This window comes from Pinus tabuliformis, chromosome X (assembly GCF_031772625.1).
Source record: "Pinus tabuliformis cultivar Carrire ecotype Pingquan chromosome X, CPIR1, whole genome shotgun sequence".
NCBI lineage: Eukaryota > Viridiplantae > Streptophyta > Pinopsida > Pinales > Pinaceae > Pinus > Pinus tabuliformis.
In genome coordinates, this window is record NC_142308.1 from 1203309921 (window position 1) to 1203382009 (window position 72089).

Consider the following 72089-nt stretch of genomic DNA (forward strand, 5'->3'; position numbering starts at 1 on the left):
GGAAAGAGCTAAGTGGATAATAAAGTACCTGGAGCAAAGAAATAAGTAGCTTGAGGATCAGCAAGTGATCATGGAGTTGCAAAACATTCGGGAAAACCGCCATGCTACCAAAAGGAGGAAGGTGAAGCTCACATCACTTGAGCAAGAGATAATTGCCAATCGGGAATCTTGGCTTGAAATAGCTAATCTCCACTTTGAGAGGTTGTTAGAGAAGGCCAACAAGGAGAAGGAATTGTTGAGGCATATGGCTTATCATTACATGGCGAGAAACAAAGTCTGCAAGGCAAGAATCAGGAGCTTGAAGGAAAAGTTGAAAAGGGCATCGAGGAGGTGAAAGAAGCAAGATAAACTTCAGATATTGGCTGAAGCTTCCTTGGCCCAACACATCATGTTACACAAAATACTATCACCATGACTTTCTACAGTCAGTGTGAGTCTATCATCACTCATATTGTCCTCCTTTACAAGTCTCAAACCTCAACTCTTCATGTCAAGCCTTAAAAATGAGAGAAAGTCCCTGAAAATCTCTAAAACTCTGGTTCCACACTTTCTCTTAGCATTACCTGCGGTCCCGCACCCCTTGGTCATGTTACCTGCGGACCTGCCCACTCTGTCTCTAAAGGAATCGGTGCGGACCCCTGTAAAAGTCAAAAGGGCACAAGTTTATTATTAAAAACTCACTTTGGATTAATTCTGGATGCTTCTAGAAGGAATCTTGAGGTGGCAAGTTCGCTCCTAGGTGGTTCATGCATCCCATAACTAAAGGAGCTAACCCCTTGATGAGAGGATTTTATCCCTTTGAAGGAGGATTCTATCCCTTTGAAGGAGGACTCTATCTCTTTGAAGGTGGACCTGGTAACTTCCTTCCTCTACACTATAAAATGAGGCATTGGGCTGGTTGCTAGGGAGGTTGAAAGCTAAATATTTTTTAGGGTAAATGCTGTTGGAATTCAGTCTTCCTAATTGAGCTTTAGAGGAGAGATTACATACCTTTTGATCTCTTTGGGAAGAGAGTGAAACTTGTCAAAGTAGAGGAGATTCTTGCTGGACCCTGGGAGGAGCTTGTACAGCATCAAGGCACCAAGGTTGTAAAGTTCTTCTTTGTTTAAAGTTAATACAATCAGATTCATTTTTCTCAATAAATTGTCTTCTATGGATTATTTCATGAATTCATTGATCATCATGATAAATATGGTTTATTATATTGGCTATGCAGGTGTTATTTGATGTGTGCTTGTTTGTGTTTGCAGGTTCTTTAAAAAGGGAGCTCGTTTGGAGGAATGGAGCATGGCTTCCACAAACTGGCATTGGACTTGAGGTAGGGTCTGAAACATCTCTTGGCTTTTATTTATAAATCGCAATATTTAGAGAAATATAGAATTTGTTTGGTTTGCTTGTCGCTAGATATCCATAGATACTAGGGAGATCGGTCTTGTCCGCAAGAACGATTTATCCACCTGATAAAATGGCGACTCCGCTGGGGACTTGAATTTTGGTTTTTGCCTTTGCTTTTACTTTGACTTGAGAAAATTTTTCTCTATTTCTGGCTTTTGCTTGATGTGTGTGGGATTAGGTAGGTTCTTTAGATTTTGAATTGGTTTTGTTTTTCATGCTTTTGAGAGAGGACCGCACGTTCTAGTTGTAACATAGTGTGGACATCCCCGCACTGTTGCTTTACTAAACAGAGCGGTACCGCACCTAGTTATACTGGGAGCCTGCGGACCCTGTCAAAATTTTGAAAAACTTAAAATCTTCTCATTCAGTTAAGCTTAGGATTTGTTTATGTGTTTTAGCCTCTGCCCAGATCTGCACCTGTCTTGCCAGAAACTTTTTGTAGGTGAATTCCATTGGCATTTAGGTTTTAGGTGAATTTCTAGAAGTTTTGTGTGCCTGGCTTGATTTTCGTTTCGTCTTTGTAGTAGCTCAGAGCTTAGAAGCCTTAGAAACCTCAGATCACCCTGGTTTTTGCTGGTCTTCTTTATGAGTCCAACCGATTTGTAAAATCTACCTTTGGTGAGGAATACATCTCGTTTTTCTCTTTGCGAAGCTTCGAAAGAACTTGTTTTGAAAGTTTTGGATTTCACTTTTAAAAAAGAAAACATAAGCTAGTTGTTTTTTGATTAATTTGTTATTCTGAATGAATTAGTCCTTAGTTTGCTGATAAATAAGTAAAACATCCTCGAAAAGAAATTTTGTAAGCTTTTACTTCAATTAGGTTTTTAGAATTTATAGATCTCAAGATTAGGTTTTTTAATAGTTTTGAGTGTGTTCTAGAAATTTAAAAAAAAAATCTCTCTTCTGAAAAGTTTGATTTTGTAGTATTTGAGTGTTGAAAAGAAAGGGATATTTTTCGTGAGCATAATTAGTAGTCTCGTTTTTTAGTTTATTGAAAAAGACAAAAAAATTTTCTTTTCATTTGTTAGTTAAAGAAAGATTTGTTTTTCAAGCAATTGCATTCTCAACTCTTTCTTTAGCTAGAAATTCATTGAATAAAAAGGATTGTTTATCATCTTAGGTGCATTTTTAGTGTTTTGGAGTCGAGTCTTCACACCATAAATTTTCATCTCCACACCTTTTGACTTAAGAAACAACCATAAAAATAACGCTTAAAGTAAAATCTATCTAGCAATCTTTTTATTTCTAGGGCTCTTTATCACCAACATAGCTTAGGCTAGTATCTTGGAGTAGGGAGTAATTAACTCTCCAAGATAGTAAAAACAAACAAGTAGCTATATCTTGCAGTAGGAGATAAAATCCAATTGTTACATCTATGCTCTAGGAAGCTCCTCTTAAAGGAGTCAAGCACGAGGTCATATCTGAACCAGTGGGGTAATCAATCCTTCCTCATTGGGAACGATAGCAGATATACACGTATTAAAAACAATAAACCTCGGATTGACCATTTTCGAGGAGCCTGGGGTCACTTGTTGGTAAACCTTGGATTATGTCAAGGAGCCTTCAAGGGGATTGAGCTTTGCTACTCTGCCCTCGCGTGTGTATCGGATCGCAGACTGTTCCCCCAGGTATATTTGTTTCTGTTGGTAACCATAGTGACCATAATCTATAGGATTCTTTCCTAAGGTGACGGTGGAGGGAAGATCCCACTGTACCTGGAGCAAATGTCGACTAGACTCACTTGGACTCTCTGGGGGGTTCTCTTCACTCGAGGCGGTTTAATGGGGAAACTTGTGCCAGTCAGTTTCATTAAGCAAGTTGTCGGGGTAACTGTTCCAACCACCATTTCTGTATTGAATTCTGCGACGTTGGATTTCATCACCAACTAGTGTTTTCGGTACGGAAAGTTACTATTTGTGTGTGGTTTGAACTCCTAGATTCTTTAGGTGTGTGCTTCAAATTGTTTGGTTCTTTAGAGACTTTAGGTGGTTAGCATTGAGATTTCTCTTTGTTTGCGTGTGAAGTAATTAAAATATATAATCATGGCTGAATTACTGAGGCAGTCCCGTAGACTTCGGGGCCAACCTCCTGAGTTTTCACCAAGCCAGCTTGAAGGGCTATGAGCTCTTGTAACTCCTAGTGACAATAGATTTGGGTCACCCGAAGAAGGAGAATCTTCTTTAGTTGTGCATCCTGATTATCAAGTTCAAGCACTAGAGTATATTATTGAACCTATTTCATTTTCCGAAGTTACTGGTAGTTTTCTTCTACTAGTGAATTAGCCAAGGAACCTAAAATTTTTGAACCTGAAACTAAACCTGCTGCTACTCCATCATCAGAATTTGCCTCTCTAACTTCCAGTGGTCCTAGTTCACCCAGGGTAGGAAGAGTCATTACCCAAAATCTTCCTTCTGAGCTTATTGCTATTGAAGAACTTGTTACTCCGGAAGAAGGTATATTTATTCCTGAAAATCAAGCAACTATAGAACTTAAGGAGCGTGAATCAATATTTTTCAGTCCACCTAGGAGGGACGCTTGGTATATTTCATTGACCAATTTTCTAGAAAACTCGGGACTAAGTTTTTGACCACCTCGCATTCCTTTTCATCCAACGCCTAGAGGTTATTATCCTCCTTTGAATATGTCGAGATAGTCATCCATGTTTTCTCAATCTCCAGAAACATTTTTATATGGCAGTCCTTCTGTTCCCTCTAGGTATCAGTCACTTACTGGTACTTTTTCGGGAACATCTCCTCAACCTGTGGAAAAAGGGTTATTAACTAGTAATAACGGAACTAAACCATTGAGTGTAGAAGACATTCTTATGATGTCAGGTACCATTCCAAATCCGCAACCTCAAGGTGTCCAGTTACTGCCTGGGGGGCAGCCTCAAGGTCCTCAATTATCGCCTAGGGGGCAACCTCAAGGTACCCAGTTACCGCCTGGGGGGCAACCTCAAGGACAGTACATACCTTCGAGACAGTATATTCCTCAAGGTCAACCCCAGACTCAGTATGTACCTCAAGGTCAACCCCAGTATCAATATATGCCTCAAGGTCAACCCCAGTTTCAGTACGTGCCTCAAGGTTATCAACCTCAAGGTCAGTACCCAACCCAAGGTTTCCAACCACCTTCAGGTCAATCATTTGTCCAAGGAGCTCGAAATATACCTTTGAATTATCAACCCTACCCTCAACCTATTTATGGTCCTCAATATGCTCAACCTTCTATGGGTCCATACCCCGGAATGAACATAGTGTGGAATCCATCTCAATCTCAACAGATCTTGCAACCGAATGTGCAGTTGTCATCTCAATCTGGACAACCCTTGGTTTCTGGTTCAACCCAGCAACCTATCTAGCCTACTATTCAAACTTTTGCACCTAGTGTAGTTTCTCAGCTTGGGCCTAGTTCGCCTCGAACTCCACCTCAAACGACTGCTGCAACATCTGTTCAATCTACCCCACCTACTTCTGGAGTATCGACAGCTCCGGTTTCTACTGTTACTGCATCAATTCCTCAAGCATCTTTACCTTAGTCTGGGCCTACAATTCAGAATTCGGTTCAAATGCCTGTAGGACAACCTGGTCCAAGTACGGTTGTCACAAGTCAACCTCAGTTTACTTATCAACCATACCAGGGACAGTACCAATTCGGTCCTGCTATGCAGAACCCAGTCTATCAGTATCAACCGTACCCTGGATATACTTATCAGCAACCTCAACAACCCCAGTACGGTCCGGTTAATCCTAGTTTTCCAGGAGGATATAATATCCCAAATGCAATTCCAATTCCTAGTTATCCTGGATATCCTCCTCTTGGGGCTGGTCTCATGACCCAGGGTTTTCGAGACCCTTATTGTCAGTTACCGTTCATTGCAACTTTGGACTTGCCTGATTTGTCGTGCCTTACGAACGAACCGATTAATTATCTTCCGTTTTGGCCGCCAATGCTGAATAAGTTGCCCAGTGATATCCCAAAGTTTGAAGGTAAATCAGGAGAGGATTTGTCAAACCATGTGATGACTTATCTCCTCTAGTGTGCATCTAACTCCATTTTAGATGATTCAATTCGTTTACGTATTTTTCAACGCACTCTAATTGGTCTTGTGGCCAAGTGGTACATTGAGTTACCGCGAGCCACTTTTTAAAATTTTAGTCAGCTAGCTACTTCATTCTTAACTTATTTTCAGTTGCCTGTCAGATATGACAATGGCAAGGAATTATTAACTTCATTAAAACAGTCAACGTCCACTTATATTTCAGATCACATTCATGAATGGAGACGTCGACGGCGTTTAGTGAAAGTTTTTATTCCGGATCAAATCTTAGCAGAATGGTTTGTTAAATCATTATTACCTAAAATCACTGAGGATGTAGCTAAGGCAGGAGTTGTTACTGAAGAGCAAGTAATTTCTCAAGCTTAGTACCTTGACCTCGTTTATACGCAGTTAGGTACTTTACATGAGAAAATCCCCGACCTTCCTAAACAAAATCAAATAACTGCAGCTCCTTCAGGGTCTCGTAATGCTGACGGTATGATTGGTTCAGTTAACATGAAAAGTAAGAATAAATCTTCCAAGAATTCTTCTCCTATCATAGCTTTACCAGATTCCCCAACAGGAGACTCTTCCGCGGAAATTTCAGCCGATATTCATGTCGTAGAGTCATCTACGACCAAATCAAAAGCCGGCGGTAAAAAGAAGGGGAAGAAGAAAAATAAATTAGATAAAAAATCGAAAGAGAAACCAGATAAAACAGAATCTAATGATGAGAAACGTAAACCTCGTTATCCTTGTCTCATTTGTGACAAAGAGCATTTTACAAGAGACTGCCCTCATTGCGCTAAGGTTGAGAAAATTGTCAAAGGTTCTCAAATGTCTGTTGTCTTGAAGGATCCTTTTCCTAGTCAAGACAGTAAGATGATAGGTTCTTCCTCAAATGCCTCAGAAGAACCCATAATGATGATGTCCCATGTTAGGATTGCGACACGATCGCAAGATTATGGAAGTAAAAGTCCTGTTGGTGGTAAGGAAGCAGAATATTCTAATTTGAACCCATCAACTACAACTCCCGGTTCCGATCTGCTACAGATCGAGAAACCTAACCCAGACCTAGTAATCAAACCACCTGCCAAGGGTATACTTCGAAAGTCAGCTTTCAATCCACATGCGAGAGCTGCTCAGAACTATAACATTGTTGAAGATTTAGCTATTTCACCTTCAGTAATGTCGGCTTTGGAGGGGATGCAATCATGTCCAGCACAACGTAAATTGCTATTGTCGGTTATAGGAGTTGTTGATATTCAGGACTCAAACCTTATAATCTTCGATTTAGAAAATAGTACACCTCGTTTACCTCATCAAATGGCTTTCCAGATTCCATTGTTAGTCAAAAACAGACCTTGCTATAGGACTGTAATTGATAAGGGAGCTTCAACGTGTATTATGTCGATCCAGTGTTGGAGATCGCTTGGTTCTCCTACACTTAATCAATCCCCGATGATTCTAAAGGCCTTTGATGGCCGTGGGTTCCATCTTTTTGGAATTCTACAGGATTTACCTATAGGGGTTGAATGCAAAACTATTAATCTAGATGTGGAAGTGGTTGATGCCCCTCTAGATTACAACCTTCTCTTGGGTCATAGTTGGTCTTACGCTATGACCGCTGTTGTTTCATCGGTCTTTCGGCTTATCAAGTTTCCTCATAATGGAAAGATCGTAACTATAGACCAGCTAACTTATTATTCATCCGACCCAGACTCTTCTGAAAGTATCCAGCGTGTCGGTAAAACAACTATCCCTTATAAGGATGTTGGAGTAGGATTAGTTAAAGATTCTGGTTTACTAGGAAATTTTTCCTTTCCTCTTCCTAACGTATCACCTTCTACTGCAACCATTCATATAATTTCATCAGACACTATTGTTTATGATGATCCTTGGATCATACCTTCCGAATCTGAGATCGATTCATTTGGTGATGCTATGCCTTTGAGTCCCTATGAAATTGCGTATCAGGTCGTACAGTCATTTTCCGACCCTTCTTGAACTGAAATTGACTTAATGAATGTGGTCCATGAAGAATCGCTTTCAACATCAAACTCAGATTCAACAACTTTTTCCGAACTTGTTCATACAGATGAGAAAATTCGAGAAATTTTGTCTGTTGATGATTTACCATGGGAAGATCTTCATCATAGATCTTTGTTCTTACCTTAGATTGATCATTTTGAAAATGATTTTTCATCTATTTTTACGACTGATTATGTCAAAGAACCTCAGAATCCATTGCAAAATCCTGATTCTGAGTTAAATTTGGGAAATATTTCTCGAACAATTCCTATTGACATTTCAGTTAAACCTGGAATTGTTGAAAACATTCATATAGGTGCCTCCTGTATGGAAGATGAATTTCAAACATATAAGGCCCTATTTCAAGAATTCCATGACATGTTTTCCTGGTCATATGAAGAAATGCCAGGAATTGATCCAGCAATTGTTGTTCATGAAATCAAAACTTACTAGGATGCTAAACTTGTCCAGCAACGTTTGCATCAGATTCACCCCCGAAAAGCTGCTGCTATTAAAGCAGAAGTTGAAAAATTACTTAAAGCAGGTTTCATTTATCCAATTCCCTTAACAGATTGGGTATCAAATATTGTTCCTGTTAATAAAAAACAAGGGATGATAAGAATATGTATCGATTATAGGGATATTAATCGAGCCTGTCTAAAAGACAATTATCCAACTCCCTATATCGATCAAATCATTGATGATTGTGCCGGCAGTGAAATATTCTCCTTCATGGATGGTTTTTCTGGTTACAATCAAATCAACATTCTACCTGCTGATCAACCAAAAATGGCTTTCATTTGTCCATGGGGGACATGTTCTTATTGCAAATTACCTTTTGGGCTCAATAACGCCGGAGCAACTTTTCAAAGAGCTATGTCTTACGCATTTCATGACATCAAGCACATTGTGCAACCCTATCTCAATGATTTACCTGCTCATTCATTATGTAGAGCCGATCATCTTATTCATTTATGAGAAATATTTATGAGATGTAGGCATTATCGAATTAGGTTGAATCCACACAAATGTGTTTTCTGTATAGAAACGGCTCGTTTACTAGGATTTCTTGTTTCGAAATCCAGCATTCGTGTTGATCCCTCGAAGGTTGAAGCTATTGTCAAATTTCCTCCTCCTTCGACTCTTCGCCAACTCCAAAGTTTGCAAGGGAAAGAAAAAATTTTACGTCGATTCATTCCTAACTACGCCGAGATAACAAAGGGTTTTACCAGGTTGTTGAAACAGAATACTCCATTCTTTTGGGATGAGATAGTGGACAAATCTTTTGATGCACTAAAACACGCATTGACCCATGCATCGTTATTGCATCCTCCCAACTACAACCAGGACTACTTCTTATATCTCGCCGCCTCTCATTCCACCATCCGAATGGTGTTAGTTCAGGAAGATGAATTCGGTAGTGAACATGTGATTTATTACCTTAGTCGAACTTTGAATCCAACTGAGCTAAAATATTCACATGTGGAGAAATTGGCCTTGGCAGCTGTTCAAGCTATCCAACGATTTCGTCATTACATTTTACTACGGAAAACTACCGTAATTTCCGACTGCAACCCTATGATATATATTTTGAAAAAACAATTGCTAGGGGACAAGTATTCCAAATGGATTGTTACCCTGCAAGAATTTCACTTGGAGTTTGAAAAATCTAAGTCAAAGAAATCTTTAGTTTTTGAGGAGTTGATGTGTGACTTCCCGCGTGCTGATACTGAAACTGTGGCGGAAGAGCCCATTGCGGACAAATCCTTGTTTCTTATCAGCACTCTTGATCCATGGTATGGAGATATCATAGTTTATCTCCAAACCCAATCCTTTCGGCCTGAAATTTCAAGATCTCAACGTCGGAAAATATGATTCCAATCCCAACAATACAAAATTATTGGAGATACACTTTATCGTCGTGGGGCGGACTCTGTTTTCTGACGTTGTTTAACTCATGAGGAAGTTGAAAGGGTTCTAAATGACTGTCACTCTGGAGCGTGTGGCGGTCATATGTCTGGGTTTGCCACAGCCCAAAAGATATTGCGTGCTGGCTATTTTTGGCCATCTTTGTTTCAAGATTGTATTAACGCGGTCCAAAAATTCCACAACTACCAAATTTTTGATCGAAAGATGCGTGCTCCACCTGCTCCTCTCCACCCTATAAATTCTGTCGGTCCTTTTGCAAAATGGGGTATTGATTTTATTACATGTAACCCTCACTCGGCCGAGGGGCATGCATATATCATCATTGCGGTAGATTATTTTACCAAGTGGGCCTAGGTGATGCCTACATTTTCGGCAGACGGCAAAAATGCTGCGATTTTCATTTTCAATCATATAATTGCTAGGTTCGGTGTTCCACAAGCAATTATCACTGACCATGGGCGTCATTTTCGAAATATTATGATGACTGAACTAACAGACCAACTTGGCCTGCATCATGATAGTTCTACTCCATATTACCCACAGGCTAATGGTCTGGTTGAAGCCATCAACAAAGTTCTAGTCATTATGATTCGACGAATCATTGGGATTCATAGGTCGAATTGGCATAACATGTTATTTTCAACTCTTTAGGTGTATCGAACCTCAGTAAAAACATCAACTGGTTTCACTCCTTTCCAACTAGTTTACGGTTTGGAAGTTGTGTTACCCATTTAATGCGAAATCCCGTCATTGCAAATCGCCATAGAATTACTTCCAGCCACTTCCGAAGAGGAGATATGTTTTTTGTACTTGGCTCAGCTAGATGAGAATCGACGTGATGCTACACTAGCAATCAAAACTCATGCCAAACGTATTAAAGCTCAGTATGATCGAAATGTTACACCTCATAATTTTTCGGAAGGAGACCTAGTCTTACTGTACGATCAAGCAAATGATAAGTTAGGCACTGGAAAATTCGTACCCATGTGGCATGGTCCTTATGTTGTTAAGCGAAAGCTGGCAATAGGGGCCTATGAATTGGTAGATTTTGACGGTGTCTCTTTAGGTAAACCCAGAAATGGTCTTTACCTGAAGAGATATTATGCTTAAATCTGGGTGTGGAGATTTTAGTTAGGTTAGTTTTCTTTCTAGCTGGTGTGTTTTAGATTAGAAAAGTGTGCTTAGTTTAGAGAGTGTCTTTTTCATTATCCCTGCTTATCTTGATTTTACTCTTGATATTGCAGATGTCGACGTCTCTTCAAACATATATTGGTTTCACTGATGGTGCTTGTCGTAATACACAGAGCATTTCTTTCGTAGCTTAGGTTATCTATTCACCCTCTGATGAGTTGGTATCTATGCATGGGGTAAGCCTCGGCCAAACAACGAACAACATTACAGAGTTAGTGCAGTGATTAAGTTATTATCTGAATCCATTTCATTTGGGATTCGGAGTCTGATTGTGAGGTTAGATTCAGAACTCGTTGTATTGCAGCTTAATAGAGTTTATGCCATTAGAGATCCAGTGTTATTAAGATTATTTTTGAGAGTTCGTCTCTTGGAATGTGAATTTGACTATATTGAATATCAGCATATTCCAAGATATTTAAATACATTAGCAGATGCAATTGCTTCTTGAATGTTAAGTAGACATTTGAAATAATCAAACGGTAAATTTAAAATCATTCCATAACATGTTTTACAAGATAGCCAGTAATAGTGATATAACATAGCATAGAGGTGTGTCAAATATACATCGTCTTCGATCATAGGTTGAAAAGCACCTTATGATCGACAAAAATGATAGTACAAAAAGCAAAAATGTCATATGAGTCTACAAAAGGCGATCATCCTATCACTAGTGATGATCACGATAAGAAACCACTGCACGGGCCACCCTACAAAGGAACCTTCTGAAAGGTCCTAGGACCCCAATCACATAGCGTTGTAGCCTAAGAGGAATTTCATCTATGCTAGTCTCTAGAATGTCTATTGTCAAACACTCTATATGGTTTTCCAATTCGGCCAGGGTCTCTATAGATTCGTCCCGTGGGGCTGGTGCTGCTGCAGCTGGCTATTTCCTTTCATAGGGCCGGAGACTGGCTAGTCGTCGTGGACCTACATCTGCATTTGAAACTTTTTACTATCAATTTTGGGACGATTTAAAAACAAAAAAAAAAAAAAAAAATTAGAAAATGTTGAAAATGATTTTACCTGAGTCATCCCATTGCTCTCTTGGTGGAAGAGCCATGTCTGGGTCTCCACGATAATCCATCCCAGCATAAGTAAAATCCTGAATAGCAAAAATTTGGTTCTCTAACCAATGAAAATACTTAGGAGGAAATCGAACAACCTCTGAACCCTCCTCAGGATGACGGGCCATAACTACAACCCAACGCATCAGCTTGGGCTCTCGGGGAAGTCCAGCTTCAACGAAAAGATGTTGTGGGACCAACATTGGGATCCTCTCTAGACCAAAGCTCACAACTAAGAAACCATATCCAAAGTTTTTCAGTTGTCCGTTCTTTGCTCTAGTCAGTTGGCCTTTTACATTAGCCAACACAGCTTCGCACTAGTTGAAGATGGTGCCTCGAAAACAGTCTACTTCCATCCGCATTTGGGATCTGGTGGCCATATGTAGTGCTGCGCTTCCGCAGAGTCTGGTGACATTAAATGTAATCACTTTGAGTTCAGGACAGGAGATGGTTTTGATATCAATCCCTTTTTCCTTGGTTTAGTCGTTACAAAACTCTTGGCAGAGACTATCGACAAACTGACCACATGGCCTAGTCCCGAATAGAGTCAATTATTCACCTCTCTTAGGCAAACCAGTCAAAAATTAAATGTCCTCTGGCTCCATTTCGAGCTGGTGGCCACCAATAAAGAAACACTAGTCCTGTACACTCCACTTATCTACCAGCCACTGCAGAAAGTCTACTTGGGCCCTCATGCCAGGTATGGCCCAGAATTTAAATAACCTGCATGCCTTCAATGCATCTATCGAAGGTTGATGATTAATTGTGGCGAGGTCCACATCCTCGTGCTCCCGTTCCCGCCAACTAAGCATGGTGTATACCCTACATTGAAAGAAAAGGCAGATTAGAATTTTTTAAATCAAAGTTTTTGGGCGGAATTTGAAGAATTTGGAATTTTAAAACCTATGTTGCGGTGACCGCACTCTCTAGTTAGAGACAGTGTGAAGGTCTGCACTCTGCCCAAACAGCAGGTGCAGGCCCCTGGCTTTTTCCTGTGTGGGAAAAAGTTGGGGTCCGCAGGTTTCGCATGATGCGCCTGCGGACCCCCACAAGCGGACTTTTAAACAAATTTCTTCCTAAAAATCAAAATAAAAACCTAAAAACAAAATTCAAACAGTTGAAATGCAAGATTAAAGTGATGTGGATTACCTGGGGGTAATGGTGTTCGATTCCAACGGACGTATTTTCTGCAATCTTCACGGGAAGTTTCTTACCCAAAAGCTCTCTTTCTCACTCTGAAGTCAAACAGTAAAAATGAATTTACAAAAGCTCTTTTTATAAGCTTTTTTGAATAAATGAATTTTTAATTTGTTTATTTTTCACTTTAAAGAGGTAACTTTTGAAGCATCTTTATTTATTTTTAAACAGGTATGAGTAATGTTTGAATTTTTGTGCAGGATATCGGATTTTTCAAGCAAAATTGATCATTTTCGACAAAAAACATTAGAGTCATCTTTAAGCTCTTTTCTGACTCCTAAAATATGAAAAGATTGCCGAGCTTTTCTTTTTAAGCTTGCTAAAATGGAATTAAAAAGATGGTTCACTTACAGCTCTTTTCTGACCGTATAAACATGAAAAGATTGCCAAATTTTTGTCGTTTCAAATTCGATATTGGTTATAAAATGACATGTCTTTGGTCGCTTTTTTACTTTTTCGGATCAGAGACACTAATGATGAAAAGTACTTCTTGATCATAATGGTCAAGAAGTTCTCTCAAGTATTATTTTATACTTTTTCGGGCTTGGGAGACACAAATTTATGAAAAAGGACAACCATGGAGTTTTCTTAAGTTTTTCTTCTAACTCCCTAAAATTGAAAAACACTGAGTTTCTCCTATACTGGACTCGTTAAAATTTAACAGTAAAGGACCTGTTCAATTACAAACAGGAACGGACCACTCCTTCTTAGGGTTCGAATTTAAACTAAGTTGGACTCATCCGAAGGATGAGCTTATAATCAAGCAAATGTTATCCTCCTCAAGCTTGTCAAAAATAAATAGGTACTTGCCAGAAATGGTGGGGGAAAGAGAGAAAAATGAACCTGTTTGTCATACTTTGTGTCTTAGAAAAACATTTAACCACTCTTGAACACAACAATTTTTGTTCACCTGGGTTGGGAAATCCTTTGCCTAACAGTTAATCAAACCATATTGAAAGTCTTCAACCGGTTTCTGGTTATTAGCTTTGGGTCAATTGTCACCAAACCATCTGTAGTGTCGTTATGTGTTCAAGAGGTCAGTGCAAATAAACCATTCATCTGCAAAATATCTTTCATCCATCTTGAACATCCCTGAGTCAGTCCTTGCAACTATATTTCTTCAAACTTGATCTATGATTTCGTGTTGTGGGCTTGCCTACGACGGATCGCTTTCTAAACTTCAGCTCATTATCTAGGAAGATGATCTAGAAATCGTCAGTACCTTGGAATCTGCATGCCTCAATGGCAGGTTTCTCGCCTTCGACAACAGGTTGCATCATTGACCTTCGATCAAAGGATTCCGTGACATGTTTGACATCAACACATCTATTCACATTTCATGGATTGTACTGAGTACTTTGAGAGCCATTGAAATTACTAGTGGTTTCTCTCACACTTGTTAACCGTTTACATCAATGACTGGTAATCAAGTGGTTTCTACCATGTTCGACTTCAACACATTCATTCACATGGATAGAATCGTACTGTTTCGAGAAGTAGAAATCTGTTGGGTCCCTATAATACTAGTAATTACCCCATTACTATTGTAGTTATACCCCTTATTTATATTATTGTGCCCCCATTGCCCCCATATTGTTATTAATGTGCCCATAGAGTCCCTCTATTGTTATTTTTGTGGCTTTATATTATTATTGTTAGGTCGGCTGGATTATATTGTGACTCCATAGACTCCTATATATAGAAAGGAGGTTTTGTCATTTGAATCATCCAAGAATTGTTCATTTATGTAATGTAAAGGAGGTTTCCCCCTTGAAGAGGCTGAATTCTAAGGCGTTGATCTATCTTTTCTATCTTTTCTTGAGCTGGTTTCATAACATTTGGTATCAGAGCTTTGGATTCTAGGGTTTCACTGCTCCAAACAGGTCATCGTGGCATTTGCGCTATAACTTTTTTTCTGTGATGTTTCAAAAGTCGCAAAAAAAACCCATTTGAGAAGAAATCGTGCTGAACCTTGGGTCCAAATTTCAGAGCTTTTCGCGTGATATTTTCGGAGATATGATCTCAGAAAGTTGGTCTTTTTGCAGACTCCTGAATTACACTCAAAACAGGTGACCTAGGGAAAATCGTCATAACTTTCTTTCTGAGCATCGGATTGAAATTTCGTAAGAAGGTACAGAAGAGAACGGACTGTAGTTTTTGTTTATATATTTTTCAGAGTCAAAGGTTGAAACAGTGACACGTGGAACTTCATACAAGTTCGCTCTACTGAACTAGTCTATAATCAGGTCACTGCGGGAGATTGTGCATAACTCTTTCTTGGAGAACCCAATTTGGATCAGACTAGTGGCATTGGAAAGAGGACATAGAAGACTACTACAGGTCACAATTTCAGAACTGGATGATTTGAAATTACAGAGATACATCAGATTCAATATCAGGCTTCTACAAAGTAAAAAAAGGTGTGTAGTTTTTATTTTTTATTTTTGCATAAGCTTGGTTTGAAGGAATTGAAAGGGCATAGTAAAGCATTATTATCGGTAACTGATGCCCCGAGGAAAGAAAATGCAAACACCTAGTAAGGAACCTGAAAGCTCTAGCATGACTCAGGAAGAAGAGGAAGAAATGCTACATGATATATCAAAATTACAAGAACAAGTGCAACAAATGTCACGCTCACAAAAGCTAACAGATGCTAAGATAAATGGCGTGGAATCTAACATAAAGGGCATGGAAGCTAAGATGGATGATCTGAAGACAGATTTGAGGACAGATTTGAAGACAGACATGGCAGATTTGAAGACAGATTTGACAAATTTTCTACAAGAAATACTTACTAATGGTGAAAAGGTTGTAAAGGAAACTCATGATGTGAACAAAAGGAATGTTAATCATGATTCCATAGACTCTAATGTTGGATCGAAGACCCACCATATTCCAAAAATCGATATGAGGAAGTTTGATGGCAAGGATCCCGCCACATGGATATTACAGATGGAGCAGTTCTTCGATCTCAATAATGTGCAAAACACACAAAAGGTACGTATGGCAACTTTATATTTGGAACCAAATCAATTTGTATGGTATCAATGGCTTTGTTCTCGTAAACAATTTATCACTTGGGCAATTTTTACGGAAGAATTGATAGCACATTATGAGGATACAAAAAGCAACACTTTTTTTAGCCAATTGATAAGTCTCAAACAAAAGGGTCCAATAATGGAGCACATTGAGGAGTTCCAAAAATTGAACATAACGGTAAAAGATATTCCAAAGCAGCATAGGATTGATGTGTTCATAGGGTCTTTAAAGGATAATATCCAACATGATGTTCGACTTTGGGAACCTGATTCATTAGAGAAGGCATTCAGGTTAGCAAGAAAAATGGAAAACAAAACTATGGCAACCAGGAAGCATACCACTCACAACTATAAATACGGAAGTGCAGTTGCCCCTAGTCTTCCACAACCTATAAGGTTGACACCACAAAAATTGGAAGAAAAAAAGAGCAAAAGGGCTTTGTTATAGTTGTGATAGCAAATACACTAAAGGTCATAAGTGTGCTGAGAAGAAATTATTCTACATAGATTGTGAAGAGGAAGAAGAAAAGGAGCAAGAAAGGTCAAAAGAACAGGATATGCTCCAGGAACAAAGCCTAGATGAAGAACAAATAAATCCGACCATATATTGTAATGCATTGGCGGGAATTACCACTCCTCAAACCATCAAGATAGAAGGACAAATCAAGAAGAAAAAGGTGATAGTGTTGATTGATTCAGGAAGCACCCACAATTTTATTCATTGTAAGGTAGCAAAAGAATTGAATTGCTTCCTATATCCAGCACCAGAGTGTCAAGTGATGATTGCAAATGGAGGAACAATAAATTGCTCTGGAAAGTGCTATAATATCAAGCTATCCATGGGAGAATATGTATTGACTAGCCCAATGCTTTCCATTCCAATGGGAGGTAATGATGTTATACTAGGAGTCCAATGGCTACAATCCTTGGGTACAATAGCTTTTAATTTTCAAGAACTTTTCATCAAATTTTCTGTGGAAGGAAAGGAAGTTGAATTAAGGGGTATTGCAGGGAAACCAGGAAAGATAATCAGCTCTAATGGTATGACAAAGCTTCTAAAAAATGAGCAAAGGGGTGTAATTGCACAATTATGTTCGCTAGATGTTTCCACATTAGAATCATCTATTTCTCCAGATCTCCAAAAAGTCCTGGATAATCATTCCAAGGTATTTGAGACTCCCAAAGGTCTCCCACCTATGAGTGATCATGATCATGCTATTCATCTGATTCCAGGAAGTGTTCCTCCAAACATCAGGCCGTACAGATATCCCTATGTCCAAAAAAGTGAAATTCAACATATGGTTGCAGAAATGCTAGAGGCTGGTATAATTCAACCGAGTCAAAGTTCTTTCTCTGCTCCAGTAGTATTGGTGCACATGAAGGATGGATCATGGCGCATGTGTCCAGATTATAGGGAGCTCAACAAGCTCACTATTAAAGATAAGTTCCCCATTCCTGTCATTGATGAATTACTGGATGAATTGCATGGATCAATTTACTTCACCAAGTTGGATCTTCGTTCAGGATATCATCAAATCAAAATGAAGATTGAAGACATTCCGAAAACAGCATTTAGAACTCATGAGGGTCATTATGAATTTTTGGTCATGCCTTTTGGCCTTACCAATGCACCTTCAACATTTCAAGGTTTGATGAATTTAATTTTCAAACCATTCCTTAGAAAATTTGTGTTAGTATTTTTTGATGATATACTTATCTACAGCAAGTCTTGGAAGGATCATGTTGAACATGTTGACAGGGTGCTACAACTGTTGGAGGAGAAACAATTATATGCCAAAAGATCCAAATGTTTCTTTGGAGTCCAGGAGGTGGAATATTTGGGTCATATTGTATCTCATGAAGGAGTTAAGTGTTATAGACATTTTTGTGCCTTGCAGCTCCAAGCATGAAATCTCCATAAACCAAGGGCTCCCAAGTCCCTAAAAGTGTTGTTCTAACCCCTAAAGGAACAAGGTCAACAAATTACAGCTTCTCCCAGAAGTTCTCCACCAGAAACTGCTCAGAATAAGTCAAAACATGATCATTTCAGCTGCTCCACTAGCTAAGTGCGTTGCATAGCACCTAAATCCACTGGCTAGGTGCGTTGCAACGCACCTAAATGCACTATCAGGGTGCGTTGAGCGGGAAATGACAAATGGAAGTGTCATTCCGCGAGGTGGAGAGACAATGGAAGCTTCCAGAATCTTCTCCTATGACACTTGCCTCACTGAATTCGACCAAGGATGAGTAAGAGGCCTTCAGTCTCCAAGTGGAAGCAAGAACTGACAGAGAGAAGCCACTAATCAAATCACAAGCTGACTCATCCTCCTTGCATACATCTATATATGGATCCCTCATCCCAGAGATCCAGAGGCTGGAATTTTGCACATTGTAAGGAATTGTTGTTGGTTTTGAGACACATATCAAAGAATTGGGTGATCTATGCTTTGTTGGAGGTGAAGAGGGGCTTCTTTGCTGGGAGGTTGATGCTGGGTCAGGAATCATCGGTTGTAACTCCTCCTGGATCTTCTTGTATATCAATAAAAACTATTTGAGTTTCTCCTCCATGCTTTTGTATCATTTATGCTTGTTACATTTGTATGGTTAACTTAAATCTGATCCTAAGTTATTTATGAATATAGATCCATGTCTTTGTATAGTTTTCTTCTTCTGTGATCTTACAGGTACTTGGTGAAGCTGGGCAAGTAAGGGAGCAGGTAGCTGGAAGCTGTCAAAGAGGAGAGGGATTGGATCAAAGGATTAGCGCAAGACACAGGTTGGTTCTTCCTATTCCTCTTTATTTATAGTTCATAAAGGAAATACAAAAGTAGTTTTCTCTGTTTGTTTCTAAGGCAGCTGTCACACCTTAGTGGGATAGAGTAGTTCTAAATAGACACTTTTCCCGGTAACAAAATGGCGACTCCACTGGGGACGATTGTCTAATTAGTTTGTTTGTGTATCTCTTGTTGTTTATTTCATAAACTTATAAGTAGCATTCGAAATGCATTTGCCATAACAAATGCAAAGTAGACATCTGCTGCTTCAATCCATTCACTAGATATGTTTATGATTTGAATAGCTGATTCATAGACTATCTGATTGCCCTTGTGATAGCTCTTAGACCCTCCTTAGATCTACCCCTGATTGTGCATTACTGATTGCTTTTACTCGGCCAAAAACCAAAGACTAAACTGAAAACTGACCCAGAACCCGGATAGAATTCTCGCTTCTAGCCCAGCGCAGGCACTGTGAAGAGATCCTGCATTTCAACACACTTCCCGAAAGGGCAACCTGCGCTGCAATGCAGTTTCTCTGTGTTACAGGTGCGCTGATCAGCCTAGCCCTATGCAGCTGAGGTTCTTGTGTTTCATTCTTTCCAGTTTTGTCACTGAATTTTGCAGCCTGTGATCAGTATATGACTGTTTCAAACCCCTTTTCCTTACTGATATTCCGCCTCATTTGTACAAAAGAACTGTAGATGTTTTTGTCTGTTTGGTGAGTCGTTTACAGTTTTCCATTGCAAAAGTATAATAATCGTATTGTCATCCTTTGATTTAGATCTATCGCAAGTGTCGATTTTGATCATAGGAGAAAGTTTATTTGCTGTTGATAGTCGATTATGCTTTTACTATTGCCTTTGGTTTGAATTTGTGACTTTCTAGTGTCAAAACGAGTATTTATTTCAAAATCATAAAGTGTCGTAATCATCTCTACCTTTTGATTTCGAAAAGAAGCTTGTTTGTGTTTGTCGCTTGAAAGCAAATTCAGATTTGTACATCGACTTTCTTTTTAGCATCAATACTAAGAAAGTGAAAAACAAATACATGCATGTGCATTTGCATATAGACAGTCTGTTTGGCTTGATTTAGGAAAGTGCATTTACAGTGTGCTCTTTTCTCTTTGTGAAAAGATTGTGTCTTTCTTTTCCCCTAGTAGCTAGGATTTTCATTGCCAAAAAGAGATAAAAGTTTGTTTATCATCTTTAGATTGCATTTTAGGAATTACATCTACATCTCGTGGTGAACCCAAAAGGAAAAATTCATAAGAAAGATCAACTTAAAATAAATTCAATGAATCTAACAACGCTTTGGAACTTAACGCACAACATTTAGAGGTCTAGGCTAGAGACGTATTCTGGTGTCGTAAAGCCTGGTAACTGTTGTCCTCACTGATGGTTGGGTGATTCCTCCACTTTGAGACGATAAGTGCCAGTACGGACTTGTGCTCCCACGTACCGTCGAGTATATTTTGGGAGACCCCTATAGGCTTAAATCATTTATCCATAGGAAGCCGTGTCGGCCGCCCTACTGATCGCAATTCACTGAACACGGCATTCGGGAAGATTGACTGCCATACTGTAAAAAGTATTCTGCAGTTTTGCGATTGGTTTGGTACTCCCTCTACCTAGACCTCCAGAGCAGTCCCTTTCGTTCCTTTTCAGACTTTTTAACGGAAAAGGTCCATCTGAGCACTTGTCACTTCAGGCTCATTAAAAATCGAAGGAGACTAGAGTCATCTTTTGTCTTTTCTCGACTCTTAAAAACTGAAAAAACAAGTTGTGTCAAAGCGTATAAGAATTTATTTTAAACGGAATATTCATACCCCTTTCCTACGTTGATCTTGGGTTGAGAAAATGGAGTCTACCAACCAAGGAATTCCCCTTGGTGGAAATCCTAGTCCCTTCTCCTCTTGCGGAGATGTTGGTGCACCCCATATGGCCACATTGTCGCTTCCAGGGCTGACAATTGGTTTGCCTGTATGGCTCTTCTCAACCTATGTTGTTCAGAACACCACTATTCCTGAACAATCGAATCAGCAATTAGACGAGTCCAGAGTTGCCCACCAACCTTCTACTTCCTCTAAATTTTCCTCTCCTCCTTCCTCTTCGCTTGATGGGGCTGGTAAAGCCAAAAGTCAAGTTCCTAAGGAGAAGAAGGAAAAGAAGAAGAAAGAGAAGAAGAAGAAGGAGCCAAAGGCGAATGGGGGAAAACGAGTGTCGTCTAACGAAAATCCACACACTGCACCGACCAGGCCTAAATCGCCATGTGTCATTTGCAAAGGAGACCACTTTCACAGAGATTGTCCTTCCATCCCTCGGATATTAAGGGACTGGTCTCCTCATTTGCACAACCCGGTGTCGTCAACCTCTGATGATCAAGTTGAAAGCACACCATCAACTAGTGAAAGTGAAGCCCAAGGACAAAAAGGGAAATGTTGATTTCCTTATAAACTGTGCGAAGGCGATCATGCCATCCACCGTTGTCCCTTCTTAGACGAAGCTAAAAGAGTTTTGGATGATCGTCCGGTTTCAAACAATGTAAACTTTGAAACGGGAACTGATACTGTTACCCGTTTCGTAGAGGTAGCAAAAAAATGACCCGATTTTCAAAAGTGGTGATGCAGAATACACATGTTTTTTTTAGAACATGGTTTTTGGAACTTTAATTTTTTTTCATGTTCAAGGATGAAATCAAGTTTTAGAATGGTAGTGATTTTCATGTTGATTTTAAAAAGTGAGTATTCTGCATCACACCCTTTTTTTAAAAGACCTATTTTTTGACTTTTAATTTTCTAGCGTGTGAAATGTGAAAAATTATTTTCTAAATTTGATAGTTTTTGAAGTCGTCATTTTATTCATATTTTCTTGTTCTCTATCTTAATTTTTTTATTTTTTTTAGTGGGGTTTTTATTGTTTTGCGTTTTTAAATTAGAAAGTCGATAGTTTGAATTTTAGATAATCTACATATTTATACATCCTTAATTAATTTTTCAATCCACATGAAATAATTGTTTCTAAAAAACAACATTTTTTAACAATGGACATAAAAATAACCATTTTTAACATAAATATAACAAAAAAACTAAACGTTTTGATAATTTTTTGCTAGAATTAACATGTCAAAATCACAATTTTTATACAAAAATATTAACTAAAAATGGTCAAATAATAGTTTTTTTTATGAATTTCATGTCAAAAAAATAATAATAACAACTTTTTTTTTCAAAAAATAATAATTAACTTAAAAATCAATGCGAAAATCACAGTTGTGCTCTCTCTTTCTTTCACATACCAGACTCTTGATGGAAATTTCACCTCTTTTGAACTTTTCCAATCTGAGATTAGCTTCTTATCACTTAAAGCACTTGAAATATTTGTAGGCATGAGCTCAGGTGGAGTTCGTTCACCAATGTTTTTTGAAGATACGCCTTTAAGACTCTTTGGTCCAGAAAGATTCACAGAAATTTTCCTTGATGCCATTTTCCTAAAAAAAAACACATAAATTAGTGAATAAAAAAACATATTAACTTAAATTAACAACAAAAATATACCATAAATTTTTTATTTGTATAATCAGAATTGCCCAGCCACCTCTAACGGGCAGGCGGGTCGATGGGCGAGCGGGAGGTCAGGTGAGGGATAATGAGGCTAAGTGCACAATTAGGCAAGTATGGGCGAGCCCCTACCCATGCGCCCCCCACAACCCCCTGATGACTACATTGAAGCCCCGGCCCCATTAACTTATTCCTCTCACGAGAGATCTCTTGTCTAGATTCACTACACAATAATAATTAAAGTAACACGCCTGATCCAATCTCCGAAAATGATGATGATGACAAATCCCTCGATATGATTACCAAGTTATTGTACTCCCTGCATCCATCAAATCTGTGTTTTCTCTTTGTTTCGCTCGCCAACTCTGTATTTCTTCGTGGTCCATCCTTTGCATGCCATGCTAGATGTTTGTTTTCAGCTGAATTTTCTGTTTGAACGAAGCTTCCTAAGCTTCCCCCCCCCCCCCGGTCCCCCTCCCCTTCCCTCACCCTAACCCCTACCGTCCCCCCACACTCCCGCGCCCCATCCCCCCAAACCCCCCCACCCCCCCCATCCCCCCAAACCCCCTACACCCCCCAACCCCTCCCCGCGGCCGCCCCTCCCCACTGTGCCCACCCCTACCCCCCTCCCCCCCCGCCAACCCCCCACCCTTATCCCCCGCATCCCCCCCCCCCTTTTACACCCTACCCGCGCCCTACCCTTACCCCCCCCCGCCCCGCCCACCCCCAACCCCCTACCCGCACCCCCCCCCAACCCCCTACCCTTAACCCCCCCCCTCACCCCCACCCCCAACCCCCTACCCGCACCCCCCCCCAACCCCCTACCCTTAACCCCCCCCCTCACCCCCACCCCCCCCCCCCACCTTACCCCCTACCCTTAACCCCCCCCCCCTCACCCCCGCCCACCCCTACCCCCCCTCCCCACCTTACCCCCTACCCGCGCACCCCCCCTTACCCCCTACCCCCCCCCTCACCCCCACCCCCCCTCCCCACCTTACCCCCTACCCTTAACCCCCGCCCCTCACTCCCGCCCACCCCCTACCCCCTACCCGCGCACCCCCCCTTACCCCCTACCCCCTACACCCCCCCATACCCCTTACCCGCGCCGCCCCCCTTACCCCTCCCCCAACCCCCTACACCCCCCCATCCCCTACCCTTACCGCCCCCCCCGCACCCCCGCCCACCCCCTACCCCCCTCCACCCCCGCCCCCCCCCTCCCCGGCCCACCCAGCCCCCCCCCCCCCCCCCCCCCCCGGCCGCTCCCCACCCACCCCTGCACCGTCACCGCCCACCCCGCCCCCCCCTCCCTACAATCGCACCAAACTAACTATCTCTTCTTTACAATACATTGATATTTCTATCTAAATGAACCTTCAACAAAGATCTAATCAACTACAAACCACTAGATCGACTACCACACAACCATGCTAGTTGATTCTAGAGACTATATTTAGCAAATAATTGTTCAGGACTAAACATATTCTATGTACAACCATTCCAAAAATCAAGTTTCATTAATCGATCCAAGACAAAAGGTGAATAAAATATATTGTCTTTATCCACAATAGAGGAGACACCAAATTCAAATTCTTTATAGCAATAGACTAAATGATGTACAGGTTCATACACACCTTTACTATCTCGCATAGCACTTCAATTGAATATTCAAATTCTAAAGACTTTCACACTAGTGAGATGAGAATAGATCACCATCATGAAGATTACAGTACCACTTATCCCATAACAATGCAAAACATAATTCAAAATATTTATGAGGATTTTCAGTGCCAAAGAAAATCAATAAATAACACAAAATGCACACACAACTGATTGATATCCTTGAGCATTTATAATCTCTCCACCTTTGAATTTCCATAGGAAAAACCATAGGTTTGTTGATGGTTTTGTTGACAAGACGAATTAGACGTTGAACCCCCTCGATCGCATGCGTTACCTTGGGAAATTCAGTGGTTTGGCCCTTGATTTTTAATTTTCTTCAGCTACAAGTATCATCATCGGGATAATCCTGGGTCCTTGAGATGATCATCACGAAGACAAAGTGGGGAACCCAGTGAAGATGTTGCATTCATCTCTTTATGTTAGTTCTCTTCCATGTGGAGATGTGTTAACTTGAGGAACAACATATTTACTCTATCCAGAATTTTGTCAAACATCTTCACCAAATTGCTAGACATGTGTACCACCTTTATACAGCTCAAGAACACATCTGCAACACACCAAGTATTACCAAATATTGGCAATTCATCCAACCCATGGACAAATTAGGAAAAAATCAGATTGACATCAATGTCAACTATTCAACTAGCCATAATGCCAACATTAATAACATTTAATTATTAATTTAGCTTTAAATTTTTACATCCTTATATATAGATAACCTATTTCTTTTTATCTTAATATCGTTCTTAAATTTTATTCTTGATTTTAATTTTATTCAATAATCTAATTAAAATACAATTAAAAAATTAGTATTATCTTTATGATTATAACATAGTTTTTTTTTTTTAATTTGTCATAATATCATCTTGTTAATTTATTACATTCTATCATAAATTAACTTTCTATCATAATGGTTTAATGTCATGCTGAATTAAAAAAATATATATATATTAACTTTCTATTATCATAATTATTGTAATGTCATACTCAAGTATAAAAATTTTAAATAATTATAATGATTTTGGTGTTATGGTTAATTTATATGTATTGAGGATCATAAACTAATAACATAATTTCAAGAAAAATAAAATCTTTAATATAACATTAAAGTAATCCTAACATTCAAATTCATCGAAATATATATCAACATGGATATTATAATTGTAATCAAATATTATTTATGGAAACCACCCCCCGCCCACCCCCCGCCACCGCCCCCTCCCCGTCCACCCCGCCCACCCATCCCCCGCCACCGCCCCCTCCCGGCCCCCCCGCCCACCCCTCCACCGTCACCGCCCACCCCTCCCCCTCCCCCTCCCCCGCCCCCTCCGCGGCAGCGGCACCCCCGGGCCGCCCCGCCGCCGGTCGAGCGGGGCGGGGCGGCCCAGGGGTGGCGCTGCCGCGCACAGCGGCACCCCCGGCCGCCCCGCCTCGCCCGACCGGCGGCAGGTCGATTTCGGGAATCGACCCGCCGCCGGTCGGGCAGGGCGGGGCGGCCCGGGGGTGGCAGAGCGCTCATTACTTCTTCGTTCTGATCCGGGTTGGCTTGCTTCGTTTCGATAATGAAAACATAAATCTCATTTCCTCCCCTTGTACTCAGAGTGGATGTGAACAAAATCCATCGCTGCAACACAACAAAATCTTTGGTATTAAATATTATGTGTGACGTACAATATCTGAAGATATTAGGTATTAAATTGGTTCCTTTGGAAGCACCCTGTGACGAGTTTGATGATGTGTAGTGAAAGTATTTTGCTTTCCTTTCTTTTATATAGGAAATTTTAACGGTCGATAAACACCCGCGTGGGGATATAAAAAGCATTAGCAATTGATAAATCCCCGCATGTGAATATAGGATTTGATGGTGCGAGTTATGAAAGAGCAGAGTTTCTTTCTCAGTCAGTCTTTAGCATTAACCATTCATGTTGAAATGGGCAGGTCACTCAACAATAATAATTTGACGGGACCATTGCCTGATCTTTCCAATTTGACCCTGTTGCAAACACTGTAAGTTTCCTTTACACGAATAAATAATCGACCTTTCTTCTTAAACATATATATGCATTTTGAATATACACAAGTTTATCTTGTTACAGCTATTTACAAAACAACAACCTGAACGGTACTGTTCCGGAGTGGCTATCTCGCCTCCAAAACCTTCAAGAGCTATACGTTTCCCAAATTCTCGTTGTTTATTATGTATTTTTTCCAAGTTGATATTCAAAGTAAAGTGGAAATAATTGTGTTTTTTTAATGGATTACCACAGGAATATAGAGAATAATAATTTCAGCGGTGTAATCCCTGCACAACTTCTCCACAATTGTTCGTTGAAATTCAAGTAATCTTATCTTATTTTATATTCTTTATGTTTTAACAAAAGTCACGTTTTAAGATTTTGAAGATGAGAAATTTCCTTAGTAATTTTTACAATACATGGCCAAGTTCAGCTTTAGCTTACTGAAAAACGTTTATCGAAAATTTCTTTCTTTGGTATGTTGCAGTTACTCTGGAAACCCATACCTCCGTATGGATAAGAAGGAGTGTTTTGCACATAATTCAAACAAGAATAAATTGAAGGTTATTGTCGGAACAACGTTAAGCGGAATTCTGATCATCGCTTTAGCGTTAATGGCGGGTATCGCTGTCTATCGCAATAAATGCAGGAGGAAAAAACAGGGTGCTTCCAAAGGAATCAAAGGAACAAATTTCCCAAGAAACAAAATCTTCTTTATTAGATATTAGGTGTGAGGTACAATATAACAAATCTCCTAAGTACACAAAAACAAAGTTGATAATGAAGTGACAAAAATGTGTTTTATTATAATTCACAAGTGGATCGGTTATCAAAAGTACAGTTGTCCTCTCTGTAGATCTCCCACATTCTAAACACTGCATGTTTTTGAGATCCTCTATCATCAAGAATATGAAGTCTGATTTGCTGGTAATTGTTACTATTTCCTGCTGGTCAAATCGAATGAAACGACAAAGTCCATTGTGAAAAAGCTTACCGTAGATTCAGGAAGATTTTTCATTGGATCTGGGCAGGCTTCTTAGTTGCAATTTCTCATTATTTAGTGAATCATTTCACGTTTTATGGGTAATCTCATTATTTATATTTAGTTTCTTTGCATGTTGTCAGTTCTCTTATGCCGATTCACTTGTTTAATATTGATTTTCGGATATTGTACGTCACACAATAATATTTAATACCAAAGATTTTGCTGTGTTGCAGTGATGGATTTTGTTCACATGCACTCTGAGTACAAGGGGAGGAAATGAGATTTATGTTTTCATTATCGGAACGAAGCAAGCCACCCCCGATCGGAACGAAGAAGTAATGAGCGCTCTGCCACCCCCAGGCCGCCCCGCCCCGCCCGACCGGCGGCGGGTCGATTCCCGGAATCGACCCGCCACCGGTCGGGCGGGGCGGGGTGGGGCGGCCCAGGGGTGGCGCTGCCGCGCACAGCGGCACCCCTGGGCCGCCCCGCCCCGCCCGACCGGCGGCGGGTCGATTCCGGGAATCGACCCGCCGCCGGTCGGGCGGGGCGGGGCGGCCCGGGGGTGGCAGAGCGCTCATTACTTCTTCGTTCCGATCGAGGGTGGCTTGCTTCGTTCCGATAATGAAAACATAAATCTCATTTCCTCCCCTTGTACTTAGAGTGCATGTTAACAAAATCCATCGCTGCAACACAACAAAATCTTTGGTATTAAATATTATGTGTGACGTACAATACATAAATCACATACTCATCATTATCGCTATAAATCACAGAAGCCTGGTGCGCTGGCCGAAATAAAGCCACATACTCACCATTATCGCTATAAATATATTCGACTCACACTTTATCGGAACTTCAAGGTTTGGTGTGCAGTCGAGTAAAAACAGAAAGAAAGAGAAAGAATAAGGTGCATACAATGAGTATCGAAAACGATTGCGCTTTGCACGCAGTGATTGTGCCATTTCCTGCGCAAAGTCATGTTAACGCTCTCATGAATTTGACGCAGTTGCTCACTCTACGTGGATTTTTCATCACATTTGTCAATACTGAGTGGGTCTTTAAACAAATGGTCAAAGCTTCTGCGCGAAACACCAATTCTCTTATTATTTCAGGTGTTTCCACTGAGTTGGAGCAGCGAAGGTCGAAAATTCGTTTTCTGTGTATTCCCGATGGCTTACCGCCCGACCACGGCCGCCTCTCCAACCTCGGCGAGTATTTCCTTGCAATGCAAAAATTGAGCCCCGCATTGGAGCAACTCATTCGCAGCAGCGGCGATATAGCTGATGATGGCAAATATTCATTTCCACCCATCACATGCATCGTCACAGATTCGTTCATGTCTTGCACGGAGCAAGTTGCCACGAATATGAAAGTGCCGAGGGTTATCTTCTGGCCCTTTTGTGCTGCCGCTTCGGTTTGCCAGCTCTACACTGAATTCCTCATGTCTCAGGGACATATTCCTGTTAAAAGTAAGCACCATACTCCATTTCCACCTAAGTTGCTAGTTGACATACTGTTTTTTTTTGGGCATTTTTTTTGTTTTTTTACTTAAGGTCGGTTTTTCTTTGGGTTCGGTAATGTCTCATCAGTTGCTGGTTGACATACGTTTTACATGTGCGATAACTAATATCCTTGAGCGTGGTTGGGCCGTTTTGAAAGTGCAGTAAGCGAAGCGAACAATCCAGGGAAGGTGATCACTTGTCTTCCGGGTAATCTCCCACCTTTGAGGCCAACTGATTTGATGTCCTTCTATCGCGCTCAAGATCCGGCAGACATTCTTTTGAATGTTTTCCTGCATGAATCAAAGTTTGCGAGTAAAGGGGACTACGTACTGGTGAACACGTTTGAGGAGCTGGAAGGGAGCGATGCTGTAACGGCCCTGTCTTTGAATGGATGTCCTGCCTTGGCCATAGGACCTATTTTCCTTCCTAATTTCTTACATGGAAAGGATTCCACCACCAGTCTTTTGGAGGAGGACGAGAGGTGCTTGGCATGGCTGGATATGCAACAGCCAGCATCTGTCATATACGTTTCCTTTGGCAGTATAGCTGTCAAGTCTCAGGAGCAACTGCAGCAGCTGGCGCTAGGGCTCGAGGGTAGCGGGCAGCCATTCTTGTGGGTTCTCCGCTCGGATATTGAAGATGGGAAGCCTGCTGTTTTGCCGGATGGATTTGAAGAAAGAACCAAAGATCGGGCACTGCTTGTAAGGTGGGCGCCTCAGGTTAAAGTGCTTGCCCACACATCCGTTGGATTATTCCTCACTCACGCCGGATGGAACTCTACTTTGGAGAGCATAAGCATGGGAGTTCCTGTGGTGGGTCTCCCTTATTTTGCCGATCAGTATCTCAACTGTAGATTCGCCCAGGATGTGTGGGAGGTCGGCCTGAATTTTGAAGGAGTGGAGGTGGGTGAGCAGAAGGTGGTGTCAAAAGAAGAAGTGGAGGGTATTGTGAGGGTAATGATGACAACCACCAAAGGAGAGCAGTTGAGAAAGAACGCCCTCAAACTGAAGGGATATGCAACGAAGGCAGTTGTCCCGGGAGGCTCATCTTTTAATAACTTGAGCACCTTCGTTAAAGAGATGGGGGAGAAAAGCAGGAACCCAATCGCAGAACGAAAGCAAGTGACAGGTAATGTGGAGAATGTGTATTGATTCCAGAAGAGACTACAGGCCAGCGCATTAGTTACCGCTTTAAGTAACTCTCTATAGCCATCCATTATCTATATTGTAGCTTTTCCCAAACGTAAATAATGGGCGCCGCGTTGTAATTAGTCTGTTGTTAGGGATGTGTTTTATCGTGAGTGTTACATAAGAAAAATATAAAATGCTGAAAAATATAGAATGCTCTAGGAAAATGTACGATGCAGAGTTTTTTTTATAACCATGTGAATATATGTACGATCATGAGTTTTTTCCTATAAATATTATGTGATTTATAGCGATAATGATGAGTATGTGATTTATGTTTTGTACGTCACACATAATATTTAATACCAAAGATTTTGCTGTGTTGCAGCGATGGATTTTGTTCACATGCACTCTGAGTACAAGGGGAGGAAATGAGATTTATGTTTTCATTATCGGAACGAAGCAAGCCACCCCCGATCGGAAGGAAGAAGTAATGAGCGCTCTGCCACCCCCGGGCTACCCTGCCTCACCCAACCGGTGGGGCGGCCCGGGGGTGCCACTGTGCGCGACAGCGCCACCCTCGGGCCGCCCCACCCCACCCGACCGGCGGCGGGTCGATTCCGGGAATCGACCTGCCGCCAGTCGGGCGGGGCGGGGCGGCCCGGGGGTGGCAGAGCATTCATTACTTCTTCGTTCCGATCGGGGGTGGCTTGCTTCGTTCCAATAATGAAAACATAAATCTCATTTCCTCCCCTTGTACTCAGAGTGCATGTGAACAAAATCCATCGCTGCAACACAGCAAAATCTTTGGTATTAAATATTATTGTGTGACGTACAATATCCGAAAATCAATATTAAACAAGTGAATCGGCATAAGAGAACTGACAACATGCAAAGAAACTAAATATAAATAATGAGATTACCCATAAAACGTGAAATGATTCACTAAATAATGAGAAATTGCAACTAAGAAGCCTGCCCAGATCCAATGAAAAATCTTCCTGAATCTACGGTAAGCTTTTTCACAATGGACTTTGTCGTTTCATTCGATTTGACCAGGAGGAAATAGTAACAATTACCAGCAAATCAAACTTCATATTCTTGATGATAGAGGATCTCGAAAACATGCAGTGTTTAGAATGTGGGAGATCTACAGAGAGGACAACTGTACTTTTGATAACCGATCCACTTGTGAATTATAATAATACACATTTTTGTCACTTCGTTATCAACTTTTTTTTTGTGTACTTCCTTAGGAGATTTGTTATATTGTACCTCACACCTAATATCTAATAAAGAAGATTTTGTTTCTTGGGAAATTTGTTCCTTTGGTTCCTTTGGAAGCACGCTGTTTTTTCCCCCTGCATTTATTGCGATAGACCGCGATACCCGCCATTAACGCTAAAGCGATGATCAGAATTCCGCTTAACGTTGTTCCGACAATAACCTTCAATTTATTCTTGTTTGAATTATGTGCAAAACACTCCCTCTTATCCATACGGAGGTATGGGTTTCCAGAGTAACTGCAACATACCAAAGAAAGAAATTTTCCATAAACGTTTTGCAGTAAGCTAAATTTGAACTTGGTCATGTATTGTAAAAATTACTAAAGAAATTTCTCATCTTCAAAATCTTAAAACGTGACTTTTGTTAAAACATAAAGAATATAAAATAAGATAGGATTACTTGAATTTCAACGAACAATTGTGGAGAAGTTGTGCAGGGATTACACCGCTGAAATTATTATTCTCTATATTCCTGTGGTAATCAATTAAAAAAACACAATTATTTGCACTTTACTTTGAATATCAACTTGGAAAAAATACATAATAAACAACGAGAATTTGGGAAACGTACAACTCTTGAAGGTTTTGGAGGCGAGATAGCCACTCCGGAACAGTACCGTTCAGGTTGTTGTTTTGTAAATAGCTGTAACAAAATAAACTTGTGTATATTCAAAATGCATATATATGTTTAAGAAGAAAGGTCGATTATTTATTCGTGTAAAGGAAACTTACAGTGTTCGCAACAGGATCAAATTGGAAAGATCAGGCAATGGTCCTGTCAAATTATTATTGTTGAGTGACCTGCCCATTTCAACATGAATGGTTACTGCTAAAGACTGACTGAGAAAGAAACTCTGCTCTTTCATAACTCGCACCATCAGATCCTATATTCACATGCGGGGATTTATCAATTGCTAATGCTTTTTATATCCCCACGCGGGTGTTTATCGACCGTTAAAATTTCCTGTATAAAAGAAAGGAAAGCAAAATACTTTCACTACACATCATCAAACTCATCACAGGGTGCTTCCAAAGGAACCAATTTAATACCTAATATCTTTGGATATTGTACGTCACACATAATATTTAATACCAAAGATTTTGTTGTGTTGCAGCGATGGATTTTGTTCACATGCACTCTGAGTACAAGGGGAGGAAATGAGATTTATGTTTTCATTATCGGAACGAAGCAATCCACCCCCGATCGGAACGAAGAAATAATGAGCGCTCTGCCACCCCCGGGCCGCCCCGCCCCGCCCGACCAGCCGGTCGGGCGGGCGGGGCAGCTAGGGGGTGCCGCTGTGCGCGGCAGTGCCACCCCCGGGCCGCCCCGCCCCGCCGCCGGTCGGGCGGGGCGGGGCGGCCCAGGGGTGCCGCTGCCACGGAGGGGGCGGGGGAGGGGGAGGGGTGGGCGGGGAGGGGGCGGTGGCGGTGGAGGGGTGGGCGGGGGGTCGGGAGGGGGCGGTGGCGGGGGATGGGTGGGCGGGGTGGGCGGGGAGGGGGCGGTGGCGGGGGAGGGGTGGGCGGGGTGGGCTGGGGGGGTGGTTTCCATAAATAATATTTGATTACAATTATAATATCCATGTTGATATGTATTTCGATGAATTTGAATGTTAGGATTACTTTAATGTTATATTAAAGATTTTATTTTTCTTGAAATTATGTTATTAGTTTATGATCCTCAATACATATAAATTAACCATAACACCAAAATCATTATAATTATATAAAATTTTTATACTTGAGCATGACATTACAATAATTATGATAATAGAAAGTTAATATTTTTTTTTTTTTAATTCAGCATGACATTAAACCATTATGATAGAAAGTTAATTTATGATAGAATGTAATAAATTAACAAGATGATATTATGACAAATTAAAAAAAAAAACTATGTTATAATCATAAAGATAATACTAATTTTTTAATTGTATTTTAATTAGATTATTGAATAAAATTAAAATCAAGAATAAAATTTAAGAATGATATTAAGATAAAAAGAAATAGGTTATCTATATATAAGGATGTAAAAATTTAGAGCTAAATTAATAATTAAATGTTATTAATGTTGGCATTATGGCTAGTTGAATAGTTGACATTGATGTCAATCTGATTTTTTCCTAATTTGTCCATGGGTTGGATGAATTGCCAATATTTGGTAATACTTGGTGTGTTGCAGATGTGTTCTTGAGCTGTATAAAGGTGGTACACATGTCTAGCAATTTGGTGAAGATGTTTGACAAAATTCTGGATAGAGTAAATATGTTGTTCCTCAAGTTAACACATCTCCACATGGAAGAGAACTAACATAAAGAGATGAATGCAACATCTTCACTAGGTTCCCCACTTTGTCTTCGTGATGATCATCTCAAGGACCCAGGATTATCCCCATGATGATACTTGTAGCTGAAGAAAATTAAAAATCAAGGGCCAAACCACTGAATTTCCCAGGTAATGCGGGGGCGGTGGCGGGGGAGGGGTGGGCGGGGTGGGCGGAGGGGTGGGCGGTGGCGAGGGAGGGGTGGGCGGGGTGGACGGGGAGGGGGCGGTTGCGGTGGAGGGGTGGGCGGGGTGGCGGTGGAGGGGGGGGGGGGGGGGGGGGAGGGGGGGGGGGCGGGGTGGGGTGGGCCGGGGCCGGGGAGGGGGTCGAGGATGGGCGGGGTGGGGAGGGGGCGGGGGGGGGAATGCGGGGGGTAGGGGTAGGGGTAGGGGGGGTGGGGGGGGAGGGGGGTTGTAGGGGTAGGGGGGTAGGGGGTAGGGGGGGGTAAGGGGGTATGTGGGGTGGGCGGGGGAGGGGGGTGTAGGGCAGGGGGGGTTGGGGGGTAAGGGTAGGGGTAGGGGGGCAGGGGTAGGGGGGGGGGGGGGGGGGGGGGGGGGGGGGGGGGGGGGGGGGCCGGGGGGGGCAGGGGGGTAGTGGGGGTAGGGTAAGGGTAGGGGGTGGCGGGGGGTGGGGGGTAAGGTAAGGGTGGGGGGTAGGGGTAAGGGTAGGGTGGAGGGGGGTAGGGCGCGAGGCCCATGGGGCCGGCGTTAAGGAAGGGGGGGAGGAGTTGAGATTGGAGGGGAATGGGAGTTAGGGGGTGGGCTTATGGGGAGGAGAGTTGTGGGGTAGGGAAGGAAGAGTTGGGGAAATGGTGCATGGGTGGGTGAGTTGGGGGTAGTAAGGGCTGGCGCATGGGTAGGGCAGAAGGGGGAAGAGGGCATGGGTGAATGGGAAAGATCGGTAATGGGTTGGGGGAAGGGGGCACGACGACGGCCTACCCACGGTTATTGGGTGATTGAGTTTGAATAATTGTTTAAGACAGTTTATATAACTGATGTATGCATCGTATCTTCAAATAAAATTAATGTTTTCCATATTTTGTTAAATGAGAAGTTATGAAGCATTTTTATGTTGTTGGATTATGTCTTAAGTATGATAAATTTTATTGTTTAAATATCTACAATGCAATATCAAATTAGAGATATAATGTCTGTTTTATTGAGTATACAAATAAAGACTTTTGAATTCATTCAGTGATATAATTTGTTCATAATGTCATGTTTTTTTAGTTTTATAGTTAAAAAAATTTCAATTTCTTTTGTATCTAGCATGTTGTGGTTGAAAACATGTTAAATTTATACTTAGGAAAGAAAAATGATATTCTACCAGAAACATTAATGTGTTTTTTCCTTAAAATTTAACTTTGTTTGAGACATAAAAAATTGGTTTTATTAGCATTTTTTAAAAAGTTTGAAAATTGACCCTAAAAAAAAATCATTATTCCAGTATCAACACTTTCGTTTTGAAGCTATATTTTGCACGAAAATTCCGTAGTAAATTTCGTAGTCACTGCCATTTTTAAAACACGTTCAAAATTGACACCTAAAAAAAAAAAAACATTGTTCCAGTATACACACTTTTCGTTTTTAGCACTGTTTTTGATGTTTTTTTGGTGTTTTTTGGCCAGAGTTCCCGTTTTGAGTTTATAGTTCCCGTTTCAAGTTTACATTGTTTTCACCATTACGACTTCCTCCTGGATATAAAAAACTCTTGTCGAGTCCGTCATTAGTTGAAAATCCGGCTGGCCCGCTTAGGTGGTCGGCTGAAGCACCTATCATTGAAGATAAACCATCCGGATCCATACCAGACGAAAGTCAAAAGGTCGAGGCGGCAGTTGACCCGTCTTGCCTTCAAAGGTTTTATATTCAAATGATACAGTCGCTGAGGAGAACAAGGATGACACCTTCCAAATTCTCTTCATAAACACAGACTCCGACGAACATGGGGGCAATTTACCCGTTCCTTTACCGCAGGAAGGAAGTTCGTCAGAGCCGTACCCGGCCGTCTATTCGATCCCACCTCCAAGCAACCTAGTTGTCTCCTTCGACTGGAATCAACTAGGCAGACCCCGTTTACCAGCAAGCATACCATTCTGAATTATCGTTCAAATATATAGAATGGTTATGGCTGGTACCATCATAGATGAGGGGGCTTCTGTGAGTATCCTTTCCTCAACTGCTTGGAAAGCGCTTGGTTCGCCATCGCTTTTGCCTGAGATGAGAAATCTTACGGGCTTTGATAAAGGAACCAGTCGACCTTTAAGGATCCTTCCCGATGTACCCATAACATTGAGAAGGAAGACAGTTCGCATGAACGTAATGGTAGTTCAAGGACCCTTGGATTATAACCTACTCCTTGGACGAGACTATATTTATTGCATGGAAGCAATTGTCTCCTCACTCTTTAGAGTAATGTGTTTTCCGCACGAAGGAAGAGTGGTCAAGCTCGTAGACCAACTTTAATTTCCCGGATCACGCATAGCAAATAGTCATATACCATCCCTGAATGGTCTTTTCACGCAAGAAATGTCTCGATCTCCAGTCCGTCCTCCCGATGAGCACGAGTAATTCAAAGGGATATGACTGAAACCCAGGGGGCATGCATCCTGGTCTGCTTCGGCAGGAAAACTTCGGGTATAGGGTAGGTTTCCGCGGGAGAATATGACTAGTCTGTACCCCCGTCCGTGATTGGAAGAGGGGTTATTCTAGAACAAGATTCTCTTGTCAAAGTTATGTGAGTTGGCGGGCATCGCCGCTCACCTTTGTTTATCTCGGTAGACATCGCCGAAGAAGTGTTTTGTTTGCGCTGTGAATAAAACAATCTTTGGGTAACCTGTAAGAGGTAGGCCTCTCTCGGTAAAACAAATGTTTTGGCGGAAAGAAGTAGGGGTAACCTTGAAACTCTGTTTTATACCTGGGGGCATGCAAACCTTTTGGAGTGCAAGCGAAGGGTGACTATTTATTTTTTAAATTTTTAGGACCTCTAACCCTTTAAACTCGTAGGATTGGTCGTCACCTAACTTGCATAAAGAAAGGATGTGGGGCAAAACTCTAAAAGTTGCCATTTTTATATGAGACATTCTTATCATATGACTGGATTAATCGAGCAGTGTTACCGCAAGGTTCAAGCTCGTTAAAAAATAAACCCGCACCGATCAAATGTTTCCACCCACATTTAAGCTCGTTTAAAAATGAACTATCCCCTGGTAAATAACCACCGTGAATGTAGTACTTCAGCCATTAAAGCCTTGGTCGTGTTTGCACCGTCACCTCCACTTTTTCATTGGCCGATCATTCACCTCCATTTGATTGTTTACCTATTTTGAGGAACAGCTGCGAAGAGTGATTTCACTAGCCATCCTTGTAACACTGCCGTGATTGGAAAATTCCAAACCTTACCTGGAATCAGTTGCTACCCATTTTATCACTCGTTCCTCAAAAGAGGAGTCTTCTTTAAGCTCTTTTCAACTGACTCGTAAAATATGAAAAGATTGCTAATTTCTTGGCCTTCCAGCTCGTTGAAGGGACGGGAAGTGTTATCCCTCCTCTAGATTTTAATCTTTTTAGACCTGAGGGATTATTTCACAAAAAGATCGAGCGCTTGTTTTGTTCGGCTCGTTAAAGCTATCGAAAATTCATCCCTTCTGTATTGTTTTATACTTTTTCGGACTTAAGGGATTAGATGACGAAAAAGGAATTTTGGAGTTACCTTTACGTACCTTTTCAGACTCTCTAAAAATGAAAAGGACCAAGTTATCTTTGTCGTTAAACTCGTTAAAAAGATTAATAGCGACAAACTTGTCTTTAGACGAGAACGAGTTTCACTATCGCTAGGCTCGTTAAAACATAGCGATGGGTTTGCCCGAAGGGCAAATTATAGAACAAGCATATGTTATCTTCCTCAAGCTTGACAAAAATAAAGAGGTACTAGTCAACAATGACTGGGTAAAAATTGGGAAGAAAACTCAAAGAATCTTTATTGGTAGCAAGTCGCTCTTGAACATGACACTTCCACTCCGTGCCTGAGTCGGGTTGGGTTGTTTCATTCACCGGTCACATCGCCATGGTCACACCATACCATCCACATTTGGGGTTAATGCTACCAATCCATCACATCAAGTGTCGCTGACATGTTCAAGAGAAGTCATCCAGAAAGGCCACCTGTGTCCCACCCACTACCATACATTATACTCCATTCTTTCATGACCGCCACCCTGAACCGTATATCATCAGATCGTTTTCACCTCCATCAAAATCATTTACTCCGTTCCGTGTCATTGATGTGGGATTCATTAAGGCCCTCCTATGACGGATCACTTCTTGTCGACATCAGCTCATTATCCAAGAAGTTGGTCTAGGAACACCCCATTCAGTACTTTGAAGCTTGCATGCCTCAATGGCAAGTTTCTCACTTCCGGCGACAGGTTCACATCAATGACCTTCGACCGAAAGATTTTGCGTGTTGTTCGATGCCAAGTTCTTTATTCACACCACGTGAATTGTACTGCAGTACCTTGAGGATCATTATCATTATCGGTGATTCCTCTCGCGCTTGTTAACAGTTTACATCATTGACTGGTAATCAAGCGATGTCCTTCCATGTTCGACTTCAAAACATTTCTCACATGGATCGACTTGTACTTCGAGTGAAGATCAGACGAGATTGAAGACCCTGGATCTAGTTTCATCCATCCGGGCTGCGATATATATTCAAGGAAATAAAGACATTCAAATGTACAGCATTGCAGCACAGATAATCATCCTACCAAAAGGATGATGGCTCTATCAGAATCATCAGTCTACCATCAGACGATTGTCTTTCCTATGTACATGAAAATGAATTTATAAAGCTGAGCATGGGAATGCCCGCCTCAGCTGGATCATGAAAACAGTATGAAGATAATGTATTGTATTGTATCTTATTACAGGTCTCCTCCCAGCATTGAAAGAACTTCGGATCCTCATAATAAAGCATTTCACCCGATTAACGGCCTCATACTTTAGGGGGCAACTGTTATAGACATTTTTGTGCCTTGCAGCTCCAAGCATGAAATGTCCATAAACCAAGGGCTCCTAAGCCCCTAAAAGTGTTGTTCTAACCCCTAAAGGAACAAGGTCAACAAATTACAGCTTCTCCCAGAAGTTCTCCACCAGAAACTGCTTAGAATAAGTCAAAACAAGATCATTTCAGCTACTCCACTAGCTAAGTGCATTGCATAGCACCTAAATCCACTGGCTAGGTGCGTTGCAACGCACCTAAATGCACTATCAGGGTGCGTTGAGCGGGAAATGACAAATGGCAGTGTCATTCCGCGAGGTGGAGAGACAATGGAAGCTTCCAGAATCTTCTCCTATGACACTTGCCTCACTGAATTCGACCAAGGATGAGTAAGAGGCCTTCAGTCTCCAAGTGGAAGCAAGAACTGACAGAGAGAAGCCACTAATTAAATCACAAGCTGACTCATCCTCCTTGCATACATCTATATATGGATCCCTCATCCCAGAGATCCAGAGGCTGGAATTTTGCACATTGTAAGGAATTGTTGTTGGTTTTGAGACACATATCAGAGAATTGGGTGATCTATGCTTTGTTGGAGGTGAAGAGGGGCTTCTTTGCTGGGAGGTTGATGCTGGGTCAGGAATCATCGGTTGTAACTCCTCCTGGATCTTCTTGTATATCAATAAAAACTATTTGAGTTTCTCCTCCATGCTTTTGTATCATTGATGCTTGTTACATTTGTATGGTTAACTTAAATCTGATCCTAAGTTATTTATGAATATAGATCCATGTCTTTGTATAGTTTTCTTCTTCTGTGATCTTACAGGTACTTGGTGAAGCTGGGCAAGTAAGGGAGCAGGTAGCTGGAAGCTGTCAAAGAGGAGAGGGATTGGATCAAAGGATTAGCGCAAGACACAGGTTGGTTCTTCCTATTCCTCTTTATTTATAGTTCATAAAGGAGATACAAAAGTAGTTTTCTCTGTTTGTTTCTAAGGCAGCTGTCACACTTTTGTGGGATAGAGTAGTTCTAAATAAACACTTTTCCCGGTAACATTAAGGTAGACCCTACCAAAATTAAAGCCATTAAGGAATGGAAAATCCCCACATCCATAAAGCATTTGCGCGGATTTCTTGGGTTGACAGGGTATTATCGCAAGTTTGTTAAGAATTATGGGAGAATAGCAGCACCTCTAACGACATTATTGAAGAAAGATGCATTTTCATGGACTCCGGAAGCAACAAAGGCCTTTGAACATCTTAAAGAGGCAATGTGCCAAGCACCGGTCTTAGCTACACCGGACTTCACAAAAACCTTTATTGTGGAATGTGATGCTTCAGGAAATGGAATTGGTGCTGTTCTAATGCAAGATGAAAGACCCATTGCTTTTGAAAGTCGTCCAATCAAGGGAAAGTTTCTAAGCAAAGCTATTTATGAGAAGGAAATGTTGGCAATACTCCATGCACTTAAGAAATGGCGACCCTACCTAATGGGAAGACACTTCAAGGTAAAAACGGATCATGATAGCCTTAAATACTTTTTAGAACAAAGATTATCCTCTGAAGAGCAACAAAAGTGGGTCACAAAGATGTTGGGTTATGACTTTGAAATCATCTACAAAAAAGGGAAGCAAAATGTGGTGGCAGATGCACTCTCAAGGAAGGATGAGGATGTGGAAGCATTGTTGTGCGCTATTTCTATCATCCAACCAGATTGGATAAATGAAGCAAGGGAGGAATGGAAGAATGACGAAGAAGTGTGGGCACTTATTCGAAAGCTACAACAAGATTCCAGTACGTCTGATACATTTAGCTGGAAAAATTATTCGTTATGGTACAAAGATCGCTTATACCTCTGTAAGAATTCCCAGCTAAAACAAAAGATTCTTATGGAATTGCACACTTCTCCCTTAGGAGGGCACTCAGGATTTTTAAAAACTTACCACAGGGTTAAGAAGGAATTTTTTTGGGATGGCCTTAAATCAGATATTCAAAAGTTTGTGGCAGAATGTTTGGTTTGCCAACAAAATAAAGTTGAAACAATTCAGACACCGTGTCTATTACAACCTTTATCCATTCCAAGCCAACGTTGGGAGGAGGTATCAATGGATTTTATCACAGGTTTACCCAAGTCTGAGGGAAAGAGTGTCATCATGGTGGTAGTTGACAGACTTACCAAGTATGCACACTTTTGTGCATTATCACATCCATTTAAAGCCAGTACAGTTTCTACTGCATTTATGGAAACAATTCAAAAGCTACATGGAAACCCAAAGATTATTGTAAGTGACAGAGATCCCATTTTCACTGGAAATTTTTGGACACAATTATTTTCTTGTCTTGGTACTCAGTTAGCTCATAGCTCATCTTATCATCCTCAATCTGATGGGAAAACTGAGATAGTAAACAAATGTTTGGAAGGATATCTTCGTTGCTTTGTATCTGATAAATAGACACAATGGGTCAAATGGTTGCCTCTAGCTGAATGGTGGTATAACACTTCCTTTCATACAGCAACAAAAATGACCCCATTTATGGCACTTTATGGGTATCAACCACCATCCATCACATCATATTTAAGAGAAAATTCTAAGGTTCGGGCAGTGGAACATCACATCGAACATCAACAACAAGTCCTCCAACTCTTAAAGGATAACCTCGCATTGGCACAGAATAGAATGAAACAACAAGCAGATCAACATCGCAGTGAAAGAAGTTTTGATGTAGGTGATTGGGTATTCCTACAGCTACAACCATATAAGCAAATGTCCCTCAAGAAAGCTAAGAAGGATAATAAATTATCACCAAAGTATTATGGTCCGTACAAGGTGTTGCAAAAGATTGGTACTATGGCATACAAATTGGAGCTTCCTGCAGCTTCTCGATTACACCCAGTTTTCCATGTTTCATGCTTAAAGAAGGTTATAGGCGACAAGCTCCCAGTTCAAACAATATTGCCAGAACTTGACGAGGAAGGAAAAATTATATTGGAACCGGAAGCAGTTATAGAAACAAGAACTCGACAGCTACGAAATCAATCAATTTCAGAGTACCTTATCAAGTGGAAGAACTTATCCGATGAAGATTCCACATGGGAGGATGAGAATTTTATGCAGAAGTATCCAGAACTACTCAAGCATTGAGGACAACACTTTTTTGAAGGAGAGGGGCATGTTGGGTCCCTATAATACTAGTAATTACCCCATTACTATTGTAGTTATACCCCTTATTTATATTATTGTGCCCCCATTGCCCCCATATTGTTATTAATGTGCCCATAGAATCCCTCTATTGTTATTTTTCTGGCTTTATATTATTATTGTCAGGTCGGCTGGATTATATTGCGACTCCATAGACTCCTATATATAGAAAGGAGGTTTTGTCATTTGAATCATCCAAGAATTGTTCATTTATGTAATGTAAAGGAGGTTGCCCCCTCGAAGAGGCTGAATTCTAAGGCGTTGATCTATCTTTTCTATCTTTTCTTGAGCTGGTTTCATAACAAAATCAAGACCCTGGATCTAGTTTCCACCATCCAGGCTGCGAGGAATTTTGTATTCATTATATAGTGGACTATTCATAAACAGATGGTTGCACCCATACTGTGTCTACATATGTCTATACTTGTGATGTATTGCAAGATCATTCCTATATCAGAGCAGTTTAGTTAGTTTTCTAGTCTGTTTTGATCTGAGTATGGGAATGCCTATCTCAATGATGATATGCTCTCATATATATTTTGTATTGAATGTTTTTACAGGTTCCAACCAGGCTCTCCACAAGGTGATCCTCGAAATGATAAAGTACTTCACTCTTCTTAGATGACAAATACTATCTATTACAAACTTCGTACTTTAGGGGGAAATCTGTTACACAAAATATTGTCACCATGACTTTCTGTAGTCAGTGTGAGTCTATCATCACTCATATTGTCCTCCTTTGCAAATCTCAAACCTAAGCTCTTCATGTCAAGCCTTAAAAATGAGATAAATTCCTTGAAAATCTCTAAAACTCTGGTTCCGCACTTTCAATTAGCATTACCTGCGGTCTCGCACCCCTTGGTCATGATACCTGCGGACCTACCCGCTCTGTCTCTAAAGGAATGGGTGCGGACCCCTGTAAAAGTCAAAAAGGCACAAGTTTATTATTAAAAACTCACTTTGGATTAATTCTGGATGCTTCTAGAAGGAATCTTGAGGTGGCAAGTTCGCTCCTAGGTGGTTCATGCATCCCATAACTAAAGGAGCTAACCCCTTGATGAGAGGAGCTTATCCCTTTGAAGGAGGACTCTATCCCTTTGAAGGTGGACCTGGTAACTTCCTTCCTCTACACTATAAAATGAGGCATTGGGCTGGTTGCTAGGGAGGTTGAAAGCTGAATATTTTTTAGGGTAAATGCTGTTGGAATTTAGACTTCCTAATTGAGCTTGAGAGGAGAGATTACATACCTTTTGATCTCATTGGGAAGAGAGTGAAACTTGTCAAATTAGAGGAGATTCTTGTTGGACCCTGGGAGGAGCTTGTACAGCATCAAGGCACCAAGGTTGTAAAGTTCTTCTTTGTTTAAAGTTAATACAATTAGATTGATTTTTCTCAATAAATTGTCTTCTATGGTTTCTTTCATGAATTCCGTGATCATCATGATAAATATGGTTTATTATATTGGCTATGCAGGTGTTATTTGATGTGTGCCTATTTGTGTTTGCAGGTTCTTTAAAAAGGGAGCTCATTTGGACGAACGGAGCGTGGCTTCCACAAACTGGTATTGGACTTGAGGTAGGGTCTGAAACATCTCTTGGCTTTTATTTATAAATCGCAATATTTAGAGAAAGATAGAATTTTTTTGGTTTGCTTGTTGCTAGATATCCATAGATACTAGGGAGATCGGTCTTATCCGCAAGAACGATTTATCCGCCCGACACATCACTTGATGGAGAAGACTCAGCCCAAATTTCAAAAAATTTGGGGCACTCTGCCCTATGCGCCGCACCACCTGGCGCTCGCTTTTGATGGGAGCCTCCAAATGACAAACACTCAGCATTTTTAGATTTTGCATGGAAAAATATGCTTGCCTACCAATGGCCAAGAAATTTTGACAGGTTTTGAGCCCTCAAAAAGGTCAAAAACACTCAAAAAATGACCTTACTGCCCCTATTTTTACACACAGGAAGCAGTGTTGGGAGAATTGAATTTTGGAGAGGCAAATGGAGGAAAAATTCAAAAATTCCACTTGGGTTGGAAAGTAGACAGACATATCTTTCCAACAAGCACACTTGGAGCAAATTTGCACGCTAGGAAGGCCTCCAAAAGTGGCTGCAAATAGGAGCTATACATAGGGAAATCAGCGCGGCGCGTTGGGTAAATTTTGCTCAGTTTGACCAAGAATGCTCTGTTTTTCGCCTAGCTTGACAGTTTGACTTTTTCTCCTTCTCAATGTCAAAATTGTGATGTAATTTAATGTAAATGGATGGATCTTGATGTAATTATGTCTAATTTTCACTTATGGAGGTAGATTCATCTATCAAAAAGTTGTTTGAAACTAAATATCAGTGCCCTAGTTTCTAGAGGCCAGTTGTTCCACCGCCTGATTTCTAGTTCTCAGTTTAGAATTAGTTGGAACAGCTCCTAAACTTGTGAGCTCGACCCCTAGAGGCTAGGATGAGTTATGGTTTGTCTATATCTTGTGATATTTCAATCATTAGCATGTTTGGACTTTTGAGAAAGCAAAGAGCTTCATTGTATACTCAGATGAGCATTTTGGCTAAGGAATTGAGACCAGGGTTTGCAGCACTCTTTGGGATTCATGTGGCATTTTGTTTTGGTATAGTGCTTTCTTCTGTAATTTTGAAATTTACTTATGTGTTATGTATGCCATTATCTATCTTGTTTCTTCTTAACTAAAACAAACAAGGGAAAAGGTAGAATCCATTGAAATTGCAGTGCTCTACCTAGGGTTTTCTTTAGCTTTGATGTTTTCAGTTGTTTGAAGAGGATCCCTGAGTTTTCTTGCCCTCTTCAACTCCTCACCTGTCTAATCTCTCCATATCATTCAATTTGAAGTGCTAAATCAGTTGCCTACCTTGCCCCATTGAGATCTCTGCAAAACTGAGTCTCATTCCCCGCACCCAAAATCTGCCTTTCCATTTGAGCCAACAAAAACATCATTTCATTCAATCAAACTCTTTTACACACATACCTAGCCTAAAATCAGTCAGCAATATTAGTCATCTCAAGCCCTCATCAATCATATTTTGCTGAGATTGACCCGGAGAGAGCCCTCTCCCAACCTAGTAGGGCTAGCTACCAGGTTAAGCGTGGTTTGATGTTGTCCTAGATCCTACCTTTCTCAACCTGAGGTAGATTTAGGCACTAACATGTGGATATCTACCATCAATTACTTCAACAAGATCACTACTATCGAAATAGTAACCATCTGTATCATTGATTTGATCAAAATTTACATCTTCAACAAAAAAGTTACCCAAGTAATAAGATTCTTCGAATCCAAGGATGGATAGATTGGGCAAATCTCATGAGTAACCTGAACTAAAGAATTATCTTCATGCAAGAATGGAAATGATAAGGAATGGAATGGATATTCAATGATTTCATTACCTTCCTTTTTATCATGAATGACCTCACTTCCTTGTATCAATTCAAAATCAAACTCATTAGAGGGTGAACTTGAAAAGAATGGAGTATATGCATTACAAAAACCAAAACACAAGGGATAATAAGGTGAAGTGGAAGTTTAAATAAGAACATCTTCTTTAAATGAATGAGATTTGAGGTCTGAATACTTCAAAACCAAATCTTCTTCAGAAACCGAAAGATCAATCGTTGTTTGTGCCTTCAAACTTCAGAAAGCTCGAAATCATGCATTACCCATTGTTTTGGATGACTAAGATACACTCGGTCCTTGGGCCATCATGTATTCTTGACTTGTCAAGGCTCATAGCCCACAGCTCGTCCGTACATGGACCATTTGGCGTGCTGGTACTATTGCTACTACCATTGTTGCTACTACTGCTACTATCAAACAAAAAAATTGTACAAATTTCATTATCATCAATTGGGTGAGGAAGGAGTCCCAACTGCTTTTCTGATGAGGTTGGAGTTGGCCATGCAGGATAACAATCCAATGTATTTTCCAGGAGGCAGTTGCCAAACATAGGTTCTGTGAAGGCCAACGATTCCTCTCACCGTTAAGGGGAGTGAAAAAATGTTTCATATACCTCTTGGATAACACCCAGATTTGGCTACATCTGCCGTTGTACAGAAGCCACATGTGAGACCAGTCTGTAGCAAAATATCCATCTAGCTTGCTGGACCAGTCTTTGCTAAGTAGTAGGCCATATGCTTCTGGTATGTCCACAACAACTATGTTAATGCATTGGTGAACTCAACCGTCATGGGATAGTCGGATGATCACATTTCGAAGTTCACCCATGGCTGGTACTAATGTTCTGTCAAGTTGGATGATTCTCGCATATGTTTCGCTCCATCGTGCATTGATCTTCTTAGTAATGGAGAGTGGCATGACGTTGGCTGCCACGCTAGAGTCAACTAAGAAATTTTGAACATTGTAGTTGAAAAATTCGAATGAAAGCAGGAATGGGGGCCAACCTGAGTTTGCTTCTTCCATCCAGAGTGTATTGAGAACTGTAGATAGTGACCCAGGAGGTGTTCTTTCTCCCTTGTTGGTGGAGGCTACGTTGTCCACTGTTGTTTGATGTTTGTCCAAGTTTTCTTCATGTCGTCAACTATGTTGTAGTCCAGAGGTGGTAGACTCACCGAGGTGTCCGGGGTGGAATGGATGTTCATGTTGTCTGACGGAGTGTTCTGCAACTTCCTTCTCATGGATGTACTGTTATCCACCGCTGTCTTCCCGGACATGCTTTGTGTTTGTTTCTTCGAGGCATCCGGTGGAGCGGCCTTCTTTATCAATTGCCTCAATTTCTCTTGCATTTCCCCAAATGTAGGGGGAGTCCATTTACTCCTAAGGTTGTAACAATCATTTTGATTTTGGGGTTGCTTCTTGGTGTTCATCTTCGAGAATACTTACGAGCACTGATAAGCATTCACCACATGGCCATAACTTGGTGTTTCATCAGGTGCAACCTCTTCTCTATCATCAGTGTCTTCTGGAAACTCCTGCATATTGCCTTCCACATCTGAGCAAGAGTTCTTGAGGTGGAACTCTTTGTGTAACAAACATAAATTAGGACCAGCACAATGGTCGAGTTGGAACACAGGCTTCTGTGCAAATTTGGAAGCGAACTAGTTTGTGCTTTATAAGCCAGTTGATGAACTGCTTTCCTGTCTCTATCTAGGTGGATGGTTGCTTACGAATGTGTTCATTTTTCGTTGCTTGAGTTCGTACATTTCGGTGGCCAAGTTCTTGACAAGGCGAGTGAGGGTCTCAATATCAATTGCTTCCTTATCTCTACCCTTTCTTGTTGTTGCTTCGGTCTTTCTGCTCGCATGCTTGGAGTCTTTCTTGATTCTTCATCCTTGATGACTCCAATTGTGTGTAAGTCTTTTTCAACAGCAATAGCCTCTTCACATCTTTCTAAAAATGTTGGCTTCGCAACTCGCTTGACAAACTGCGTAATGGTGGTCAGCAGTGCAGGCGTGTAATAGTCAACAATGATAGAGTCATGAGGTTTAGTGTATGTTGCAAATTTTTTCAAAATATGCATAAACCTCTTATTGAAGTCTTTCACTTTCTCTTTTCCCTCCATCTTAAGGCTTCCCAATTCCTTGAGCAGCATGGCTGGGGTCTTGTCATGAGCAAACTTTTTGAGGAACATACGTTTGAAAGAATACCAGTTCTGTATGGAGTTGGGTGGAAGGTTGTGATACCAAGCAGTTTACGTGACTGTCCAAGGTACATGGGAACAATCTACATGCCATGTCATCATAACGTACCTCAAGGGTCTACAGCTGTAGCTAGAAGTTGTCTAAGTGGTCTTCACCACATTATTAGGGTTGAACTTGATGTTCAGCCTCTCTGCTCGCTTCGGCATCTTGTGCAAAATAGCCGGGAGGGCCAATGGTCCCCGAGTCATCCATTCAATATTTGGGTCATCCATCTCTTCATCTTCTTCCTCTCCTTCGTAGTGTGATGGTTCTGGATCTGAGTCTGTTGGTTCGTCTCCGCCTCCACCTCCTTCACTACATTCCCTTCTGCCTCTTATACTAGAGTTCGATCCCAAGATCACAAGAGTGCCTTGTTCATCATCAAGGAATATTGAAGGTTACTCTCTGTCTTCAATAGCTTCCTCTAGACCTTCAAGCATGGCAAGGACTGCTTCTTCCACCAATGATACAACAACTCTTGTGGGAGTGGCTTTTGGCTTCCTAGATGTGTGTGGAAGATGTTGTATGCCTAGGATCAGTTTGACTACTTTCGCGAACTGGCGAGTGACGGGACGGACAGAGAGAAGGTGTTGATATGAAATCTTGTGTTTAATTCTTGGAGTTGAGGAGTAACCAACTACAAAGTCATGTGAGAGGGATTGCGAGTTACTTCCTTGACCTGATGATTAATGAGTGAGTGTGAAGGGAATTTCAGCCATGTACGACTGATTGTGCTCCTTCTAGCACCAAAAATGTTGACAGTGCTGGACCCGCTAACATTCAGGGGATCACCCCAGTTTGAAGTCCCAACTAGACCTCACAACGTTTGGTGTGGGAGTCCCCTCCGGTATGATGGCTTGGTTGCCATTGTCTTAAGGATTTGCCTCAAATATTTCTTGTCAGCATAGGAGAGTGGTTCACTTTGTCTTGGAGAAGTGAGGTTCGCGTGCCTGGTGAGTGTAAGTGTCACTTGTGTCAATGGTTCTTTCACTATCGAGGAAGAGGGCGAGAGTGAGTTCCAAGTTGATTGGGTGTAGTCCCAACACTGTTAGGAACACACAAAACAATAGGACATGCGCAGCTTCTGGCGGAGCAGTCCACACGGATGTGGCAGTCATAATATACAAGGTAAGATAAAACATACAACACTCACAGAGCAGTTCGAATGAGTGCAATGGTTGTTACAGCAAGCTTCATGTGAAAGGTCTGTCTGATGTCCGGGAGAGTAGTCTACACGGGTGAGATAGCGTTAACAACATATACAACACGTTTCCATTAATAGATTATGCATTACGACAAATGAAGCAGTTCAGATGTAGAAAATAGGATAAAGCAAGATGCATTACAAGTGTTAAAGGGCAGTATTACAACAAATAAAATACATGTGTGAAAACGTGTTGGCCTGTTAGCAGGCTTCTGAATTAATCGAAAGATCCAAGACACATCATTACACCATACATCACTAACCCTGAGCGTAGGGCATTGGAGACACTACTTAGTCCTCAAAGAAAATATTACAGACTCTCTTGGCTATGTGGGAGGAGCTGAGGTGAAAGTCCTTTGCATGTACAAATGAGGGGGTATTTATAGCCAAGGGTGAAACTAACTCTTGTGGTTGTTCGACTACCTTCATGACTGTTTAACTTCCATGACTCTTCGACTTACATGACTCTTTGTTCAACAAGGGGGTCTCTTGGACTTCCACATTACATCACATTGATTGACAACAAGCCCATGGTGGAGATGTGGGCGACATGACTCATGACGTGACTCGACATGACTTGACATGACAATGATGTTACATTTCTGCTATTATTGGAGTGCATGTCGAGATATAGTGCTGTTGGATGATGGATGTCTTCATGGCGTATCATAGCTTCACCTCCACTTGAGGATGTTCACGGAGTCTTCGATGGTCCTTGTTTCGCTTGATGAAGCTTTACCATGTTGTTCCTTGTGTACATGTTGGAAGGCTTGACAGGCTCATATGTTCATGAAGGTGCATGTTTGTCGCATTTTTCCACTTCACATGCTTCGTTCATTCATCCGTTGGTGAACCTGTCATTCGACATGTGCTCCCTTCGTTCATCCCATTCGTCGTCTTGCCATGTTCGTTGGTGTACATGTACTTGCAGTCACTCATGACGAGACGACATCAAATCCAAAACCTCCTAGTCTACCATAACACATGATCATCTAGATGTAGGTGACCGAGAGAGGTAAAAAGGCTATGATGCGGGATGATGGCTCCGGGAAACAGCTGATGAAAACTATGCAAGAGTCACTGAGAGATGGAGACAGGCAATCTAAGTCGACAGTGACTGTCTACAAGGTCTGGCTCGACTAGGAGGCAAAATTGCGCAAATTTTGGGAGGAATAGTCTGGGCTACTGGAAGGAAAGGCAGGCATGCTTTGTGCATTTTTTAGAATGAATGGGCAGTGGGGCTGGACAGCCAAATTTGCACAATTTTCTAGAGGAACAGGTTGGGCTGCATGAAGGGTTAGCATGCAGGGATTGCGCAATTTTTCTGGGGAACTACCATGGAGACTGGCAGCCAAAACTAAGAAATTCCCAAAGGGAACTTCCAGTTGGATGTTGGGTCACTGGTAGTCAAAACTATGCAATTCCCAGGTGGAACTACCAGTTGGCTGCCCTGGATACCGGCAGCAGAAACTTCGCAATTCCTAGAGGGAACTGGCAGTTTGCTGCTAGGGTCTGCTGGCAAGGAAAACTACACTGAGGCCGAGAGGCCAGCCTGCTAATCATCTCTACGCAATTTCTAAGCTGAGCTGACACATGGGTAGCGAAAGGCCTTCATGAACATTGCACAATTTCTAAGATGAACAATTGGTCAACTTTCGGGATGATTGACAAGGAAAACTATGTAATTTTCTGAGGGAGACAGGGATGGGCACTTGGTGTCTATCTGGCCTGTCTGCGCAATTTCCTCAGTTAGTTGAGTGGGTGAGGTCAGTACCCTCTTGCTCAATTTTTGAGGGGAGTCATTCCCAGGGTGACTACTGAGTCTGACTGTCTGGGTGACCAGCATGAGAGTTGATTGGATTGTTTGCGGGTAGTGCATCTTTAAAAGACTAACTTGGTGCTTATGCATTGTTCTGGTTGACAGTCGATCAAGTCGATGGCAGGGTGATCGTCTGGCTATCAGAGGGGAGTCTGGTCATCAAAACTTTCATCAAAATGGCTAAGTGTGTGAACAATTGAAAGATGCATAGGTGATCATACGAACACACACTCGCATGAATTGACGATGAAATGACCAAACCATCCAGACACACATGTTCAACAAGATTGACTGATGGTGTAAGTGACAAGTGCGACACTCGTGATTGATCATTCATTAATGGAGACGATGCTTGCATGATAGTGAATGTGACTCCGTGTGTGAGTGCGACAGATACTTTCATAGCGGACACAACAAGCACATACGAAGCAAAGACTTTGAGCATAACTAGAACATGGTCGCAAGCATGACTTAGACATCAGCATGCAGAGACTTGAATGTAATGAACAAGCAAGGCGGATGTAAAGACTCACATGAGCTCATGGAGTGAACCCAGTGTGTACATTCATCAAGTGAAACTCTTCAAGGGAGGCTTCGAAATTGGTGCAGGCCAAAATTTCGGAGGGTGGTTGTAGCCACTACAACACTTGGCGACACAGTGGTAGAACTCCAGCTTCTCTGTTTCGGTTCATTGCTAGCACAGGTCCTTGGTACTTCGAGGAGTATTGAATCAATGTGCGGGTTACTTCAGTTTCTCTACTTACCCCATGGACATACATGGTTCACCCTTTGCCACTCAGTCAAACACAATCAAAATATCAGCTTAGATATCAATGTTTTGAATCCGAGAAGGGTATTTTAGCTCGAGAGTTGAAGATTTTCAGAGTATAAGTTTTCATCTCTTGTGATGCTTCGCTACCAACAGACCTGGATAGTACCCCAACAAAGTCACGTAGGAACACACACATTTCTCCACTACCAGCGAGCCTAGTCAATACCGTGGTGGAGTTGCATGCTTCACCTCTCTACACAGGAAGCCTTTCTCTTCTTTCACCTTTATAATTTTCAAGAGGACTGTGTATAGGAACTTATTTATTTTTGGGGTGGAAGAGGGATCCTGACTTATTGAGAGCAGAAGAGGTTGTCCCTTCAGATAATCATGTAAGACCTTTGACATAGGTTTTCTCGTTTAGAATCTCCCCTTCTTCGTTTCTACTAGTTGGATGAGCTTGAACACACAGAGCAGAAGGCTAAGTACAGGCATGGGGTTTCCCAGTGTGGACACAGGTTCACAGTTGGATCGAAACTTCCCTTGTAGATGGTTCGTATTTTCCGTCAAGACTTCATCAGCCAAAGGTTACAACCAAGCATAGAGAAGGCAGACACAAGATTGGCCAAGTCCTGTAGTTTCACGAGTTTCCTCAAATTTCAGCCACATACTCTATTCAAAAGATAGGACGTAGTAGTTGGCAACACTTATTTCTGGAAACAAAAATAGCAATATATCAAACAAACAAATTGAATGTGAACAAAAATAGTAAGTAAAATCAAACAAAGAAAAAGCAAAGATTATAAGAAAAACAAACCAAATGAAACAACAAACAACAAGCAGACTATGTACATGGCGTGGGCATGGCCCGACCTATTTAAAATAATGTTTGAGATCTTGGCCATTGGCGGGAAGGTTGTCAATCCTCCTGTCTAGTGACTGCAAATGATACGTGTGTAAGCCAAGCTTCTCATGGACCAATGAAATCCCACCAGGTTCCACTATTGGAACCTAGTGGTATTCCATAAAACTGTCAAGTGAAGACAACACCAGTGTTTTAGGTAATTTGTGCAACATGGGCTTGGATGATGGCACGGGGTAGCTATTTTTATTCCGCGAAGGATTCAAGTTTCTGAAGTCAATGCGTAAGCGAATTTTCCTAGATTTCTTACGTGCGGGATTTAAATTAGCAAACCAAGTATGATGACAGACTTTGCAAGTAATCCAAACACTTAAAATGTTACTCAATATTTTCAGTGAAAGGAGTGCAAACAACATGTATGTGTTACTTGTTCCTTGATGCAATAGATTGTCTCCTCCTTTACCTGGAATCTCATGTTGGATTGCTCGCATGTAGTGTGTACTCAGGTCATCATCTACTCATGCAGACCCATCCTGGTATTGTTCGATCAAGAGGTCAACGATTTCTCGTTGTTGTAATGTGCAGCTTGTACTGAGATTGGCCATCTTCAGATCGTGGTAGGTTCCCAGGTTGCTTTTTTTGTTCGTAGTGTTGGTCCTTTATGTGTTCAGCATGAGTGCTTCATACTCAGCATTGTTGTTTGTGCCTTCGAACTTCAAAAAGCTCGAAATCATGCATTTTCCATTGTTTTGGATGACTGAGATACACTTGTTCCTTGGGCCATCATGTGTTCCTGACTTGTCGAGGCTCATAGCCCACAACTCGTCTGTACATGGACCATTTGGCTTGCTGGTATTGCTGCTACTACCATTATTGCTACTATTGCTACTATCAAAAAAACAAACTGTAAAAATTTCATTATCATCAATTGGGTGAGGAAGGAGTCCTAACTACTTGTCTAATGAGGCTGGAGTTGGCCATGCAGGATAACACTCAAATGTCTTTTCCAGGAGGCAGTTGCTAAACATAAGTTCTGTGAAGGCCAATGGTTCATTCTCACCATTAAGGGGAGTGACATTATGTTTCATATACTTTTCGGATAGCACGTGGGTTTGGTTGCATCTGCACTTGTACGGAAGCCACATGTGAGACCAGTCTGTAGCAAAATATCCATCTAGCTTGCTAGACTAGTCTCTGCTGAGTAGCAGGCCATATGCGTCCGGTATGTCCACAACGACTATGTTGATGCATTAGTGAACTTGACCGTCATGGGATATTTTGATGATCACCTCTCGAAGTTCACCCATGGCTGGTACTGATGTTCTGTCAAGTTGGATGGTTCTCGTGAATGTTTCAGTCCATCGTGCATTGATCTTCTTAGCAATGGAGAGCGGCATGACGTTGGCTTCTACGCCAGAATCAACTAAGTAGTTGTGAACATTGTAGTTGAATACTTGGAATGAAAGCAGGAATGGGGGGAAACCTAAGTTTTCTTCTTCCATCCAGAGTGTATTGAGAACAGTAGATAGTGATTCGGGAGGTGTTCTTTCTTCCTTACTGGTGGAGGTTGCATTGTCTGCTACTGTTTTTCCCAATGCATGCAGCAGGATATCTCGCTGACTCTGGAATTTGGCTAACTTGAGAAAACTAATGTTTGCCCGATTTTTCTTCATGTCATTGACTATGTTGTAGTCCAAAGGTGGTAGACTCACCAAGGTTTCTAGGGTGGAATGGATAGTCGTGTTATCCGGTGGAGTGTTCTGTAACTTGTTGCTCATGGATGTACTCTTATCCATCGATGTCTTCCTAGACTTTCTTTGTGTCTATTTCTTTGAGGCAGCTGGTGGATCAACCTTCTTTATCAGCTTCCTCACTTTCTCTTGCATTTCCCAAAGTGTAGGGGGAGTCCCTTTACTCCTAAGGTTGTAATGATCATTTTTCTTTTGGGGCTGCTTCTCGGTGTTCGTCTTCGAGATTACTTGCGAGCACTGATAAGCATTCACCACATGCCCAGAACTTGGTGTTTCATCAAGTGCAACCTCTTCGCTATCATTAGTGTCTTTCGAATGCTCCTGCATATCACCTTCCACATCAAGTGTATGACTGCAAACTAAGGTAACGACTCACTTCCAATCTGAGCAAGAGTTCTCAAGGTGGAACTCTTCATGGAATGAACAAAAATTAGGATCAGCGCAATGCTCGAGTTGGAACACAGGCTTCTACGCAAATTTGGAAGCGAACTGGTTGTTGCTTGATGAGCCGGTTGATGAACTACATACCTGTCTTTGTCTGGGTGGATGGTTGCTTGCGAATGTGTCTTTTTTCCGTTGCTCGAGTTCGGACATTTTTGTGGCCAAGTTCTTGAAAAGGTGAATGAGCATCTCAATATCAATTGCTTCCTTGTCTCTACCCTTGTTCGCCATTTCTTGGGGCTTTCTGCTCGCATCCTTGGATTCTTAAGTTGATTCTTCATCCTTGATGACTCCAATTGCATGAAAGTCTTTTTCAACAGCAATATCATCTTCACAACTTTCTAAAAGTGTTGGCTTCGCAGCTCGCTTAATGAACTGCGCAATGGTGGTCGGCAGTGCAGACGTGTAATAGTCAATAGTGATGGAGTCGTAAGGTTTAGTGTTTGTTGCAAATTTGTTCAAAATATGCATAAACCTCTAATCGAAGTCTTTCACTTTCTCTTTTCCCTCCATCCTGAGGCTTCCCAAATCCTTGAGCAACATGGCTGGGGTCTTGTCATCAACAAACTTTTCGAGGAACATACGTTTGAAAGAACACTAGTTCTGTATGGAGTTGGGTGGAAGGTTGAGATACCAAGTAGCTGCGTGACCGTCCAAGGTACATGGGAACAGTATACATGCCATGTCATCATAACGTACCTCAAGGGTCTACAGCTGTAGATAGAAGTTGCCTAAGTGGTCTTCTACCTTCACCACATTGTCAGGGTTGAACTTGATGTTCATCCTCTCTGCTCGCTTTGGAATCTTTTGCAGAATAGCTGGGAGGGCCAATTGTCCCTAAGTCATCCATTCAGGATTTGGGTCAGCCATCTCTTCATATTCTTTGTCTTCTTCCTCTCCTTCGGAGTCTGATGGTTCTGGATTTGATTTTGTCGATTCGTCTTCGCCTCCACCTCCTCCGCTGCCTTCCCCTCCACCTCCTATACCAGAGTTTGATCCCAAGATCACAAGAGTGCCTTGTTCGTCTTCAAGGAAGATTGGAGGTTCCTCTCCATCTTCAATAGCTTCCTCTAGACCTTCAAGCATGGCAAGGATTGCTTCTTCCACCGATGATACAACAACTCTTGTGGGAGTGGCTTTTGGCTTCCTAGATGTGTGTGGAAGATGTTGTACGCCTGGGATCAGTCCAACTACTTTCGCGAACTGGTGAGTGATGGGACAGATGGAGCGAAGGTGTTGATATGAAATCTCATGTTCAATTCTGGGAGGTGAGGAGTAACCAACTGCAGAGTCATGTGAGAGGGAGTGCGAGTTACTTCCTTGACCAGATGATTGATGAGTGAGTGTGAGGGGAATTTCAACCATGTACAACTAGCTTCCCTCCTTCTAGTGCTAGAAATGTTGATGGTGTTGGACCTGCCAACATTCATGGGATCACCCCGATATGAAGTCCCAACTAGACCTCACACCATTTGGTGTGGGAGTCCCATCCGGTATGATGGCCCAGTTGCCATTGTCTTAAGGATTTTCCTCAACTCTTGATTGTCAGCATAGGAGAGTGGTTTGCTTTATCTTTGAGAAGTGAGGTTCACGTGCCTAGTGAGTGTAAGTGTCACTTGTGTCAATGGTTCTTTCACTGTCAAGGGAGAGTGTGAGAGTGAGTTACAGATCGATTGGGAGTAGTCCCAACATTGCCAGGAACACACAACACAACAGGACATGCGCAACTTCTGGCGGAGCAGCCCACACAGTTGTGGCAGTCACAATATACAAGGTGAGATAACACGTACAACACTCACGGAGCAATCCAAATGAGTGCAACAGTTGTTACAACAAGCTTCATGTGAAAGGTCTGTCTGATGTCTGGGAGAGACATCATTAATAGCATATACAACACGTTTCCATTAATAGATTATGCATTACAACAAATGAAGCAGTTCATATGTAGAACACAGGTTAAAGAAACATGCATTACAAGTGTTAAATAGAAATCTTACAACATATACAATACATGTGTGAAAACGTGTTGGCCTATTAGCAGGTTTCTAAATTAAGCGAAAGTTCCAAGACACATCATTACACCATACATCACTAACCCCGAGTGCGGGGCGTTGGAGCCACTACTTACTCCTCAAAGAAAATATTACAAACTCTCTTAGCTATGTGGGAGGAGCTGAGGCAAAAGTCCTTTACATGTACAAATGAGGGGGTATTTATAGCCAAGGGTGAAACTAACCCTTGTGGCTATTCAACTACCCTCATAACCGTTTGACTTCCATGACTCTTCGACTTACATGACTCTTTTTTCAACAAGTGGGTCTCTTGGACTTCCACGTTACATCACATTGATTGACAACAAGCCCATGGTGGAGATGTGGGCAACATGACTCATGACGTGACTCGACATGATTTGACATGACAATGTTGTTACATTCGTGTTGTTGCTGGAGTGCATGTCGAGCTATAGTGTTGTTGGATGATGGATTTCTTCATGGCGTATCATAGCTTCACCTCTGCTTGGAAAAGTGCACGGAGTCTTAGATGGTCCTTGGTTTGCTTGATGAAGCTTTACTAAGTTGTTCCTTGCTTACATGTTGGAAGGCTTGACAGGCTCATCTATTTGTGAAGGTGCATGTTCATTGAGTTCGTCCACTTCACATGCTTCATTCATTCGTCTGTTGGTGAACTTGTCATTCTGCATGTGCTCTCTTCGTTCATCCCATTCATTGTATTGCCATGTTCGTTGTTGTACATGTATCTGCAGTCACTTATGACGAGACGACATCAAATACAAAACCTCCTAGTCTACCATGACACATGATCATTCGGGTGTAGGTGACCGGGAGAGGCAACAAGGTTGTGATGTGATATGATGGCTCTGTGCAATTGCTGATGAAATTGCGCAAGAGTCACTGAGAGATGGAGACAGGAAATCTGAGTCGACAATGACTATCTGCAAGGTCTAGCTCGTCTGAGAGGAAAAATTGCGCAAATTTTGGGAGGAACAGTTCGAGTTGCTGGAAGGAAAGGCATGCATGCTCTGTGCATCTTTTAGAATGAACGGGCAACGGGGTTGGACAACCAGATTTGCGCAATTTTCCAGAGGAACGGACCAGGCTGCATGAAGGGTCATTAGGTAGGGATTGTATAGTTTCTCTGGGGAACTTCTCAGGAGACTAGCAGCCAAAACTGCGCAATTCCCAGAGGGAACTGTCAATTAGCTATTGGGTCACTGGCAGCGAAAACTGCTCAATTCCCAAAGGGAATTGGCAGTATGCTGCTAGGGGCTGTTGGAAAGGAAAACTACATTGAGGTCGGGAGGTCAACCTGCTGATCATCTTTGCGCAATTTCTAAGTTGAGCTTACTAATGGGCAGTGGAAGGACTACTCATGAACATTGTGCAATTTCTGAGATGAATAGTTGATCGACTGTCGGGATGACTGGATGGGAAAACTGTGTAATTTTCTGAGGGAGACAAGGACGAGCACTTGGTATTTGTCTGGCCTGTCTGTACAATTTCCTTAGTCAGTTGAGCGGGTGAGGTCAGTGGCCTATGTGCAATTTTTGAGGGGAGTCAATCTCATGGTGACTGCCAAGTCCAACTGTCTGGGTGACCAGCATGAGAGTTTATTGGATTGCTTGCGGGCAGTGCAGCTTGAAAATACTAGCTTGGTGCTTCTGTGCAGTTTTGGTTGACAGTCGATTGAGTCGATGGAGGGGTGATGGTTCAGTTCTCAGAGGGGAGTCTAGTCGTCAGAACTTTCATCAAAATGGCTAAGTGCGTGAACAATCAAAATATGCATAGGTGATCATATGAACACACACTCGCATGACTTGATGACGAAACGACCAAACCATCTAAACACGCATGTTCAACAAGACTGACCAATGGTGTAAGTGACAAGTGCAACACTCATGATTGATCTTTCATTGATTGAGACGACACTTACGCGACAGTGAATGTGACTCAGCGTGTGAGTGCGACATATGCTTTCATAGCGAACACAACAATCACATACGAAGCGAAGATTTTGATCATAACCAGAACATGGTTGTAAGCATGACTTAGACATCAACATGCAAAGACTTGAATGCAATGAACAAGCAAGGTGAATGTAAAGACTCACACGAGCTCACAGAGTGAACCCAAGTGTGTACAGTCATCAAGTGAAACTCTTCAAGGAAGGCTCCGAAATTGGTGCAAGCCAAAATTTTGGAGGGTGGTTGTAGCCGCTACAACAATGTGTTAATATCATCTTTACATATCATAGGATTAACCCTCATCTATGAACAATTCCAAAGTTTCCTCCATTGGATCTGGATCATCACAAATGGATGAATGTTGAAGAGGTGGATCAACGATTTGATTTGCAGATCTCCCAACTTCAACGTTATCACAAGGAAGCACCCAAATTGATACTATGAAAGGAGGAAGACAAGGAACAAAAGGAACAATAGGTTCCTATTCTTAGATTGGAGGTGTCCCACAATTTCCAAAATTTGCGGCAACAGGAACATTTGGGGGTTTATATTCAAATTGATTCAAAGAGATCCGAACCAAATGTTCATTTTTTTTCTTAATGAAATCCCAATCCATATCTTCTTCAAGAAATTCACATCATAAGAGAAGGAATCTGATAGAAAAATCCTCAACTGATTCATTAGGTTCCATTCTAAGATGATTAATTCTTTTATAAACATCATGGTAATCATACCTATCAAAATCTTGATGAAGCACCTTCAGGAATTGATCAAATGAACGGATAAAAGTATAAGGTAGGGTATGACACCATCAATTAACGCAACCATCAAGAGTGAGGAAGAAAATCACACAAGCAAGATCTTAAAGATAAGAGATTCAAAAGAGACTCAATGGGCACAACTTGTCATTAGGCCCTCCTTCTAGTTCTAGAATGTTGACAATGTTGGATACCTCCAACATACAGGGGGTCCCCTGACATGAAGTCCAATTAAAACTCACACCATTTAGGGTAGGAGCCCCATCCAGAGTATCAACTGGAATGCCATAACTGTAAGGTTTTCTTTAGTTTCAATGGATAACATAAGAGATTATATACATAAACCTTTAATAAGCAAGTAATATGACATTGTGAAGCACCAATTGCAATCTATAAAAGGAGACCTTCACGAGCGAGAGACGAGAGTGAGTCTCTGAAAGGAAGTAATAGTACTAACCTAAGAGAGACACATGAAAGCATGAACATATTCATTAGAAAAATAGTTGACATAACAGTTATCAATGTGAACATAACACACATTCAACAAGATGAGTACCAAATCCACCAAAATAATTCAATATCTACAGTACATATGAACACAACATATATCGTAAACATCCCAAGAATAGTCCTAAAACATTTGTGATACATGCATGAAAATGTGTTGGCTCATTCAATTTCAATTAGGTGAAATATCCAACTAGACAATTACAATGATGAGGCACAAGTTCCAGTGGTGGAATATTAAGTCACTTCTTGCTTCTCCAAAGAATCGTTTTCTCTCCTATGCCAAGTAGAGAATCCAAGACTATCTCTCCAAAGATTAATCTTCCCAAAAGTGTTTTTCTTGAGTTATGAGGTTACTTTTATAACAAGGGGAATGACCTTTCATATCCCCATGACTCTTGAGTTACTCTCATGACTCTTAGACTTCTATATGACCTTTGGACTTCTATGCAACTCTTGAACTTCTAAATGACTTTTGGACTTCTTTCTTTCCCCCAAGGAAAAATCGTAATTTTCATTAAGATAAGAAAATTACATGTTGTAGATGCTTATAAAATCATATGCTATAAGTTGGGGCAACTTGCCCTTCAAAAAATATTGTGTACAGAAAAAGAAACCAGTGGGAGTGCTGATAGTGATATCTGACATGTCTTAGTATATATTTACATCATAATGTTTATCTGAGTATATATAGGATGGATATCAAAAATATACAAAAAAAAGGCCAATCGAGCCCATATCCTCTGATGTCCATGTAAGGCATGTGGTAGTACTGGAAGTGGTCCTCGTCCCTCTGCTCCTAAATCAGCCATGTACCCCTAGGCTGGACCGCAACCTCCTTGGAAAGTTGGTCAGAAATTTGATTACGTTCCCTGTAGATATGATGGCAAACAATGGAATCAAATTGTGCCTTTAAACAAAGTGCATCATCCAATATATGCCTCAGAGAAAATGCATGATAGTTAGATATATTGTTGAACCAATTGATAATGATCTTGGAGTCCCCAAATATTTGCAAATGTCTACACTATTTTTCTAATGCAAATTGTAGAAGATGTTTGAGGGTGATTAGTTCAACAAAGTTGTTTGTCCCAATTCCCAGCCCCATTTGGATTTTGTAGAAATGTGTGTCAGATAGATATAGTATAGCTCCCCCCCCCATATCCCTCCTATTGTGCAGAACCATCAAAGTAAGCCCAGGGTAAGTTTTTATCAATAATTTCATGGATAACAGTGTGGTGGGGAGTGGGAGTATCATCATCGAGAATAAGGGAATAGATGGACAGAACCCGAGCAGATATAAGGTTCCAATTGGGTGGTATGCTACCGAAAACAATATTGTTCCTAACTAGCTAAATGGCCCAGTAGACAAGGATGGGAATATTCCGAGCCTTAAGTGGCCTGACCATCGACCACCAAGTGTTCCAGGCCTCCTGTATAGTGTTGCCTTGCCAACGTGTATGAATGGGGATAGACAAGAGGAGTGTACCCCAAATATCCAATGTGATAGGGAAAGGTAAAAAAACATGATCAATGGCTTCAGTGCTTTCATGACAACTTTTGGACTTCTATACAACTCTTTTTTCCATAGATGACTATGTGACTCTTCATATTCTACATGTGACTCTTGGACTTCCACACATTACATTTTGTTCTTTTATTTGAAAATACATCATTACATTCCACATGATGATGTGGCATGACACATGGACACATATTGACCATTATGATGACACGTGTGCAAGTTACAACTTGACAATGATGACATGGACTCCATGATGAGGTTTCGATGCCAAGTTGTCTTCCTTGCTGCTTCATCTTGCATTCTTTATGGTAGATCTAATATATGCCTCATCTTCATGAAAGATCCACTTTTTTTCTTATCTTCACCCAAAAAAGGGTCTTGGATGAGCTTTGTGATCCTTTGAGTCATTTGTCTTGGTCCATGATCTGCTTTGTGTCTCCATGATAGCTCTCTTTTGTTGTTCTTCTACACGTGTTTATTTATGCTTTCTTCCTTGCTATCTGCTTTGAGAATCACCTTGTCATGCTAGGAAGGTAGTGCTACCAATGAAAATCATTCGTGAAAAAGTGAAATTAGTCTTAGAAACAACTATTCTATCACTTCCTAGCTCATGGAATGATCAACTCATGATAGACCTATGAGAGGGTTAAAAGAAGGATTTTTTATTAGGAGGGTGCAACCAAACTCATCAGTGGCTTAGGAAGGCTCCACTATTCATTTTTATTGTGTTGTAGGAAGTGAAAGGTCAAGGCTCACAAGAGGCCTTCATGGTGTGCTTGTGTGCTCAAGTAGGAGAGAGAGAGAACTCAAGGGCGTAGGGTGCAGGTCTGAAGCACGAAGGAGAATCATTCATTGGTCCAGGGTGCACTTGTGCACTAAAGGGACAAAAGAGGTCATAGAGGCACACGTCGAAGGAACAAGGGATTAGGCTTTGAGCCTTCCTAGCGCACTTGTGCACTCAAGTGGCACTAGGAGGGCTCAGTTCTTTGAGTTGAAGGAGTGTGCTCAAATGAAGGCTTTAGGCTTCATGACTACACCATGCACCCTAAGGGAAGAGGGAACGATGAAGGCTTTGCGCTTCAAGAGTGTGACATGTTCCCTAAGGTAATGATGAAGGCTTTGTGCTTCATGAGTGCACCATGTTCCCTACGTCTTCATGCTTCATGAGTGCACCATGTGCCCTAAGAGAAGGATGAAGGCTTTGTGCTTCAAGAGTGTGCCATGTGCCCTAAGGCTTCCTGTTTCATGAGTGCGCCATGCACCCTAAGGCTTCATGCTTCGTGAGTGCACCATGCACTTTTTAAAAGACAAAGGATCCTTACTTCTTCAAAGTGCGCTTTGTTGTTCCATAGTGTGCTTCGTTGTTCTAAAGTGTGCTTCATTGTTCTGAAGTGCGATTTGTTGTTCTGAAGTGCGCTTAGGCTTGGGAGGGTGCAATTCTCTCCAACATTGGTTGCTTGTTCATCCAAAATCTTCTTTTCACTTAGGGTGACAGCAAAAGTCTAGGTCACTTATCCTAGGAAGTACTAATGCACTGTGAGAGGGAGGAGACCTTGGAAAATAATTAGCGCACATTTATGGGAGGAAAATATATGTCGATGAGGCTCATGAATAAGTTGCAATCATCACCTAATTAGAGAGCTAATGCCTTTACAACTTGCACTGAGAAAGAGGAAAACATGAAGACAACACTTGCAAAATGTGAACGGACTTGAAAACGACACATGTCAGAGCGAAGATAACATAGAAATGAAACTTATTAAAGTGAAAGCGAGTAAAAGTGATAGTCGTGAACATAAAAGCAACACTTGTGAAAGAAACGGTGTGCAAAAGCAATAGTTAAGAAAACTCACCGAAATAGAACTACAATCATAACTAAAGTGAGGGGGACTATCAACGAAAGGTGCGCAATGACTGCCAACATGAGTTGAACATTGCATAAGCACTTTCTTGATGGGCAGTGCTTTGCTTGTTCGAGCTTGCATACAAGAAGTGTGCTTATGAATTCATCAGGACTGTGCATGTGTAAGTAAGTGACTTTGACAAGTAGGACCTTATACGAAGAAGACTCGAACACAAAACATCAACCAACCATGAAGTGACCATGGGACGATAGTTCATAGAATCCTCAGTAGGCTACAAAATTCATGTGTAGGAAAAATTGTGGAGGTTTTTTATCATGGCATCAACAAATCCTTTCTTCCCATTCAAGAATAAACCTTGATAACAAAATTCAAATTAGCCATAGAGGGATTGTTCCCCATACTTGAATGGGAAATGACATACATGTTAAGTAAGTTCTAAGGGAATTTGATTGCAAGTTTAACAATTGCAAGCCTATGCATTCCACTTCAATTAACATTCCCTCAATGACTCACTACAGGTGAGTATTTTCATTGTTAACTAACTGATTTATCCCCAAGTTACAGTGATATAACAAGTTCAATGTCAAAAGATTGATTAACACGTAGAAACAATGTTTCACTACAGTCTTGAACCTCATTTCAAGGATCTATGATGATGTCATCCTAGCAAGCTAATTTAACACCAATTCATGATACACATTCCTTGTATGGTGGATTCTCTATGATATTGCACCAAATATTGGTGTCATTGTTTAAAGGACTATCAAGGTTTTCCATTCTCAACATAAAAATGAATACAATGTTTTTACACTAGATTTTGTAGCCGAAATGGTAATGAAATGATGGAAATGTAAGAATTATTTTACTTTATCACAGATATAAATGTACAATGAAATTCTCCCTTTATGAGGAGGAAGTGAGGAAAGTCTCAAAATGTTACACCTCATACCATCATAAATCAAAAGGGAAGGGTACATTAAATATTGCGTCCCACCTTAGAGTAAGGTTCTTAAGTAGGAGTTATTTCCTTTATAAAAACAAAATTAAGCATGGGGAACTCCACGGGGATGGATAGAGACTTCCTTATGGTGATAATGTTGTTTATAATCCAAATTATTTTTTAATAGATTTATTTTTCTAACATGTTCAAATCTACATTTTTTTAGTTAAAATTGTATTTCCTCAAAAGTATGGAAATCAAATACATCAATCCATTAATCAACATAAATATGTCACTTAATAGGTGGTCTCATTATCCCCAATGGGAAACCATATATTTTTTTACCACCTACCAATTGAGTTTTTCCAAAATTATAACAATTTTAACAATTCTAACACGATTTAAAGTATCCACTACAATATTGTAAAACACAAAACAGAAAGCTAACATGCTAAAAATCAAGATTAAAGGAGGTAACTGGTGTTGGGTCTTTAGCATTTGACACCAAAGGAGTTGGAAGAGCTAAATCACAATGAAGGTATCACTAGATATGGGCTAGCCACACATCCATTCTTTCTAAACATACCCTCTGGTTCCTCTGAAATCGTTTGACATCTTCCAAAATGAAAAAGGTATTGTATATTTCTTATTATTTATCCTTAAGAACCCTACCCAATGGGATCTTCATTTGCCAATACAAAGATAAGGCATGAAATTACTACTTCCTTCTTCCCTTAGTGTGGTCAGGATCAGGAATCTAAGTGGAAATATCCTCTAGGATTTCAGAGTTTGAAAAAACTTGTCTCTCTCTAGCTGCAATGGATTCCAATTGGCTAATTTCATTCCTTGTTTCTAGCGGGACGATTGAGTGATATTTTGTAGCAACTTCTTGAGCCTGTTGATGGGATTGGTTGCAACCCTAAGGGTCACAGCCACCCTTTCCCCCTCTATTGTGCATTCTTTGTCGATGCATATCCAACAATAGTAGGCAATAACAATGAGCTACATGGGGATAAAACTTGACAGAGACCTGAGAGTGATTGGGTATCCTAATCCTAACCAGATGCAAGTAAGGAGCCAAACATACAAGCAAGTCATGGCAAGTCATAAGGTCACAAGGCCAAGAGGGATAGACCACAATAAAAATGACAACTATTCAAATCTATGTATTTTAAAATCTCTAATACATATTCAATTTAAGTAAAATATTGAAAACTTCTTCGTAATGATAATGTTTCTCAATCTAAATTATTAATGTTTATACACATCCAATCATCATAGTTTAAAACCTTTAATACACATCCAATTTAAGTAGCATGATTAGACATCTTTCTTAATTATAAATAATAAAAGCTACAATTATTTATAATAAAATTAATTATAATTAAAAAACTAATTACACTAGTAGATATACTTATTTTCTTCTATCTATGTTTTAATGTTTCCATAATATTTACGCTATCATCTTTGACTCTCTTTCGTACCTTGCTAAGCCATGATCACTTTTGAATGCACCATCAAAATTAAACTTCATCATCCCTTTCCAAATAAGACGATTGAGAACTTTTTAAATGGAAAAGCAAATGGTATAAACACAATATTCGATAAGCAAATGGAAAACACCCCTTTCTCAACAAGCCCCGTCAGAATTTGATACAATTGATTTTCATAATTTTTATCATTCGAATATGTTTGAAGTTTTTCTAAGGTCATGAATAGAGTTCATGTCCCAAAAAAAAAAAATTGGACATAAATAAGGCCATAGAAAGAAAAAAAGTTGTGAATAAAATTTAATATAAAGATAAAACAATTTATTTTGTATTATATACATTAAACAAATTACGAAGTAAAATTAAAGTTAAATTTAAAAAATAAAAATATTTTTTTCACAAAAGAATAATTTAGAGAAGTTATAATCATTTTTTTTTGTTGACTAGCGAAATCGGCAATGGCGGTGGTACTGTACTCGCATTACACGGGGTTGAATCCCACTCGCTGCCACTATAACCTCTAAGAGGAACCACCCAGCCCGCAAGAACGGCCCTTGGATAAGACGAGACTCGAACTTGTGACCTGCACAGTGGCACGGACGACTTAGCAAATCGTCCGCTGGCCGAGAAGTTATAGTTACTTAAAAAGGAAAAAGAAAAGATTTAAGATGACCATTGTAAGATTTTTATTGCTTTTGGAAATATTTCGATGGAGTGTGGCTTAACAATGGACCATAAAAGTGACTAGTAACCTCAAGGGACTTAATCAAATTTAAATATATGAAGGGAGGGTTCAGGATTAAATATTTCACAATGATTGGCATTTCTCTAAGAACTAAACTCTTATGAAATTAATTATAGGTAAATATGCCTAGTGGAAATAGGTGCTCTAGAAGAAATATTTCAGAGGTTCTAGAATTAGAAGTTGAGATCTCACTTTGTGAGCTAATAAGGGTTCTCCAATTTTGAAATTACTAAAATTTGTTATTCCCATAATAAGGGACAAGCTCTTATGAATTTTTGGAAAGGGAAAGCTAACAAATATTTGGAAGAAAATATAATGGGGAGAGAAAAATTAGTGAAAAGGATTGAATTAGCTCCTCTTATAGGTCGGTTGGAGGGAAAACAATTAAATTCTTTATTTGACATATCTAAATGGGGAGAGAAAAATTAGTGAAAAGGATTGAATTAGCTCCTCTTATAGGTCGGTTGGAGGGAAAACAATTAAATTCTTTATTTGACATATCTAAATGGGATGAAAATTCTAGAATGTGGTTGAAGTGGAAGTTCGATGACCCGCTAGTCCTACTACATCAAATGGTATCTACCTTACTTCAACCCCTCTTTGGATGTGCCCCCCATCACAAATTAGAGGATGCACAAGCTTGGGGAGTCTTCTTATATAGCCAATAATGGCTACATGACGCAATTGGAAACAACTAAACTCCCACCAAAATATACTCTTCGGAAATTAATCTAGAGTCCTAATACATTGCCTAAGATCAACATGTTATGTTGGATCTTAGCTCATAAGAAAATCCTAGCATTTAATAATTTAAGGACGAAAGGAGTGATTGGCCCACCTTAATGCCTTTTATGTAAAAGTTATGAAGCGTCCATCCAAAATTTATTTCTTGACCACAACTATAGTGAGGAAGTTTGGCCCTAGGTGATAAGAGGTTTATATTGTATAATTTCATGGCCTTTGATTTTGAAAAGCTCCTTCTAGTGGTGGGGAAACTACAACTCAAGAACATTAAAAAACAAGCCCACCTTCAAAATAATTTTGGAGGCTCTCCCTAAATATATATGTTAGAGGATCACGCTTGCCAAAAATAAGTAAATATTTAATAATGATCTTAGTTCACTGAATAAAACAACTATCAAGGCCACTTCACTTCTAGTGGAGAATTTTCAACTTTGATTTTACGCTATGGATATTGCTTTAGATAGATTAGAGGAGAAATGGATGGCTCAATTTAGGTTAAATCATCAGAGCATTTCCAACACCAAAATTGGAAACTCTTACTCTCTACCTTGGCTAATAATATGGATCCACTCTAATTTTTGTTTTTTGGAAGGCACAGCAAGCCTCTCAAATCCTCTTTTTTGATGGGTCTTCCAAAAATAACCTTGGGGTGGTAGGTGTGTGTAGGATCATTCATGATCCTAGAGGAAACAACATAGTTCAATTTGCTTGGGGTCTGGGTGATGGGCCTCCAAATTAGACAAAAATTAAGGCTCATCTAACCTTTCATAGGCACATAAAGGCTATATAAAATCTCTCCTTCTACAATTAATAATGCTTTTTTAGCTTTATTATGTTCTTAGGAAGGTTTAGAGATAATTGCATATTATGTGCCTAATATTATTTATTTTTGCATAATATTAAGAGAATATTGAGTAAATTCTAAATGAGATAATATAGGGACTTTCTCCCTACTACAAGATGGACCAAAATTGAATAAAAATGAACGGGATATTATGAAATTATTGAACAGATTCTAGAGCTCCAGTGATTGAGAAAATCTAGGAATGTGCTCCCTGTCATTTAATGAAGATTCCTACTGTTGGGAACCAGATCCACTTTTTGAGGGATTTTGGAGGGGAAATATACCTCCTTTCAAGGAGGATTCTTCCCCATCAATTTGTATAAGTACCAATTCGAATTTGCCTCTAGGGGCATGTATTTCTTAGTCTTCTTGTGAAGGAAACTTGTTATTAAGCAGTTCTACTTTCATTTCCAACAAGATGTACTTGGATTGATTCAAATAATGAAGTTTGGTGTCATTTTTAGCTTCTAAAGCTTGCTTTCCTTCATAGGACTCTGAGTATCGTTGGAATTGGCCATCTTAGGAGCCTCAGAGCCTTGTTGTACAATTTGTTTACTCTTTTAGCTTCTAAAGCTTGCTTTCATTTCTAGGACTCTGAGTATCCTTGGGATTGGCCATCCCAGGAGCCTCAAAGCCTTGTTGTACAATTTGTTTATTTTCTTTGAATGTTTTTTTCACTTGCATCTCTTATTTCCACATTTAGTATTCATTTTTCCTTTGTTGTAGGTTATATTCAATAAATGATTGAAGTGAGTTGTTTTTAAGGTTATTTATAGAGTCACAAGCATGATGCACCCTTAGAATAGATTTGAAAATTCATATTCATAATTGAGCTACTTGGATTGGTTTACTAGTTCACAATTATGGAATTTTTGGAAGTCTCTTATAGCAAAATATTAGTAATTTTCTGCTAAATTTTAGCACATGTTAACGCATCTCTTTTGAGTTTTTTCCACTTGTATAAAATCCTAAAAAATTCAAGTTAATAACAAAATTTACCCCATATAATTTTCACTTGATCAAGTTGGGCATTTGGTAGGTTAACCAACTCACTGATTCTTGAATTTCTAGTTTTTGGAGTAGTAATTTTCTATCATTTTTTAATAACAAGTTAAAAAAGGTATTTTTGAGTCTTAGGAAATCCTACTTAATAAAAAAACTCACCCATATAAATTTCATTCGATCTTCTTGGTCATTCAGTGAGATATATCGAAAAACATACTAGTTGGAAGACTAGGTATTTTAGTCCTTGCAAGTATAGAAATTATATTTTTTTGTGGTGTGCAGGTACTACTGTTGACTTGAAGGGTTAGAATTTTCATCCTAAATTCCTCCTACCATCATCGACATCTTTCTCCTCGCTACACAACAACCTCAAAACTTTGTCACTGAAAGTACATTTTTGGGTCATTGAAGGATACTGCGTGCATTTGTTTTTGTGCAAGATAGGCCTCTGAGAGTTTTTAAGCTTGGAGAAAGAATCATCCAGACTTCATATGCATTCATCGACCCTTTCCCACATTTATATCACCGTTTCCACCCTCAGAATGCTCATAAATTCAATCTTGTAAAAACACTGGGTAATCCTGTAGCATCCTATAACACTGTGAAAACTTCTCCAGATTTGCTCCAAAAACTTGATTTTTTCCATTTAGCCTTGAATAATATCCCCTAGGCTATGAAACCATGATTAAGGGAGATCAAGGACAACTTAGGACTTTCATTTTCTTCACTACAACATGTTTCTGCAATTACTATTAGTGGACAGATTTATGAATTTAAAGATACAGTGATGATCTGTAAACTGCCATGGATATTCCAGTGGATAGTTCATCACAACATATCTCATAATAATATATTAAAACTATGAAATTTTACACTATTACAGTTTTATTAAAATTTTAGATTTGTAGATTTAACTGTAATTAGTGCATGCATGCGAATGGAAATTATGCAGAAAAGTTGAGAATGACAAAATAAGCTCACACGCACACACATAAGGCACAAGATATGTTCTTTGGGAAACCCTTTCGGAAGAAAGCCCAGTTACAAGGTGAGGTTCCTTCACTCTCTCCCTTTGTTTGGAAATATGGTTGTAGGTACAAATAAGTAATGCCTATGGCCCATGGGATGCTACAGTGCACAGATCCTCTTTGTGTGCTCTACCTTCTATCTCTCATGGCTATCTTTGCTCAACTATGGAACAAAATGATCTTGAAGGAATGGAATGCCTCTTCCTCCTAGTGGCCTGGTTATAACAAAACCCGATAGCTTACTAGTGGTTAATTTTAACTACATCAACTCTTAAATAGAGTTACAATATAGATTATTCTATAGTCTTTCACATCATAATCACGTGGCTAGCCCCTTTTCCATTAATAATGGGGGCTGACGTGACATCCTCCCGAACTATAGGTGTGAAAACAGGAAAGGTCAACTTCTGAGTGGCATAAATTTTGCGTACGGACTCTAATTGATGCGCTTATTACGCCATTGGAAATACATTTGTGTGTAGAATAGCATGAAATGTTGTGGCATTAAAGCGATGAAGTTTTACCCCCAAAAAACGTCATTTGATAACTCAAAATGCTCCCGGAAAGTTTCAGACCCCATTTTTCCAAACTGGGTCTCGCCAGTAAAAACGGTCCCGTGAGTTGATTCCTCCATTTTATCCACTCTAAATTCATCGAGATGGATGCCAAAAAATATAATGATCCAATTTGGACCACACATCCCCATTTTGGGAGGCTTTTAGTCCCCAAAAGCTTCTACTAAATGGGGTGAGGAAATTTTCCCTCCACCTTCTCTTGAGTGTACCATTTAGCTTTGCATAGAAGTTGTCCCTTCAACCCAATTTTCCAAAGGTCATGTTGCCCCTGCCTTATAGTTTTGTACCTCTTCAGTAAAATTGTATTTTTTGTCAACTCTGCGTGAGCTTCTGGTGTCAACTCCTGCACAGAAGGTAGGACATGTTCCTCTTCCTAATATAGTATGGAAGGCTCATAGAGTTTCAAATTCTCTACATTCACAACTAAGTAAATGTGCATATATGGTGGTAAACTGAGTCGATAAGCATTATCACCCACTTTTTCCAGTATCTCAAAGGGACCATACCTCCAAGCCTTAATTTTCTTACCAGGCCCCTGTAATTTCTCCTTGTTCGATTGGAACCATACTCTGTCTCCCACCTTGAATGATTTCTCTATCTATGTTGACCATTCTTGACCTTGTACTTCTAGTGTGACTTATGCAATGTTTCTTGTACTTTTAAATGTATCTACCTGATCTTCTTTATAAAATTTTCAACCCTCAAAGCATCTCATGTAATACCTTCCCTCACTCCTCCTTGTTTCCCATATGCAATATCCAAAGGTGAAGGTGGAAAATATCCAAAACAACTTTCAAATGGGGACTTTCTTGTAGAAGTGTGGACTTATCTATTGTAAGAATGTTGTATATATACTAAATTTTAATCCCTGGTATTCAGATGCTTCTGGTTATATCCCCTTGGAAGCTACACCAAAGTCATGTTGACTACTTTTGTCTAGCCATGTGTCTGTGGATGGAATGATGTAGATATATTCAACTTTGTGTCCATCTTCTCTCACAATGTAGTCCAGAATATACTAAAAAATCTTGTATCCCTATCTGAAATTATGCTCCTTTGTATCCCAAAGTGCACCTAGACGTGTCCAAAGAACAATTTTGTTTCTTCTTTCTCGTTGATGGTATTTTTACAGGGCATGAGAATGCACATCTTGTTGAACTTGTCAACGACCACAAACAGGTAGTCATGTCCCTTCCTGGTTGTCGTTAAACTTCCCACAAATTCCATGGAAATGATTTCCCAAGGAAGAGTAGGTACATGTAAGGGATGATATAGATCGTGTTTCCTATTGCTAGTCTTGCTGGTATAATAAAGCATGCATCCTCTTATGAACCTAGCTATCTATTCTTGCATCTTGGGCCAGAACACATACCTCTGCAAGTTAGCCATGGTATTCACTACAATAAAGTGTCGTGAAACCTTGGAGGTGTTAGCCTCTCTAATCAGATGCAATCACTCACCTTTAGGAACACATAGCGTATCCAACCTGTAGAGTAACATGTCTTGGAGATGGTAGTCAATGGTTTTGTCACCATCGTGCACATGAATTTGATTCTGCAACTGTTGATACACCTCCTTGAAGTCCTCATCCTCTGAATATGCCTCTATTTATGCATCATGGGTGAATGGCTCCATGTACGTAAGAGTCCCCAAATATGTAATATTTGATGTGGGCAGCCTTGAAATCATGTCTTCCAACTTGTTTGTGCTACCCTTCTTATATTTGATCACCAAATGAAACTATTATAAAAACCCCATCCACTTGTAATGCCTGGTCTGTTGTAGCTTACTTTGTGCCTACAAGTACTGTAACAGCTGGTGATCTGTGTGGATTATTGTCTCCTTTCCCATTAGATAATGCTTCCATTTATTCACAACTTTCGCCATGGCATAGAGCTCATTGTCGTAGGTAGGGTAGTTAAGAATAGTCCCATGAAATACTTCAAAATGGTATCATATAAGCCTTCCTCCTTGCATCAAGACAATTGTTGGGCATGGAATCCCCCCAAGGCATGTTTTGGGGCTCGAAGCCCAAGTTTTGATCTAATCTTGTTGTAAAGACTTCGTGAATTGTAGGCACGGAGCGCGAAATGTATGATAGAGTCACAGGGTTGTCCGCCCTAGTCTTGTAATGTAATGTTGGCCTACCCATGGTCCATGGACCATGGGATTGTATAAATAGAGTGAGGCTCTAAGTGTAAAATATAACTAAGAAGGGAAGCAAGAGACGAGAGAATAGAAGCA

At 40.6% G+C, this 72089-nt stretch overlaps 1 protein-coding gene across 1 annotated transcript; it reads left to right on the forward strand.

Annotated features, from left to right (window-relative positions):
* The first annotated feature begins 27744 nt into the window (after positions 1-27744).
* LOC149144279 (7-deoxyloganetin glucosyltransferase-like) lies at positions 27745-29788 on the forward strand. The gene is made up of 2 exons (XM_089447270.1): positions 27745-28366; positions 28562-29788. Exons 1-2 carry the CDS (start codon positions 27814-27816, stop codon positions 29548-29550), a joined length of 1542 nt encoding a protein of 513 aa, XP_089303396.1. The 5' UTR covers positions 27745-27813; the 3' UTR covers positions 29551-29788.
* Positions 29789-72089: the final 42301 nt, after the last annotated feature.

Excerpts from the sequence above, each read along its gene's own strand:
- LOC149144279 (XM_089447270.1), top strand. The coding sequence starts at position 27,814 with ATGAGTATCGAAAACGATTGCGCTTTGCACGCAGTGATTGTGCCATTT. Across the intron at positions 28,367-28,561 it reads GGGACATATTCCTGTTAAAA|TAAGCGAAGCGAACAATCCA; the intron begins GTAAGCACCATA and ends TTGAAAGTGCAG.